At 55.3% G+C, this 68852-nt stretch overlaps 4 protein-coding genes across 6 annotated transcripts; 3 read left to right on the top strand and 1 right to left on the bottom strand.

Annotated features, from left to right (window-relative positions):
• Positions 1–1571: 1571 nt before the first annotated feature.
• Positions 1572–6625, top strand: GPR152 (G protein-coupled receptor 152). The gene is made up of 2 exons (XM_077819268.1): positions 1572–1644; positions 5604–6625. Exon 2 carries the CDS (start codon positions 5651–5653, stop codon positions 6623–6625), a length of 975 nt encoding a protein of 324 aa, XP_077675394.1. The 5' UTR covers positions 1572–1644; positions 5604–5650.
• A 3025-nt stretch (positions 6626–9650) lies between these two features.
• Positions 9651–20555, top strand: CORO1B (coronin 1B). The gene is made up of 11 exons (XM_077820839.1): positions 9651–9814; positions 11855–12057; positions 12606–12728; positions 12981–13110; positions 15560–15741; positions 16235–16354; positions 16856–16960; positions 17191–17336; positions 17555–17612; positions 17960–18238; positions 19574–20555. The coding sequence occupies exons 2-11, from the start codon at positions 11857–11859 to the stop codon at positions 19697–19699; spliced, it is 1470 nt and encodes a 489-aa protein (XP_077676965.1). The 5' UTR covers positions 9651–9814; positions 11855–11856; the 3' UTR covers positions 19700–20555.
• A 1857-nt stretch (positions 20556–22412) lies between these two features.
• PTPRCAP (protein tyrosine phosphatase receptor type C associated protein) lies at positions 22413–42024 on the top strand. The gene is made up of 2 exons (XM_077820838.1): positions 22413–22504; positions 40982–42024. The coding sequence occupies exons 1-2, from the start codon at positions 22502–22504 to the stop codon at positions 41552–41554; spliced, it is 576 nt and encodes a 191-aa protein (XP_077676964.1). The 5' UTR covers positions 22413–22501; the 3' UTR covers positions 41555–42024.
• Positions 42025–42694: 670 nt separating this feature from the next.
• On the bottom strand, positions 42695–50060 carry RPS6KB2 (ribosomal protein S6 kinase B2). 3 transcript variants are annotated; one of them, XM_077820835.1, is made up of 15 exons: positions 49941–50059; positions 48995–49029; positions 48611–48731; positions 47844–47912; positions 47605–47752; positions 47293–47350; positions 46264–46364; positions 46084–46174; positions 45840–45930; positions 45425–45532; positions 44983–45045; positions 44571–44648; positions 43978–44085; positions 43709–43821; positions 42695–43270 (listed from the first exon to the last, which is right to left on the bottom strand). In XM_077820835.1, exons 1-15 carry the CDS (start codon positions 50010–50012, stop codon positions 43099–43101), a joined length of 1428 nt encoding a protein of 475 aa, XP_077676961.1. In that variant the 5' UTR covers positions 50013–50059; the 3' UTR covers positions 42695–43098. The 3 variants fall into 3 exon arrangements, with proteins under 3 accessions (XP_077676961.1, XP_077676962.1, XP_077676963.1); XM_077820836.1 differs by lacking the exon at positions 49941–50059 and adding an exon at positions 49459–49583; XM_077820837.1 differs by lacking the exon at positions 43709–43821 and having other exon boundaries at positions 49941–50060.
• Positions 50061–68852: the final 18792 nt, after the last annotated feature.

Genomic DNA, 68852 nt, shown 5'->3' with positions numbered 1-68852 from the left:
AGCCCCTTCCTACACACTGCACTCCCTCCCGCACCCCAACCTCCTGCCCCAGCCCTACATTCATGGCCCTGCAAGGAGTTGTGAGAGGAGCCATGACGGGCTGAGCTCCTTGGGGCACAGGACCAGCTGGAGAGGCAGGCTTCAGGATTTCTGAGCAAGGAAACGATCAGCGGCTGATTGTTCCTGTTGGTGCAGGGGCACAGGACTGTGTGGGAGTATTCAGTAGATAAACAGGACTGCACCACGGAAATGCAGTTGGAAATAACCCTGCAAGGCCCCAAATACTGGGGGGTGGAGCAAACTCTAGGACAAACCTGGTCTCATTGCACTGCTGTCCCCCCGCCTGCAGCTGCGGTGTCTAACAGGCACTAATCGAGGATCCTGTGGGCTGAGCTGCCCTTTGATTGCTCAATTCACAAACCCACCTGTTCCCCACTGGGATCTGATTCTCAGAAATGCTCCCTCTTCCTTTAACCCAAACCCACATTTTCCTCCCCCAAAAACCCCAACTCGGCCGGCCTCTCTCCATCACTGGTTGCTGAGCAACATGTTTTTTCTCCTCCTTTTCTCCCTTTGTTCTTGGCCCACAGTTCAGATCACTGTGCTCCCCAGGCCAGGGCCAGCTCCTTTGTTTAACCCCACACTGATCACCTGGAGTCGACCCCTGGCAGCTGATGAAAACCTTCTGCCCTGATTTTGCCCTAGGCTTTGTAGCCGGACAGCATTTGCAGCTGCGGTTTCCCACTCTCGCTGGTCCGCAGTTTTGTCTAACCACATGCCTGCTGCGTGACGCAGACAGAGCTGGGCAGCAAATCTTAACTCACCTCCCTCAGGACCCCCAAAGGAGAGGAGAGGAGGGGGCAGCAGACCGGGGGCAGCACCTCCAGGATCCATCTGAGATCAGTCCCCACCCCCGTGCTGGGTCCAGCCATCCTGTGAGACACAGCCACTGCCCCAAAGAGCTTATAGTCTAAACAGACCAGCCAGAAACAGGGCGGGAGAGGAAACTGAGGTGCAGGGCAGGGAAGTGACTTGATCATATTTACCCAGTAGGCCTTGGGCAGAGCAGGTCTCCTGGCTCCCAGTCCAGTGCTCTATCCACTAGGCCACACTGCCTCTTAACTCATGTTATTCCCCAACTCTCCCAGCCAAGGCACTTGGTCCCAACAGCCTGTCCCTGCTGACACGCACTCCTAACCCCGTGAATTCCCCACCCCGGGCTGGCAGGTGCCCTGTCCTGGTCCACAGGGGCCATCCTTGGGCTTTCACTTGACGGAGTCTGCAGCCATGGATGAAGCTAGCTGGGCAGGTGAGGACAGGCTCTAAGGCCGGATGTCATCTCTTCCCAATCCAATTGGTCCCAAGGGGTCTGTGGCTTGGGGCTGGGGCCTGGAGGCGGGCTGCAGCAAGCGCTAGCTGGACTGCCCCCGGTTGAATGATATCTGCCTCCCCACCCCACTGGCTTGCATCATGTGCCTCTACCCCCCACCCCTCCCCTGCTGCTTCCTCCCTTGCCACCAGTATAAATCAGCTTCCTGCTCCTACTGGCTCTCATCCGTCTCCAGAGACGGGGCAGCGATTGGACACCAGGCGGGGGCTCGCTTCATCCTAACCCCTGCCTGAATCTCACTGCAGACACTTCGGGTAGGTCCTACTTTATCCCCCCTTCCCGTGGGTGACCTCCCAGCCTTTGGTGGCAGCTTGCAGGGGGGCATTGAGACTAACGCTTCATGAATGGCACTAATTAGCTGGCACCAGACCCTGCCTGGCTGGCTCTGCAGCCTGGTCCTGCTCTGACGGGCTGGCCATGACCAGAGACTGTGTGACTGATGCCCAGGTGGCCCTGCCCATGGTCTCCATCTCTAGGCCGGATGGTGCATCTTGGCATCGGTGGGCACTTGGCTCCGTGCCAGCATCAGGGGGGAAAATATCTTCTCCCAGCCTCAGAGTCAGGACTTGGGGAGAGCCCTGGCCCAGGAGACAAGTTCTTCTGGGTCTCAGCCCTTTGGTGCCAGTCTGGGCAGAGGGGCACTGGGGGCAGAGCCCAAGCCCCAGTGCCATGAGCTGCGTGTCATGGCAATGTCCATGCCCACCAGGCTGTGGCTGTGTGCCGTGGTGGTCAGAGGGAGCCATCCCTTCCCTCCCTGGCTCTAGGCAGAGTCTCTCTTTCTCCCTGCCACTCCATCCCTACCCCCTCCAGTCCTGTCCGTTTCCCCAGGGGCAGTTATGGGGCCTGATTCCCCATGGGGTGACCCTGGAACAGGGCAGGCAGGCAGCACAGGGGGACAATGACCGGTGTGGGTGCAGGGATGGATAGCAGCCACCCTCCTGGGCAGACTGTCTGCTGAGCTGGCCCCCTTTCCCAGAGGAGGGGAGCAGTAGGGTCTGGGTTCCTGATTGCCCCCCTGCAGGGGTATCGGGGAGGTGCTAAGGGGTCATTAACCCCAGTAACTTCCATGGGGCGGCTCTGATGGGGCATAGGGTGAGGCCTCCGGGGCATGTTCTGTGAGCTGGGGGTGGGGGGGCAGATGGCAAGAAGCGGTCCCCAGGCCTGGCACAGATGGGCCCTCCACCCAGATGCAGTGAGGAATGAGCGGGCACTGGGTAGCCGGGGCTGCTGCCCTCAGCAGCAGCTGCAATGTCAATCAGACCTGCCCCACCCCCTCTCTGGGAGAAGCAGGATGGGCTGAAAGTGGGTGGGGGAGAGCGGACCCAGCCGCAGACCGAGGGAAAGGGATAGCGAGATGTGGGAGAGGAATCCCCATCCCGACCCCTCCTGCTCTGGCTCAGGAAGGTGGCCCCGCCCCGAGATGGGGAACCCCTGCAAGCCACCCTTTGGCACCCTCCCCATCCAGAAGCTTGTGCCTCCTGCTGCTGCAGACCTCCCACTGCGGGCACAGGAGACCTCACTCAGCACAGGGGCAGGGCAGCCCCTGCTGTCCAGAGGGGGAAACTGATGCACAGTGCTCATCCCGCACATAAGCAGCAGAGCTGGGGATAGGACCCAGGAGTCCTGACCACACCCTCCCCCCACTCCTAACACCACTGTTTGCTCACTGTTAGTGGCGAGGTCTCTCTGTTCCCCATACCCTGGGCACCCCCTCACTGGGCCTATCCCTGATTGGTAGGTCTATGCTGCCCCCAGTGGGAGGGGGGGAGGGGTCAGAACCATTCTGTACTGTCCAGCTTTGAGGTAATTAGAGCAGCCCTGAGGCTGCACAGCCTGGCACACCTAGGGCAGGTCTCAGATCAGGGCCCCGCTGTGCCAGGGGCTGCACAGGGTGAGAGACACTCCCTGCCCCAAAGAGCTCATGGCTTAACTAGACAAAGGACGGCTCATCATTCCCTATGGTTGCCTGTGAGAGAGGCAGGCATTGAAGCCAGATCTGCTGGGTCCCAGTGTCTCAGCCACAAGCCCAGCTTCCCCATCACGCTGTCTGGAATGGCTTATGAGACGGAGAGTGCCAACCTCAGGGCAGGCTGTCAAACACAGAGCAGACACCCCAAACTGGTGGAGTGTCTATCATTAGATTTCACCAGCCCAGTTCCAGATGTAATCTCCTGGATCACTACACCAGTCTTACCTCGGAGTCACAGACAGTCCCTCAGACTCTCCACTCTATCTTGCCACTCAGACAAACTGGGCTTAGTGATAAATGGTCACTAACACCAAAAATCACAGGTTGCTCCCAGTCCCAAGAGACTGGTCACTTACCCCAGATCAATTGGTACCGTAGGTCTTACACCAAAGACAACGCCCTGTAGTAAACTATCTAAAGGTTTATCAACTAGGAAAGAAATAAGGGAGTTATTTACAGGTTCAAGCAAAGCAGATGTAAGCAGAGTCTGAATGAGCTCTCCCCTGACATCTAGTGGTGAACTGTGGAAAAAGAGTTCAGAAGCAGATCTCGTTTGCATGGACACACCCACCCTGCCTTGGTGCTCAGCATGATGGGATTGCTTGTGCAAATGATCATTTGTGGCTAGTGTTGGATCCGCAGTCTCCTTGTTATTGGGGCATGAGTAATAAAGGGTTGTTATCCTTGTTGTGTGAACCTAGGACAGCAGAACTATACCTGGCATGCCCCGATGGAGGTTGGCCATCCCTGGTCTAATACTTAAACCTAGGTATCAGTGATTTCAGCTCTGCAGCCTGTAGTAAGACTCTCTAAATCAGCTCTTTTATCATACCATGGAGAGAAAGAAGGACAAATGATTTCTACACCCCTTAACCAGAATCCAGCATGTACAATCTCGCCGCCGCCGAGAGCTAGAGAGATCCAGAGGGGTCTCCCCCCACTGCTGGGATACAGGGCCTCCGAGGGGTTCAGATTAGAAAGATCAGTCACTGCCTTGGGGAGAAATACCTCGATCAGCTGCCAGGCAGGCAGACATGAGTCTGTCTAAACATGGAAGGAGGCACTGAGGAGAAACTGAGTCTCCAAACTAGGCTCTGCACACAGTGAGGCCCAGGGTTCCATATGTGCAGTGGCAGGGAGTTCGACAGGACCCATTCACAGTGCCGTCATCCTATGGGAGCATGGCCGCTTTGAGTGAGCATCTCCCTGGGATCCCCGGGGGGACATATCCCGTGGGTAATGCATTTACAGCTATCTGTGTGGCTGTACAGCCAGGCAGCTATGCTCCAGTTGGAACTTTTTCACATCAGCCCCCAGCCAAAATAAGACAGGCTGCAACGTCCCTAGGCTAGGACAACCTCTGCAGGCCAGGGAGCAATTTGGGCCAACATGGCTATTTGAGTACCACAAAGAGAGGGCTGTGGGTTGGCAAAGCAGCCCAGTGGATCAGGACTCAAGAGGGCAGGGCTCCATTCCCATCTCTGCCACCAAATCAGTGGGTGATCTCGGGTAAGTCATTTCCCACCTCTCTGTGCCTCAGTTTCCCCTCTCCAACTGTGTCTGTCTGCGTTGTTTAGATTGAGAGTTTTTAAGGGCAGGGACTGGCCATCTACACAGTGCCTGGTTCAGTGGGGTGCAGGTCTCAGCTGGAGTGCTAGCACGATGCTATTGACAAGCATTCCTAATCCCGACTGCTACTCTGTAGGGACCCCAAAGGGACTGGCAAACCGGCTAATCCCACAGGCATCAGAGCAACAAGGGTAGCACTGTTGGACAGAAACCCCTGTGGTGCCAAAGCTATACAGGATCCATGACAGGAGCAGCTGGCTTTAATGAAGCAGCCAGGAATAGGACCCAGGAGTCCTGACCTCCCCCACCCCCAACACTCCCTTCTCAGAACATGTGCCAGCCTCTCCCTGACAGTGAGTTGGGGAAAATTCCCCCTGGAGACAAGGGTGTGATTACTATTCCTAGCACTTGGAGAGCCTGTGAGAGACAGGCCCTCCTGCAAAGAGCTGTCAAGGTATATAGACTCAGAGTGATGAAGGGAAACTGAGGCACCAGGGGGAAGTTATTTGCTTAAGGTCACCCAGGCCAGTGGCAGAACTAGGTCTCCACCTGGTGCTCTAGCCACTGGACCATGCTTCCCCTGCAGGAGAGGAAGCTGGCAGTGCCCATGTCCTAGGGGCAATGGCTGGGTGAGAGGCCCTGCCCTGATTCCTTCCATGTCCCTTCCATTGGCAGGCTGGCCCGCCTGGTGCTGCCCATGCTGAGACTGCTTGGAGGGGTGGATGGAGCCATTTAACACCTCGCACTCCAATGGGACGGAACCCTTTATACCGGCATCATGGCGGGCAGCCTTCCTGATCGGCACGCTGGGCATCGGGCTGCCAGCCAACACCTTCATCATCTGGCTGACAGGGTGGCGGCTGCAGCGCCGGGGCCTGTCCGTCTTCATCCTAAGCCTTGCCACCTCTGACTTCCTCTTCCTCTCCGTCACGGTCACGCAGGTCATGGAGACCCTGCTGGGCGACAGCTGGGTGCTGGGCGCCCCCATGTGCCGCCTGCGCCACTTCCTCTCTGACTTGAGCTACCACTGCAGCCTCTTCCTGCTGGCCGCCCTCAGCGTGGACCGCTGCCTGCTGGTGCTGCTGCCCCTCTGGTACCACTGCCACCGCCCCCTGCGTCTCTCCAGCTACATCTGCCTTGGTGCCTGGCTGGTGGCCGCCCTGCTCAGCATCAAGGGCTTTATCTTCGCCGACGTCGTCCTGTGGCCGGACGGCGTGCTCGCCTGCAGCAACATCCGAGGCAAATACGAGTGGCCCCTGCGCCTGCTGGAGGTGCTGCTAGAGGGACTCTTCCCCTTCACCATCATGGCGATCACCCATGCCGCCACCGTGGCCCGCACCTTCCGGCGCCACACGCGGCCCCCCAGCCAGTTCTACCGCATCGTGGCCGCCACCCTGTCGGCCTATGTGCTGCTCAACCTCCCTTTCCAGATCGTCCAGCTGCTCTTCCTGGCCTCCTGGGAGCACGAGGAGTTCAACAGTCGCATCTTCCCCTTCATGGTCTACTTCGGCTACCTGATCAACCTCAGCAGCAGCATCAATCCTCTCATCTACATCTTCTTCGGCTCCAGCGTCTGCATGGGCTGCAGCCGCCACACAACCTCCTCCCTTGCCATGGCCCTCACCAAGGAGCAAGGGAAGAGTCCTGGGGACACACCCAGCAAGTCCTTCTCAGCCCAGCCCTGCCAGCAAGGCTAAGCTCCATGGCCCAGCCCCTGCTCTGGCACAGCTCCAGTCACCAGTTGAGTGGTCACTGGCTCCCCTGACAGGGCCTGGCCACAAGGAGGGGGGTCTGTGCACAATTGTAGGTTTACTATGTAAATGGATACAAGGTGGGGCTTGGTCAGGGACAACCAGCTCCAGGTAGCCACCAGGGGAAGTCACACCAGTGCTAAGGCCCAGTTTGCCCCCATATTTTCCCAACCTAGACAAGCTCCAGCGCGGACAGATCCTCAGCAGATGCAAACCAGGCCCAGCTCCACGTGCAGGTCAATGACCTGGGAACACCAGGCCCTAGGCAAGGCAATGTAAACACTGACGTGGCTGCAGCTGCCAACCCATAGGTGCCAGGAAACACTGCGGGGAAGGGGACTCTGCCCCTTTGGGACTATTTGTGCCTGGCAATCTTGCCTTTAGGTGTGCCTCCCAGATCACTGTGTTTTAATACAGTGGCTGTTCTGCACACTACAGCTAGCTACCCAGCACTGAGGGTACAGGTGCCCCCCTAACTCTGTCCCCTAGGGCCCCTGCAGCCTGACCATTCTGACCTGCAGAAAGCAGGCCCAGTCTCCTCTTCGCACACATGACTATGACACAGAAGCTGCAGTCCAGGTGTATGCGGGGGATGGAATTAGAACCACACACCTGAATGGTCAGAATTAAGGCCATGGGGCTGCCCTGGGGATCCCCACCTTCCCACACCCACCAGGGGGCAGGTACTGCTCCCCCCTACCGCTTCATGGGGGCAGGACACCCCATAGAGGGCCACACCCCACGGCTTTAATTCTGACCCCTTGGGCCTGTGGTTCTTTAATTCTGACCTTCTGAGCTGGGGGGGGCCACACACACACAGCTCCTCCTGAGTTGCCTCCAGCAGGGTGTCCGGTGTGTGGGCCTGGCTGCCCACCAACACCTCCTGCTAGGGACTCAGAGCCACCTTTTGCCCTCATCAGGAGGGAGTGGGGTAGAAGAGGTGCCCTGGAGATGCGCTGAGCTCATGTCAGCCTAGGGGCTCTCAGGTGAGTGACTGCAGGTAGGGACATGGGGGATCAAGGGGAGAAGGGTTCCCCCTGCTGAGTAATCTCAGCCACACTGACACAGGGGTAGGGGGCTGAAAGCTGCATCACAAGGTGTTGGAGGGGGAAGTGATTTTCTCCTACCCCCAGCAGGGGCACGCCCACATTTCCAGGGAGCTAAGTGCATGGCAAAAGGGGGATCCATCCGGGGCCTTGGGATCCAGACCCCAGTTAGTGTGTATCTGCCCAGTGACCCCAGTAGGAAGAGAGAGGAGCTGCAAATTCATTCCTGGAGTGAAGAATGAGGAAGCAGGACAAGAACTCCCCTTTCCCACGCAGGCCACTGGCAGAAGTGATTGAACCCGTGACCTTGGGAGCTAAAAACATAAGCCTCTACTGCTTGAACTAATCCCCCTGCTCTGGGAGTGGATGGGTCACTACAAAAAGTAATTTTCCCTCCCTTGGTATTCACCCCTTCTTGTCAACTGTTGAGAATAGGCCACTTCCACCTTCATTGAATTGGCTCGTTAGCACTGACCCCCCCCCCCCCACTTGGTAAGGCAACTCCCATCTTTTCATCTGCTATAATATATATTCTGCTTATTGTATTTTTCACTCCCTGCATCTGGGAGCATTCTGCTTATGCCCCAATCAGTTTGTCTCTAAGGTGCCCCAAGGACTCCTCCTTGTTTCTGCCGATTCAGACTAACGCAGCTACCGCCCAGGAACCTGCCCCTGCTCTGTTAGCTACAGGTGGAGCAGGCCCAGCAAGCTGTAGCGAAGGCCCAGGCACCCAGCAAGAGCAGAGCACCAGGCAGAACGAGCCTGAGTGACAATAGCTCCCCTCAGTCCGATTCCACTCCCCTCCTTGGGGCCGCATTCTGCCCCCACAGGCCACTGCTCACCTCCTACGGTCGCAGTTGCTGGTTCTTTACGGGCCCCTCTCAGGGCTCCTTTTACCCAGCGGTGCCAGATTAGGGTGGGGACCTCATCTGTGTGTGCCTTCTGGGCTGCAAGGAGAGTGTGATCACCCATTGTATTTGCTGTGCTGCCATGTCCAGCACCAGTGGATTTGGTGGCCATGTGGCTTGGGGTGGCCTGTACAGATGCTGCTTGGCTACCTGCTGCACCCCATATGCTAGCAAGCTTTTTCTCTGCTCTAAGGCCGCTGCGCCAGTCCAGCTAGGGACAGGGAAGTGTTAAAGCTGCTGTCACCCCATGAGAGGAACATCCTGGCCCGGGGAGCATGTCTGACAGCCCACTGCAGGTCTGCCCTCTGTTGGCCCAGGCTCCGCGAGGGGTGCTGAGACAGACCTGTGGCCGTACGTCCCGCACACTCAGCGCCCTCCCCAGCCCCACACATGTGTGTTTGTGTGATGTCGCTTGTCCTCTGGTTTTATTAAATGTGTTCCTGGAGAGGGCGTTCTGTGCTTCTTTGGGGACCTCTGCAAAGGGGCATGGAGAGCCGTGTATCTGGATGGGAGCTGGTGTCCCCTGGAGGGGAAAAGCCCCGTGTCCCATTCCTTGCCCCGCTGAGCCAGCCAGTCTCCCGCCCTGGGGCCAGATCAGGGCCTCCCCCGCCAGAGGGAAAGGCCCCATGTCCCATTCCCTGGTCCCGGGAGCCAGCCAGACCCCGCCACCCGCTGGCCTCTCTCTCCCGCTGGTTTGACCGGGGGAGCCCAGAAGGGGGTGCTCCATCTCCTCAGTCCCCGGGAGGGGGGTCACAGCAGTCAGGCCCAGCCCCGCATGGGTGTCTGAGATGACAGGATCCATCCTCACCTCCCTCTGGCTCCCCTGAACTGGCCCATCCATGTGATCACTCCCGGTCCTGACCCATTCCCCCCCCGGCACCGTCCTGGCCCATCCCCCCCGTTGGCCCATCCCCATTCCCCGCCCCCCCAACCCCCTTTGGCCCATCCCCCCATGTTGGCCCATCCCCATTTCCCCCCCTCCCCCCGCTGGCCCATCCCCACCCCGGAGCTGACCCCCCCGCGGCCCGGGGCGGGCCGATCTCGGCGCAGCCAGTCCCAGGCCTGGCCCGGCCCGGCCCACGCAGGTGAAGGGAGCGGCCTCCCCCGCTACTTCCTGCCGGCCCGGCGCGGCGCCTCCATCCGCCCGGCAGCGGCCCCGACCGCCAGCGCCAGCACGGCCGGTGAGTGCGGCCCCCTGGTGGGGGGGGCGCCGGGGTTGGGGGGGGCCCAGCCCCGGGCTGGGGGGGCCTCGCTCACGCTCCGGGCCGGGCCGGGCCGGGCCGGGCCGGGCCGCCGGCGTTGGTGTCCGTGCGGCGGGGTGTACGGGGAAGTGGGAAATGAAAATCCTGCGGGGAAATGGTGAAATCGGGGGGCAGGTTACAGTGTGCTCCCCCCCCCCCGCCCCCCATTCAGTTTCGGCCCTCTGCCCTGAGCAGAGTTCATGGCATTTTGCCCTCCCGTCTCTAAGATGTGCCCCCGCCCCCGCCCGGCTGGCTCTGGGGCGTGTCTGATTCCCAGGGCATCGGTTTCTGCTCCGGGTGGGAATCGGGAGTGATCCCCCCTGCTCGAGAAGTGCGGGGCCGGGCTTCCCCCAGGCTGAATCCGGAGTGATCCTGCCTGGGGCCTCACCCCTGGGTGGTTCTGGGGCCAAGCTGACCCCTCTTTTTAGGGGGGCTGTTGAACGTGTGTGGGGGGGGTCTGAGCTGCATTTGCCCATCCCCATGGCATCTGACCCCCAATCATAGAATATCAGGCTTGGAAGGGACCTCAGGAGGTCATCTAGTCCAACCCCCTGCTCAAAGCAGGACCAACCCCAACTAAATCATCCCAGCCAGGGCTTTGTCAAGCCTGACCTTAAAAACCTCTAAGGATGGAGATTCCACCAGCTCCCTGGGGAACCCATTCCAGTGCTTCACCACCCTCCTAGTGAAATAGTGTTTCCTAATATCCAACCTAGACGTCCCCCACTGCAACTTGAGACCATTGCTCCTTGTTCTGTCATCTGCCACCACTGAGAACAGCCGAGCTCCATCCTCTTTAAAACCCCCCTTCAGGTAGTTGAAGGCTGCTATCAAATCCCCCCTTGCTCATGTAGCCTCTGTGCAATGGGAAATACCACCCCGCCATCCCTGTTGATTTCCTCACCCAGATCCTGTGTCCTACCTTTTGTTCTGCCCCTAGGCACTGGAGGCCTTCAGGCCAGACCCTCTCTTGCCTCAGTTTCCTGATCCATTGGGGCTAATGATCCTGCCCTCACCCACCCACTCTAGAGTGCTGTGAGCCCAATACTCTGAGCAGGGACACCCACCCCCATGGCCCATTGGGCACCCTGGGCATTTAGATGGGAATGCTGTCCAAGAGGGGTGTTTGGTTTGTGTGATCTGAAATGGGGGGGGGGGGGGACATAGCCTGTGACCCTGGAAACCCCTGGACTATCTTCCTCTGCATCAGCATCTTGCTGTGAAGACCCCAGCAGAGGGTGATCTAGCCAGGGGGAATGACCCTCTCCCCCCCAAAAACACCTCCTTCACCAAGATTGGAATTTAACCAGGGGGCTGTGAAGGGACCCATGTCTGTTTGTGCTGGGGACAGCGTGTCTGAGCCCTTTGCCCGCAAACCTAAAGATGATGCTTGGCTCATTGAATGGGGGAGCTGGTTGAGGGCTTCACCTTGTAAACAGAGCCCCTGGAAGGCTGGGTGTCAGCCCGAACCCAACAGGCCCCTTTGTCCTGCGAAGCTCGGGCTGATAAGGGAGGAATTCTGGGTTATTTTGTGGGGAGGTCTTGCCCTTTCCCATGAGCCTCATGCTCCTGGCTGTGCCCCAAGTGGTAGGATTGATGCTTCCCCAACATCCTGCAGATCAGAGTCGGGGGGGAGCCAGCCCCTACAGCCTGCACAAGGCTCCAGCAGCAGTTTCTAGGAGACCTTGTCTCCACTTCCCAATCCCGCCATGCTGTGGCACTGAATACTTCGTTCACTTCCTGCCCCAAACTCTTGTATAACATGGCTATGCAGTTACAGCTGCCATGCTCCACCCCCGAGGAAGTTGCATCCTGGCATTGAGCAAGGGATCCTGTATATAAAGCAGTTGCGCTCCACCGCAGAGACAGCTGCCACTCAGCGTTGGATGAGGGGTCCTGTGCGTATTAAATCAGCTACCGTGTCCCACCCAAGAAGTCGCTGCATTTCAGGCCTGGCCTCTCTGACTCTTGCCCCCGCAGCCATGTCGTTCCGGAAGGTTGTGCGTCAGAGCAAGTTCCGCCATGTCTTCGGGCAGCCCGTCAAGAACGACCAGTGCTACGATGACATCCGCGTCTCCCGCGTCACCTGGGACAGCAGCTTCTGTGCTGTCAACCCCAAGTTCGTGGCTGTGATTGTGGAGGCCAGTGGGGGAGGAGCCTTTATGGTGCTACCAGTGCTCAAGGTGACTGGGGTAGCGGGGGGCAGGAGCTGAGTCCTACCAGCTCATTGCACTGGTGATACTAATGTGCTTTGAGCCTCAGGTGAGATGGGAATGGGGAGAGCTGTGGTTAGCCTTGGGGTAGAGAATGGGTCTGTGTGAGGGTCTATTTCCCCCGCCCCCCCCCCCCCCCCCCCTGGTCCTCCTGGCTGCTTCCACCTGGCAATAAGGGGGACAGTGTAGTTGGGAAGGTGATGTCCTGGAATTTTGTAGTTCACAGATGTAATGAGTTTGTTCTCAACTGCATCACATGTGCATCCCTGAAAATATGCCCCTACACTCTCCTCCTCTACCCCCCCCCCCCAAAAAAAAAAAATCAACAGGATTGCAAGTGTATATAGGAGGAGCCCAGGGCTGGGATAGAAGGGAGCTGCGGGTTGGGACGGAGGGGCATTGGCAGAGCTGCGGGGGGAGCCCACAGCTGGAATAGCAGGGGAATGCGGGTCAGGATGGAGGGGCTCCGGCTGTAGATTGGGGAGGAATCTCCTGTGACTCTGCCCCTTCTCCCCCAGACAGGGCGCATTGATAAGTCATACCCCACGGTGTGTGGGCACACAGGCCCTGTCCTGGACATCGACTGGTGCCCGCACAGTGACCATGTCATCGCCAGCGGCTCTGAGGACTGCACCGTCATGGTGAGAGGGCTGAGTGCAGGGGTGGCCGTATGTGGGGGAAGGGGTTGGGGCAGGGGCAGCCAGCTCTGTCTGGATTCGGTGTAATTCGCAATCTCTCTCCTCCCCATGTGTGCCACGGCATGCCCATGGTGGCAGGTGGAGCAGATGCCCTGTGTCAGCCAAGAAGGTTCTCTGATGGGGTGAGGGGGCACAGTGGGGTGGGCTCTCTGGGGGGGGGGCACAGGCCCCCCTCTAACCTATGTGCCCTGACAGGTCTGGCAGATCCCAGAGAATGGACTAACACAGCCCTTGACAGAGCCTGTGGTAGCCCTGGAGGGGCACTCGAAGCGCGTGGGCATCGTCACCTGGCACCCGACCGCCCGCAATGTCCTCCTCAGCGCAGGTACAGCCTCCCCCTACCCATGATTCTGTGGGGGGGGGGCAGGGGCAGGGCAGGGTCCTGGCAGGGGGGCAGACGGGGCTATATGTGGAGGGCTCTGTACCAGATGACTGGTGAATAGTTAATGTAAAGCCTTTTTTGTTTGTTTGCTTTGGTTTTAAATGGCTCTGAAGCAATAAACCTAACTTCAATCCCAAACAAATTAGTAAAGGGCAGGATTATCAGATGCATAGATGAGCACGATATGTTGGGGAGAGTCAACACGTTTTTTGTAAATGGAAATGATGCCTCACCAATCTACTAGAATTCTTAGGGGCTGGGGTGTCAACAATCGTGGATAAGGGTGGTCTAGTGGACTTGAACTTTCAGAAAGCCTTTGTCAGAAGTCTCTCACCAAAGGCTCCTAAGCAAACTGAGCAGTCATGGGATAAGAGGGAAGGTCCTCTCATGGATCTGGAACTGGTTGAAAGAGAGGAAGTAAAGCGTAGGAATAAATGGTCAGTTTTCACGGTGAAGAACACTGAGCAGCAGGGCCCTCCATGCATCTGTACTGTGTCCAGTGCTGTTCAACATGTTCATAAGTGATCTGGAAAAAAAGAAAAGGAGGACTTGTGACACCTTAGAGACTAACCAATTTATTTGAGCATAAGCTTTTGTGAGCTACAGCATCGGATGCATCTGATGAAGTGAGCTGTAGCTCACGAAAGCTTATGCTCAAATAAATTGGTTAGTCTTTTTATGTGCCACAAGTCCTCCTTTTCTTTTTGCGAATACAGACTAACACGGCTGCTACTCTGAAACCTAGAAAAAGAGAGAAACTGAGGTGGCAAAGTGTGCAGACAATACAACATTACTCAAGATAGTTAAGTCTCAGGCAGACTGGGAAGAGTTACAAAGGGATCTCTCAAAACTGGCTGACTGGGCAACAAAATGGCAGATGAAATTCAATGTTGATAAATGCAAAGCAATGCATATTGGAAAACATATTAACTATACATACAAAATGACAGGGTCTAAATTAGCTGTTACCACTCGAGAGAGATCTTGGGGTCATTGTGGATAGTTCTCTGAAAACATCCACTCAATGTGCAGCAGCAGTCAAAAAAAGCAAACAGATTATCAGGAACCATTAGGAAAGGGATAGATAATAAGACAGAAAATATCATAACGCCTCTATTTAAATCCGTGGTATGTCCACACTACAAATACTGCGTGCAGCTCTGGTCTCCCCATTCCAAAAAAAAATATTAGAAATGGGAAAGATACAGAGAAAGGCAACAAAAATAATGAGGAATCTGGACCAGCTTCCATATAAGGAGAGATCAAAAAAAGATAGGTAAGGGGGGATATGATAGTGGTCTATTAAATCATTAATGGTGTGGAGAATCGGGAAGTGTTACCAACTCCTTCACATAACACAAGAGCCAGTGGTCACCCAGTGAAATTAAGAGGTAGCAGGTTTAAAACAAACATAAGGAAGTGTTTCACGCAACGCAGTCAAACCTGTGGAACTCATTGCCAGGAGATGGTGTGAAGGCCAAAAGTATAGGTCCATCAATGGCTATTAGCCAAGATAGTCAGGGACACAACCCCATGCTCAGGGTGTCCCTAAACCTCTGAGTGCCAGAAGCTGGCACTGGATGACGGGATGGACCCCTCAATAATTTCCCTGTTCTGTTCAGTCCCTCTGAAGCATCTGACCATGGCTAGGATACTGGGCTAGATGGACCATTGGTCTGACCCAGTGGCCATTCTTATACTATCTGGAGTGGGGAGGGGCAAGGGGGATTACCCCCTTCTCCTCCACCACCACCACCACCCCCCGCTGTGATAATGTGGTGATCGTGTGGAACGTGGGCATAGCCGAGGGGTTGGGGGAGTTGTCTCTCGGGGTCGGGGTGTGATGGGCTGACTTACGAGGAGAGGCTGAGGGAACTGGGATTGTTTAGTCTGTAGAAGAGAAGAATGAGGGGGGATTGGATAGCTGCTTTCAACTACCTGAAAGGGGGTTCCAAAGAGCATGGATCTAGACTGTTCTCAGTGGTAGCTGATGACAGAACAAGGAGTAATGGTCTCCAGTTGCAGTGGGGGAAGTTTAGATTGGATATTAGGAAAAACTTTTTCACTAGGAGAGTGGGGAAGCATGGGAATGCGTTACCTAGGGAGGTGTTGGAATCTCCTTCCTCTGAGATTTTTAAGATTAGGCTTGACCAAGCCCTGGCTGGGATGATTTAGTTGATGCTAGTCCTGCTTTGAGCAGGGGGTTGGACTAATGACCTCCTGAGGTCCCTTCCAACCCTGATATTCTATGATTCTATGACTGGTCCCCCCCAGGCTGTGATAACGTGGTGATCATGTGAAACGTGGGCATGGCCAAGGAGCTGGGGGTAGGGAGTGGAGGGTTGAGGGAGCTGTCCCTTGGGGTCAGGGTGTGATGGACCAGTCCCCCCAGGCTGTGATAACGTGGTGATCGTGTGGAACGTGGGCACGGCCGAGGAGCTGTACCACCTGGACAGCATGCACCCCGACCTCATCTACAACGTCAGCTGGAGCCACAACGGGAGCCTCTTCTGCTCCGCCTGCAAGGACAAGAGTGTGCGCATCGTGGATCCCCGCCGAGGGGTGGTCATGGCGGTACGGACCCCTCTGGGGCCCCCCAGCATGGGCTGCAGATGGTGGGACAGACCCACCCTGGACCCCAGACCCCCAGCTCCAAATGATGGCCCCTGGGTTCTTCCCTATCCTGGCAGCATTGCATGGGTTCCCCTCCCCTCCTGTGCTCTGCAGACCCATTCTGCCCCCTGGCTGAGTGTGGGGCCCAGAGGTGCCCTGGCGTGGGGGCAGGGTGTTAGAAGTCTGATCTGGGGAGTGGGGGGTATTTAAAGGCACCAGCTGCTCCCATCAGTGCTGATGTGGGGGTAAGTTTGTCCCTTCCGCCTGGTGGGTGGGGTGTGTGTGAACCTGACTCCTTTACCCCAGTGGAGTTGAAGTTCCAGGGGGGTGGAGGTGGCCCCAGGACCCTTCTTGCCATGCAGCACTTGGCGTGGGGGTGGGGAAGCTAGTGGTTGGGAGGGGGGCAGTGTGTCAGTCCGTCCCTCACCCTGCTGTCCTTCCCCTACTCCTCCAGGAGAAGGAGCGTGCACACGAGGGAGCGCGGCCCATGCGTGCCATCTTCCTGGCTGATGGCAAGATCTTCACCACAGGCTTCAGCCGCATGAGCGAGCGGCAGCTGGCGCTCTGGGACCCGGTGAGCTGGGGGCTTTGGGGATACAGGGGGCAGGCGTGCCCAGGAGGGTCCCCTGGGATGGGAGGTATGCCAGTTTGCCCCCAACAGGGCTGCATGGCACCGCCCCAGTGCGGAGTAGTGATGTCCTGGCCTCCCTGCAAGGCCCTGGATTGCTGACCCAGGATCTCCCACTACCAGCAAGGCCAGGAGCCAGTCTTGCCCGCCCACATCCACTTGGGGCCAGGGATCCATCGTTGGCAGCTGTACTGGAGGAGAATAACGCTGGAGAGGGGCAGCTGGGCTCCCTGGTGGCTGATGCCTCTGCTGGCTTCCCCCAGTCTGTCCTCCATGAGGGTGAGATCCCAGAGGTGGATTCTTCTTGACCCCTGACCTACAGACATGCTTCAGGGCTAATATCCTGGCTTTGGCAGGGCGGAGGGTTCTCCGGATGGGCGGGATCTGGGTGCGGGGCCTATCCTCTCCATCACCAACTCCTCTCCTCCCTTCCCCATCCCACTGCAGGAGAACCTGGAAGAGCCCATGGCGCTGCAGGAGCTGGACTCCAGCAATGGAGCCCTGCTGCCCTTCTATGACCCCGATACCAATGTCATCTATGTCTGCGGCAAGGTAGGGGTCCAACCATCGGGGGGAGGTCCTTCCCCTGCTGACCCCAGGCTAATGCTGTTAGGAGCAGCCTGTGGCCACACATGGAAGGGGCTGGTACCAGCTTGTGCTGATCCACACAGGGCGAGGATGGGTGGGGGCAGGTGGCACTGCCAGTGTCCATGGGGATTCCGTGGTGTGATGATGCCCATATGCCACCCCCCATTTCTCTCTGCCTCCCTCTTCCCCCATAGGGGGACTCAAGCATTCGGTACTTTGAGATCACAGAGGAGCCACCCTACATCCACTTCCTGAACACCTTCACCAGCAAGGAGCCCCAGCGCGGCATGGGCTGGATGCCGAAGCGGGGTCTGGACGTCAGCAAGTGTGAGATTGCCAGGTGCGGGCTCCTGAAACGGGGCATGTGGGGTGGGGCTGGCACTGATAGAGGGATTGGGGGTGACTGGCGGGCAGGGGATGGGGGGCAGTGATCCTGGATGTTGGGTGGTGGGGGGGAGGTTTTTTAGGGGGGGCAGTGATCCTGGAGATGGGGGTAATCTAGAGGGGATGGGGGGGTGACTTCTGTTCTGCTAACTCCTATGCTCCCCAACTGTGCAGGTTTTACAAGCTTCATGAGCGCAAGTGTGAGCCCATCATCATGACAGTGCCAAGGAAGGTGAGTGCCTGGCACAGCAGAGGGAGGGAGGTTCTGTGTGGGGGGGGTCAAACTTTGGGTGGGGGGCATCCCTGTTCTGTGCCCCTCCTTGGTAGCAGGGCTTGGTGCAGAGCAGTGGCTGCAGCATGTCCGGTTGGAACGCTGCTGCTGCCCCTCAGAGGAAGGAGCTAACTCCCCCCCCAACAAAGCTCCTTTCCAAGCCAGCGTCTTGGAATTGGGAATCCCCAGCCTCAGCTCTTGCTGGCCATGGGGCTGCCCATAGTAGGGGGGCTGCCTCCTCCCCAGTGGCTGGGAGTTCCACAGGCTGGTGCTGCATGGCTGACCCCATGTGCGTGTCTCCCTTGCAGTCGGACCTGTTCCAGGACGACCTGTACCCAGACACGGCTGGGCCAGATGCAGCCATGGAGGCTGAGGAATGGGTGGCCGGGAAGACAGCAGGCCCTGTGCTGATCTCGCTACGCGAAGCCTACGTGCCCAGCAAGCAGCGGGACCTGAAAGTCAGCAAGAAGAACGTGCTGCATGAGAGCCGCCCAGCTCCCATCTCCAGCACCGGCAGTGCCACGCGCCTCAGTGCCACGGCTGCGCCTGCCGCGGTGCCCAGCATCAGCATCAGCACCGCCCCCGGGGTATGTACAGCATCCCACTGCTCTCCTCACCTGGGTTCGAGCCTGCTCAGCCCCACCCTGTGACACAGGTGGGAGGAGGAGCCTGTGCTGCCTGGCCCCGCTCTGTGGTGCTGCGGCTGCACCGCCGACCCGGGGCTGGGGCCGCTCCAGCCGCGCTGCTGGGCCTGCGCCTTCAGAGGCGGGTCGGGCCCGGCGGGGCGGCTGGCCGGTGCTTTGGGGGTTGGGGCGCTAGCTTGGGGCAGGGGCCAGCGGCCACGGTGGGGGCTGGGCTCTGGTGGGTGCGGAAGGGGTGGAGCCTCAGGTGGGTAGGGCTGGGGGGCTAGCCTCCCCAAGTCAGTGGTTCACCCACCGTCCATGGGGTGGGGGGCCTGGGCTTTGACTCCATGGTTGATGATCTGTCTGCAGGGTGGCGGGCGGGTGGGGGCCTGGGCTCTGGTCGGTCGGTCGGTCTGCAGGGTGGCGGGCGGATGGGGGCCTGGGCTCTGGCCCTGTGGCTGATGGTCGGTCTGTCTGTCTGCAGGGTGGCGGGCGGGTGGGGGCCTGGGCTCTGGCCCTGTGGCTGATGGTCGGTCTGTCTGTCTGCAGGGTGGCGGGCGGGTGGGGGCCTGGGCTCTGGCCCTGTGGCTGATGGTCGGTCCGTCGGTCTGCAGGGTGGCGGGCGGGTGGGGGCCTGGGCTCTGGCCCTGTGGCTGATGGTCGGTCCGTCGGTCTGCAGGGTGGCGGGCGGGTGGGGGCCTGGGCTCTGGCCCTGTGGCTGATGGTCGGTCCGTCGGTCTGCAGGGTGGCGGGCGGGTGGGGGCCTGGGCTCTGGCCCTGTGGCTGATGGTCGGTCCGTCGGTCTGCAGGGTGGCGGGCGGGTGGGGGCCTGGGCTCTGGCCCTGTGGCTGATGGTCGGTCCGTCGGTCTGCAGGGTGGCGGGCGGGTGGGGGCCTGGGCTCTGGTCGGTCGGTCGGTCTGCAGGGTGGCGGGCGGGTGGGGGCCTGGGCTCTGGCCCTGTGGCTGATGGTCGGTCCGTCTGTCTGCAGGGTGGCGGGCGGGTGGGGGCCTGGGCTCTGGTCGGTCGGTCGGTCTGCAGGGTGGCGGGCGGGTGGGGGCCTGGGCTCTGGCCCTGTGGCTGATGGTCGGTCCGTCGGTCTGCAGGGTGGCGGGCGGGTGGGGGCCTGGGCTCTGGCCCTGTGGCTGATGGTCGGTCCGTCGGTCTGCAGGGTGGCGGGCGTGTGGGGGCCTGGGCTCTGGCCCTGTGGCTGATGGTCGGTCCGTCGGTCTGCAGGGTGGCGGGCGGGTGGGGGCCTGGGCTCTGGCCCTGTGGCTGATGGTCGGTCTGTCTGTCTGCAGGGTGGCGGGCGGCTGGAGGAGGTGCTGCAGGAGCTGCAGGTGCTGCGGCTGCAGGTGAAGGAGCAGGGCGAGCGCATCAGCAGGCTGGAGGAACAGCTGAGCCGCATCGAGAACGGGGATGTCTAGGGTGGCTGGCGAGGGGGAGGGGCGCGGCACCACCTTCAAAGGGATTGCGTAAACCAGGGTTTTGACTCTTCACCTCGGATCTGCCAGTAACCCCCCTCCCGAGGTGAGGGGGGCCCTGGGCCCCACTCCCACCTCTCCCCTTCCTGCTCTGCCGTGGAGAAACTTTTCCCTTTTTTATATGGCTGACCAAAACACCCCACCTCTTAAAGGAGTGGGTGGTTCGTGTGCCCCTCCTCCCCCCTTGCCTTAGGCAGCGTTGCCCTCTCCTGGAAGCTCCTCTCACTCTGGGCAGGGTCACTCACCCCAAGAAGCTGATGTGCTGAGGGGTGGCTTCCTGCCTCTGTCTGCCCCTGGTGGGGAACGGTGCTGGGTTCAGCTCTGTCCTTTTCTTCCCAGCCCTATGCAGGGGCCCCTCTCTGCCTCACAACCCCCTCCTCTCCCAGCACAGGTCCTGGCTTTAGAGGAACCAAACACTAAGCGCCACCTCCATCCACACCCCTGCTGCTGGCCGAAGTTGGGTGCAGCCTGGCCCCGCCCCCCTCTTCCTGTGCCCATGGGAACACAGGGGGCAAGATCGGTGGGTCGCTGTGCTCAGCTTTCCCCTTTAAATCAGACTTGGGTCTGCAGCTGCCACCACCATGCCAGTGTAGTGGGGTTGGAGTAGGGCACACCCCTAGTTTTATGTGACTGTGCCCTCTTTAATAGCCACGGGGGGGCAGTCATAGGAGGGACCATTCAGACCCAGCAAAGTGGCTTCTGCCTAGATGCAAATAAGGAAAAGAGAAAAACCACATGCAGAGCCCTGTGCAGGGCCAGATCTATATTTTCATTCCAAATAAAAGGTCTTTATAATAAACCCTTGGGCTGGGCGTGTATTACTGTGCGCCTGTGGGCCCCATGCTCCAGCCACTGCACCGGGGGCCTGGGCACCAAGAGCTGCAGCAGCTAACCAGGGCCCTGCAGGGAAACTGGGGCAGAGCGGGAGATAAGCAGGAGAGCTGGCTCAGGGGCAGACAGTGGGTATATACAAGACAGGAGGGGAGACCTTTGTACCAGCAGTGGGCACCTGATGCCCTGGGAAGGCAGCACCCAAATAGCTGTGCTGAAAAGAAATGGTTTGCTTTGCCCATTTGGGCGTCTGTAACTCACTGCCAGTGGACAGCACTAAAGTGCTTAGCCTGCTGCAAGGGCCTGCTCCACTGGAGAATGAAAACAGGCAGTGCGTTGCCAGGGGCAGCCCCCCTCCTGCCACAGGCGCCTGTGGTAGCGGGGAGTGCGGGGGAACTAGAGCCTTCCTGCGGGGCTGATTATCCCAGCAGTGCCCATCTGGGGGCGTGGGGCTCCTGGGGGGGCAGCCAAGCAGGGAGGCTGCAGCAGGTGCCTCCTGATTTCATTTGTTGCTCTGGCTGAGCTGTTCCCCAGTCCCTGGGAGCTCTGGCACCATTTCCCCCTTTGGCTGACTCATGTCTGTTGCAGGGAGAGCTCAGCTCCAGCCCTGGGGCAGATCTAGCCCCCAGGGCAGTGTGCCCCCACCAATGCAGCTGGCAGAGATGCAGTGGCTGGCAACCATGTCATCCCCCTTTCTTCCCCCCCAGCCCCTCAGGGACATGAGAACAAGGGGAAGAGATGGTTTCCCACCCGCATGTTGAGCTCAGGGTCCTTCCTGTCACAGGCGCAGGCAGGGCCTTGCGGGGGAGACAGGAAACCAGTGGTTGGGGCTAATGAGCTGATACGGCAGCAGGGCTGGGGCAGGCAGGAAAGGAGGCTGCAGTGAGCACAGTGTGGTGCTGGGAGGTAAATTCAGGGCCCAGCTGCTCAGCCCTGAGCAGGGTCTCTAAGCAGTAGCCCATGCCTCCCTTGCAGCCATCTTACTTCCCCAGTGCAGCTACAGTTGTTTAACCCCCTGGGCAAGTCTGTCCTGTCCCTCTCCTGGACCTGTTAGAGGATAACAGCTTTCTACTGCTATCTGCGCCTGTTCTGTGCCCAGGGGAAGAGATGTGTGGTGGTGGTTTGACCGGCCTGAGAGGGGAAAAAGAGGAAATGAGCATCAGCCCCCAGCTGCTGTCTGTGGGCACCATCTGCCTTGCGCTCCCTACCTGTGGGAGCCGTTGAGCCGGAGGGGAGCCTGTGTGTGTGAGCTGATGGGATGGATATGGGATGATTGTGGGTAGTTGAGCCCCACTTCCCCCAATTCCTGGAGAAGTTTCCTGTGCTCCACCCCAGCAATTTCCCATAGGCAGCACCTGGACGATCCTGGGCTTCCTCTGTGTCCTGCCTGTCTGCAGCTCCACCTTCTCCACATGGGCCAGGTTGGGCTGACAGAGGGCACAGCAAGTGGATTGTACCCCATCCCCTACCAGTCACTGGTTCGAATCCAGCCCTGCTCGGGTGGTAGTGGAGTGCCCCTCTACTGGCTTTTGGACTACCTCCTTATGATGAGTTGCGTAGGCCTCAGTTCCCACGCCCTCAGCCACTGCCCAAATGGGCAAAAATGCCAAGGACCAAGCCCCCTTGCCCGAATCTTGGGCGGGGAGAGTTGGCTGCCTGCTCTGGAGGTGAATGAAACCTGTGGCCTATAAACAGTTGAGGGCTCAATGCAAATCAGCTGATTAATTTGCATAAAGTGCCCCCCCGCCCCATGGGGGCTGCACAGTCCTCGGCTGCTGTTGCAGCTGCTCCCCAGTGCAGCGGGCTGGATGGGCTGGCAGGAAACGCCCGCCCACGGCTGCGCGTCTCTGTTGCTCCCCGCCAGTCGCACAGTCCCCCACCCTGCCGGGAGCTGCCAGCTGCCATCATCTCGCAATGGTAAGGGCCCTCTCTGGGGGCTGAACCCCCACCACCACCCCCAGGGCAGGAGGGGGGGGAACTCCCCCCTCTATCCCGGGGAGATGGGAAGCTAGAAGTTAGATAAGGTTAATGGGCTTCTTCCCCTGGCTCTGCCCTGGGCACCAGGCTGGGCCAGGTATGTTTGGAGGGAAACTAGGCAGGGGACTGGTTTCAAGCCAGGATGTGAATGGCCTGGGGGGGCGTGGGGGGAGGGTAGAGATGCATGACACACACCACCACCACCACCATCACCCCATCCCCCCGAACTGGGAACTCAACAGGGGCAGGGACTGGCCTGGGTCTGTATTGGCAACAGGGGGGGTGGGGCCCTCCCCATACAGAAGCATTGGCAAAGGGGCACGGTGGCTGCCACCTGATGGCCTCATGCCCCAAAGGGGAGGCCTGGCTGGAGCTGGAACTCTAGGGCAGTGGGATGGAGTATGGGGTATCCTAACCCCTCCCCCACCCCTGCCCAGGCCCTGCTCCCAAGGTCTGACACTCAGCCCAAAATTTGCCCCCCCCCCTTTCCCACCTAGGTGAAGGGACCATGTACCGGGGGGGGGTTGCCTGTGCCTTTACTGTGCCTCAGTTTCCCCTCTGTAAAATGGGAAGGAGATCTGTTCTTGGGTCTGTGGAGGAAACAGCTGAGTAATGGCCACTGCTGACCCTGCCATTCCCTGTGCCTCACCACAGGCAAAACCATGGGCAGATGGGCAAAGGCTGCTAGGAAAACCCCATCCAGAACAGCACGGGCCGCTCTGCTAACACCAACAGGCTCCCACAAAACCCACTGCTCCCTCCCCTCCCCTCCCCTCCCCTGATCACTGGTCTGCTCCTCTTCCTCCTTCCCTGGGTCTCTATTCACTGCCCCTCCCCTTGAGAGCTGCTGCCAGCCCTCAGGAGCTGCTCTGGAAGTGGGGGGGGGCGGGGGGGAGACGCTGTAATCCATAGCCCTGAAACATGAGGGGAAGGTGCCGGTACTTGTGTGGTGCCCCCCAGCTTTGACTAGAGGCGTGCAGTCTCTGTGCGGAGGGGGGGTTGTATTGGATGGGGGGGGATTAGTTGGAGCAGCTTGGCAGGTTGTGATCTGAGGTACCCTGAGCCCTGCTCCCCCCCTCCAATGTATGTGATCACAGGACAGAGGCGCCTGTGGTGCATGAAGGCACCAGTCTGCTGCTTTCAGGGCTGAGTTCTGCAGTAGCCGGGCAGCGGGGTGTCTTGCCCTGGGACGTGGCCACGCTGTGGTGCCATAGCTGCTTCAGGGGAATGGGCCAGGCGGGGAGATAACAGCCCTAGCATAGCTCAGCAGTGGCCAGGGTGGGCAGCTCCTAGTCGCTGTCGCAAAGAGAAGCTGTTGGCCTGAAGCCCAACGAGCGCCGACCTGAGATGGGTGAGCGCCAGGCGGGGGTGCTGGGGCGTTGCTCAGAAGGCAGCTAGGTGGTTGCATGGCAGAGAGGCAGGTAACTTGGCGCTTCTGGTCCTGGTTGGCAGCGGGTGAAGTTTCGTCTCCCCCTGCCCAGGCAGACCACGAGCCAGCACAGGGCACCCAGCTCTCGGCTTGACAGCCTTCGGGCCATTTCCAGTCCATGGTCTGTAAAGACTCCATTTCTCAGCAGCCCAGCGCAGTTCTCCTCCTCCCCTCGGCCCCCGCCCCCCCCCCCGGTGCTGCAATGAGTTAGTGCTGGTGCCGCCCCTGCCTCTCGGGCTGGCCGCATGCCTACTCCACCTGGCCCAGCAAAGGCCCGAGCCACCTAAGACAGGAGAGAGCCCCAGCCAGACTTGTCTGCCCCAGTGAAGACAGGGCTGCTGTTCAGTGAAAGCAGAAGTGGAGCTGGGCAAAGATCAATTGCCCCCTCTGCCAAAGTTCCTGCTAGCCCAGCCTTAGGCTTCCCCCATGCGCAAGGCAGCTGCCCACGAGAGAGCTGGAGGCAGAGAGGCTTAGACAGCCTGGGGCATAGGGGCAGTGGAAGCTAAAGTGATAAAGCCCCATTAGAGGTAGGCCTTCTAGGCCCGCAAGCATTACAACAGACCCCCTGCAGCCCATTCTGCTCCAAGGGGCAGCCCCACCTCCTCTCCTGGCCTCCCCCACAGCCCTCAGTGTTAGGGGCTCCTGGGGCAGCTGCCCCTGCCCCCATCCCAAGCAGCTCAGCTTTTGGCCCTGCTCCCTTCTAGCCAGCTGGGATCTCCTGCCCCTCTGGGCACTGGCCAGGGCCCCGTGGGGCTGGCTGAGCCCCCGTGGCTGGCAGTGCGGTGGGCTTACGGGCCATGGGAGCTCAGCAGAGCAGCTGCTGGGTGAGGTACACCATCCAGTCCCACCGGGCCTCTCAGCCCCTGCACTGTTGGGAGCCCCACAGGCCCAGCATGGGTCAGGAGGGGGAGCGGACCCCACAAACATACACACACCACACCCCACACACACACCCCCTTCCCTACTGCTCCATTTCATTACAAGGAGTTCTCCCAAGGATAAATGACTACAAGTAGCAGGGGTCTACATCAAACCCCCACGCAAGAGGCTCAGACTAAATGTACATCACAAAGCCAGTCAAGGACCAGACGAACAGCCCATGGCAAAACAGCAGAGTCAAGGAGGTGTTAGCAGCAAAGAGGCATCCTTTATGTCAAACCCTAGTGAGGCTAACAGGAACGAGAAAAGCGTTAAGTGTGAAAGTGTAGCTAGGCAGGCCAAAAATTGAGCCACAGCTTGCTAAAGAAGCAAAAAATAACAGCATGCTTTTTTTTGAAGTACGTCAGAAGCAGGAAGCCTGCAAAACAGTCAGGAGATGATAAAGGTGCTAAAGGAGAACTCAAGGAAGACAAGGCCATTGCAGAGAAGCTAAATGAATTCTTTGCATCAGCCTTCGCTTCAGAGGATGTGGGGGATATCGTCCCATCCTACCCTGAAAGCTAGCCTTTTGGGGGGGAAATCTGAAGTACTGTCCCAAATTGATGTGTCAGTAGAAAAGGTTTTGGAACAAATTGATAAATTAAACAGTAATATGTCCCCAGGACTGGATCTTATTCACCCAAGAGTTCTGACGGAACTCAAATATGAAATTGCACAACTACTAACTGTGGTATTGCTTCAATCAGCCTCTGTACCAGATGACTGGAGGATAATTAATGTAATACCAATTTTTAAAAGGGTTACAGAGGCAATCCTGGCAATTACTGGCCAGTAAGCCTAACTTCAGTATCGGGTAAATTGGTTGAATCTATAGTAAAGAACAGAATTATTGGTAGAGTCAACACAGCTTCTGTAAAGGGAAATCATGCCTTACCAATCTATTAGAATTCTTTGAGGCTGTCAACAAATATGTGGATGAGGGTGATTCTTGGACTTGGACTTTCAGAAAGTTTTTGACAAGGTCCCTAACCAAAGGCTCCTAAGCAAACCAAGCAGTCATGGGATAAGAGGGAAGGTCTTCTCATGGATCAGTAACTGGCTAAAAGACAGGAAACAAAGGGTAGGAATAAATGGTCAGTTTTCAGAATGAAGAGAGGTAAATAGCAGGGCCCCTGGGGATCTGTATTGGAACCAGTGCTGTTCAACATATTCATAAATGATCTGAAAAAGAAAGTGAACAGTGAGGTGGCAAAATCTGCAGATGATACAAAGTTATTTGAGATAGTTAAGTCCAAAGCAGACTGTGCACAGTTACAAAGGGATCTCACAAAACTGGGTAGCGACTGGGCAACAAAATGGCAGATGAACTTCAGTGTTGACAAGTGCAAAGTAATGCACACTGGAAAAAAAAAATCCTGACTAGACATACAAAATGATGGGAGTCTAAATTAGCTGTTACCATTCAAAAATGATCTTGGAGTCATTGTGGACAATTATCTGAAAACACCTGCTCAATGCACAGCAGTGGTCAAAAAGGCTAACAATGCTAGGAACCAGTAGGAAAAGGATAGATATTAAAACTGAAAATATCATAATTACTATATAAATCCATGGTACACCCACAAATCTCAGAAATGATCTGGTTGCACTGGAAAACGTTCAGAGAAGGGCAACAAAAGATGATGGAGGGTCTGGAACAGGTTCCGTATGAGGAAAGACTAAAAAGTCGGGGGCTGTTCTGCTTAGGAAAGAGACGACTAAGAGGGGATATGATAGAGGTCTAGAAAATGAACGATGTGGAGAAAGTGAATAGAAAAATGTTATTTATCCTTTCCTACAATACAAGAACCAGGCGTCACCCAATGAAATTAATAGGCAGTAAGCTTAACAAACAAAAGGAAGCACTTCTTCAAACAATGCACAGTCAACCTGTGGAACTCATTGCCAGGGGATGTTGTGAAGGCCAAATGTATAACTAGGTTAAAAAAATAATTAGATAAGTTCATGGAGAATAGGTCCATCAATGGCTATTAGCCAAGAGGGTCACAGATGCATTCCCATTCTCTGGGTGTCCCTAAACCTCTGACTGCCAGAAGCTGGGACTGGACGACAGGGGATGGTTCACTCAACAATTGCCCTGTTCTGTTCAGTTCCTCTGATGCATCTGGCCCTGGCCACTGTTGACAGACAGGATACTGGGCTAGATGGACCATAGCCTGACCCACTATGATAGCTCTTTACGTTCCTATTCCTTGCTCCTCAGAGCCCCCTGGCAACATGGGTGACCCTGTGCCGGCTGGCAGGGCCCTGCCTGGCTGGCTATAGTTCTGGGAAGGGCTGCTCTCTGGAGCAGGGACAAGTGGGGCCCCAGCCCTGCAGTGGTCAGCACTCTGGCCTGCTGCTCTAGGGAGTCAGGCTTGGCTCACACTGAGAGGCTGAGTTTGCTGAGCTGGGCCCAGTGCCAGCCCAGGGGGCTAGAGCTCGGAACAAGTGGGGGCTGGGCCCTGCAGCTGCTGCCAGCTGCAAAGCCACCTCTCGCACCACTGCTGTCACCGGCCTGACCGCAGCTTCCTGTTACCCTTGTCAGCCGGGTGAGGCCTGCACCCCCAGGAGCCACCCACACAGGCCATGTAGCATGTGATACACACCACCCGCTGTCCACCCACCCCCGACACACGGCAGGGTGGGGAAGCCACACCAGAGCGAGACTCTCAGCCCCTGCAGGGCACTGAGAATGAGCTGAGCAGAAACCGCTCCCCTCCCCCGACACACACGGCCTGGCAACCGACTGCGAGGGGCGCGAGACCCGACAATGCACCATCCAGGCCTGCGCCCATCACCTGACGGCAGGGGGGGGTAAGGCACCCCCTACACACACACACGTAAACACACTCACACACACACACACACACCCCGCCTAACTCCCCACCTAGTGCCAACCCGCAGCCACCTGCACCCAACTCTCCTCAGCCCTGCTAATGCCCCCCCAGTGCCAACCAAAGGCCCCTGTAAGCCGCGTGCCCCCCCAGTGCCAACCAAAGGCCCCTGTGAGCCGCGTGCCCCCCCAGTGCCAACCAAAGGCCCCTGTGAGCCGTGTGCCCCCCCAGTGCCAACCAAAGGCCCCTGTGAGCCGCGTGCCCCCCCCAGTGCCAACCAAAGGTCCCTGTGAGCCGCGTGCCCCCCCAGTGCCAACCAAAGGCCCCTGTAAGTCGTGTGGCCCCCTCCAGTGCCAACCAAAGGCCCCTGTAAGCCACATGGCCGCACAGCAGCCTAATTAGCGCTCAGGAAACCCCCAGCCCCGGACCTGCCATGGCTAGGGGAGGGTTGATCCAAACCTGCAACAGCTGGGGCGCCCCTCCCCAGCCCCAACTCAGCCCCAGCCCAGACCTGCCTTGGCTGGGGCGCCCCTTCCCCGGCTCCACCTCAGCCCCAGACCTGCCGCAGCCGGGGGAGGGGCTCTCCTCGCTCGGCCCAAACCCAACCCCCAGCCTGAACCTGCCACGGCCCAGGGAGGGGGGCGCCTCTCCCCCACAGCCCAGGTGCTGCTGTGGGAGAGAGAGAGCAGGGGGGAGTCCTCTCTCCCTGCCATATCCCCGGAGCACCTTCCTGCACCCAAAACCCCTCACCCCGGCCCTGCTCCAGAGCCCGCACCCTCCCCTGCAACCTTCTGCCCCAACCCTGAGCCCCCTCCCACACTCAGAACCCCTTGGCCCCCCCCACCCCCACCACATGAATTTGTTATGTGCACCACATCACCTCCATATTGGTGCACATAACGTAAGATGGGTGGGAAAAATTAGAGGGAACACTGCTGCCAACCCACAGCCCCCTGCACCCACCTTGGGCTCCCCACCTATACACCCTAATGACCCCCCACAGTGCCAACACACAGCCCCCTGCACCCAATCCTGGTCTGCCTGCACACACCCAGCCTAATGGGTTCGCTGGGAGCCTCCCAGAATCAGGCTCTATCTTCTGGAGGCTACTGAAGCCAAATCAGGAGATTTTTGGCCCCTAAAAGTCCAGCTGCACAACGGGGCTAAGGCAGGATCCCTGCCTACCCTGGGTCTGCACCTTCCCAGAAGTGGCCAGCACATCTCTGTGGCCCCTTGGGAAGGAGATCGGGGGGCTCTCCCTGTGCTGCCCGCTCCCCGAGCGCTGACACCGCATCTCCCATTGGCTGGGAACTGCGGCCAATGGGAGCTGCGGGGGCAGTGCCTGCAGGCAGAGGAAGCATGCGGAGCCCCCTGCCCACCCCACAGGGGCCACAGAGACATGCCAGCTGCTTCTGGGAGCAGCTCGGGGCCAGAGCAGGCAGGGAGCCTGCCTTAGTCCTGCTGCGCCACTGACAGGGAGCCTTCTGACAAGGTAAGCGCTGCCTGGCCGGAGCCTGCATCTCTCACCCCCTCTCACACCCCAACCTCCTGCCTCAGCCCTGAGCCCCCTCCCGCACCCAAACTCCCTCCCAGAGCCCACACACCCTCCTGCACACCAACCCCCTGCCCCAGCCTAGAACCCCCTCCTGCATCCAAACTCCCTCCCAGAGCCCGCACCCCTCACTCCCTCCTGCCCCCCAACCTCCTGCCCCAGCCCAGTGAACGTGAGTGAGGGCTGGGGAGAGCGAGGGACAAAGGGAGGGTGGATGGCGTGCCTGGGGCAGGGCGGGTAAGGGGTGGGGAAAGGGTTGTTTGGGTTTGTGTGATTAGACAGTTGGCAACCCTACCCTCCAGTGTCAACCCACAGCCCCCCACACCCAAACCTGACCTCCCCCTCAGCTCTGCCTAACATCCCCCCATGCTATCCACAGCCCCCTGCACCCAACCCTGGGCTTCCCACCTCAGCCCTGCCTAATGCCCCCCAGTGCCAACCTGCAGCCCCCTGCACCCAACCCTGAGCTCCCCACATATACACCCTGTCTAACGCCCCCCCCAGTGCCGACCCACAGCCCTGTGCACCCAACTCTGAACTCACCACACCCTAACACCCCACTCCATCCCCAGCACCCACCTTGGGCTCCCCCACCTCAGCCCTGCCTAATGCCCCCCCAGTGCCAATCTGCAGGCCCTGCACCCAACCCTAGGCTCCCCACAAACACCCTGCCCAACACCCCCAGCCCTTGTTAATCTAAGCTGAGATTCCCTCAGTACTTCAATCAAAAACACTGTTTTAAGTAAAATATAAACCAGATTTATTTACTACAGAAAGATAGATTTAAATGATTATAAGTAACAGGCATAGAGATCAAAGTTGAATACATAAGAAATAAAAAAATCTCACAGTCTAAATTCTACAGAGTAAACAAGATTTGAATCAAGCAGTTTCTCACCCCACTGGATGTTTCAGGCAGTTTACAGTTTTTATTACACAGGGGGAATTTGCTTCCCAGCCTGGGACCAATCACCCCCGTTCAAAGACTTTGCTTTCCAAACGAGCTTCCAGGTGTTGCGATGTGGGAGGAGAGAGGCCAAGTGGTGATGTCATTGACCCTCACTTAGACTTTCTCTCCAGGTGCTAGAAAGATCCTTGCTGCGACATTGCGGTTAGGCAGCCCCCATTGCGTACGTGCCCTCTCTGAGGAGGCTCTGGGAGAGTGGATTCTTCTTGGTGTGCCATCAACTCGTATCTGGCTGGTCCTGATGTAAATTTGTCGTCAGTTGCTCCTTTGTTGCCACTGAAAGGCTGGCTGTGTGCGTGTCCCGCTTACCACATATTTCAGTACCAAACATACAGTAATACTTCATAACTTCACATGCCATGATAGTACAGACAATCCAACCGAATAGCAATGTTCAATGGATCAAGACTTTATAAATGATACCGCACAAGGCATACCTTTTTTAAAATATCACAATCACCACACAGTGGTGAATATGGGGGTCCAGGGTGCTACTTTGAGGTAGTTTCCCCTTCCATACAGTAGAACAGGTTTATTATGGTTTCTCTGCTCTAACAAGCTCCAAGTCTGTTTATAGGTATGAGCTGAAAAGCAGCATTACCACAGAGCTTCTTAACACATGGTTTGATCTTATTTACCACTCTGAGCATGTTCAAAAGCTTTTCCCAAAAATCATGCATATTGCACCTTTTCATCAGGCTTACCATCAGCCCCAAATTCTTTATCACAAGGTTTACCATTAGCATCAACATTTTTATCAGGAGGTTTAAGAGCAGCACCAAACCCTTTATCACAGATGGGCGTTTACAAGTAGCTTTGTCATATCCTGCCCTCTATTTAGACAGTCTGGTTTGTTCAACACCCATTGTGTCTTTCAACTCCTTCCTGAACCTTAGCATGTGTTCAGTTACTGGCTTTTCTTTCTCTTCAGTATGGGTTCTCAATCCATTCATATCTTCGGGGCTTTAGAATCATAGAATATCAGGGTTGGAAGGGACCTCAGGAGGTCATCTAGTCCAACCCCCTGCTCAAAGCAGGACCAATCCCCAACTAAATCATCCAGCCAGGGCTTTGTCAAGCCTGACCTTAAAAACTTTTAAGGAAGCAAATTCCACCACCTCCCTAGGTAACGCATTCAGTGTTTCACCACTCTCCGAGTGAAAAAGTTTTTCCTAATATCCAACCTAAACCTCCCCCACTGCAACTTGAGACCATTACTCCTCATTCTGTCATCTGCTATCACCGAGAACAGTCTAGATCCATCCTCTTTGGAACCCCCTTTCAGGTATTGAAAGCAGCTATCAAATCCCCCCTCATTCTTCTCTTCCGCAGACTAAACAATCCCAGTTCCCTCAGCCTCTCCTCATAAGTCATGTGTTCCAGTCCCCTAATCATTTTTGTTGCCCTCCGCTGGACTCTTTCCAATTTTTCCACATCCTTCTTGTAGTGTGGGGCCCAAAACTGGACACAGTACTCCAGATGAGGCCTCACCAATGTCGAATAGAGGGGAACGACCACGTTCCTCAATCTGCTGGAAATGCCCCTACTTATATATCCCAAAATGCCATTGGCCTTCTTGGCAACAACGTCACACTGTTGATTCATATCCAACTACTTGTCCACTGTAACCCCTACGTCCTTTTCTGCAGAACTGCTGCCTAGCCATTCGGTCCCTAGTCTGTAGCGGTGCATGGGATTCTTCCGTCCTAAGTGCAGGGCTCTGCACTTGTCCTTGTTGAACCTCATCAGATTTCTTTTGGCCCAATCCTCTAATTTGTCTAGGACCCTCTGTAGCCTATCCCTACCCTCCAGCGTATCTACCTCTCCTCCCAGTTTAGTGTCACCTGCAAACTTGCTGAGGGTGCAATCCAAGCCATCCTCCAGATCATTAATGAAGATACTGTACAAAACCAGCCCCAGGACCGACCCTTGGGGCACTCCACTTGATACCAGCTGCCAACTAGATATGGAACCATTGATCACTACCCGTTGAGCCCGACAATCTAGCCAGCTTTCTATCCACCTTATCATCCATTCATCCAGCCCATACTTCTTTAATTTGCTAGCAAGAATACTGTGGGAGACCATGTCAAAAGCTTTATTAAAGTCAAGGAACAACACGTCCACCGCTTTCCCCTCATCCACAGAGCCAGTTATCTCGTCATAGAAGGCAATTAGATTAGTCAGGCATGACTTGCCCTTGGTGAATCCATGCTGACTGTTACTGATCACTTTCCTCTCCTCTAAGTGCTTCAGAACTGATTCCTTGAGGACCTGCTCCATGATTTTTCCAGGGACTGAGGTTAGGCTGACTGGCCTGTAGTTCCCAGGATCCTCCTTCTTCCCTTTTTTAAAGATGGGCACTACATTAGCCTTTTTCCAGTCGTCCAGGACCTCCCCCAATCGCCAGGAGTTTTCAAAGATAATGGCCAATGGCTCTGCAATCACATCTGCCAACTCCTTTAGCACTCTCGGATGCAACGCATCCGGCCCCATGGACTTGTGCTCGTCCAGCTTTTCTAAATAGTCCCGAACCACTTCTTTCTCCGCAGAGGGCTGGTCACCTCCTCCCCATGCTGTGCTGCCCAGTGCAGTAGTCTGGGAGCTGACCTTGTTCGTGAAGACAGAGGCAAAAAAAAAGCATTGAGTACTTTAGCTTTTTCCACATCCTCTGTCACTAGGTTGCCTCCCTCATTCAATAAGGGGCCCACACTTGCCTTGACTTTCTTCTTGTTGCTAACATACCTGAAGAAACCCTTCTTGTTACTCTTAACATCTCTTGCTAGCTGCAAGTCCAGGTGTGATTTGGCCTTCCTGATTTCACTCCTGCATGCCCGAACAATATTTTTATACCTTCCCTGCTCATTTGTCCAATCTTCCACTTCTTGAAAGCTTCTTTTTTGTGTTCAAGATCAGCAAGGATTTCACTGTTAAGCCAAGCCATATTTACTGTTCTTTCTACACTTCGGGATGGTTTGTCCCTGTAACCTCAATAAGGATTCTTTAAAATACAGCCAGCTCTCCTGGACTCCTTTCCCCCTCATGTGATTCTCCCAGGGAATCCTGCCCATCAGTTCCCTGAGGTTGTCAAAGTCTGCTTTTCTGCAGTCCAGGGTCCATATTCTGCTGCTCTCCTTTCTTTCCTGTGTCAGGATCCTGAACTCGACCATCTCATGGTCACTGCCTCCCAGGTTCCCATCCACTTTGGTACTCCACAGTCTGGTGAGGTAAGGATGTAAGGGGATTCTGCATTTTGGCTGGTCCTGTGTCAGCTGTCTCCCAACCTCAATATGTCCATATGCAAGAAATCCATCTCCTCTTCTGGTTTTTACCCTGTGTTCCCCACTCCTAGCACTGGGAACTTCCCCACCTCCTTTTCTTAGGCATTCATGATTTGTGTCTCTAGGTTACAATTGCTTGCTCATTAGTCAGACACACCTTTTTCCAGCAGCTCTCCGTCAGCTGCTTTTTGTGTCTTACCAGCCTCTCTCCTCTGCCAGCTGAGTGATTTGCATGCTCACAAACATTGCCTGGAAGGTTCCTGGACTCAGCTTCTTGGCTGTTACAGGCATGGGAGCTGCATCTCGACTTGATTTTTCACAAGCATATAAAGATGGGTGTCCTAAAAAACTGGGACCTGGACTGGAGTACCTCCATCACCCCTTTCCCTGAGAAATTAGCTATGTGACTGCTATGCTCTGAAAGGCCAGTTACACAGTCCCCTCTTTGAACCTAAGTTACAGGCAGCATGCCTGGGTGCACAGATGCTGAATCAGCCACTCAGTCCTGGGCATCCTCTCTCAAGTGACTAGTGAGGCAATATCCATGTGCTCCCACTAGTCTTTCCCCATTTTCCTTCTCTGGCGTCCCCTCTTGGACACATCTCTCTAAGCTCTCTAGAGCAGAATCTATCCCTTGTATAGCTGCAAAGGGCTCACAGCTAATGGCTGGAACAGTTTTCTCAGTGCCAGGCATTCCACCCCTCTCCCTTCCTGAAGAGGTGCTGCCTTCAGCTGTGGTGCAGGAGCTGGTCTCAATCCCCCCCTCCCAAACCCCCCCCCCCCATGAATCATATTACTTCCCTTTGCTACAGAGGATTCAAAGAGATTTTCTCCCTTTCCTTCAGCAGGTTCTGGGACTATACCCTTTCCCCCTGGGGTCCCAGCAAAATATTCCTTCTTGTTCCAGGCTACAACAATCTGAGCTATATGGAAAAAATCATTGCCAGTAACCATGTCAATGGGGATATCATCCACTGCTCCCACCTTAAATGCACTTTCTAACCCATCAGTTTCAATGTGCCTTATAGCCAAAGGCACAAGAGTCTAGAAACCTCCTACTAATAAAAGCTCTGCCATCTGTCCTGGCAATGTCTTATCTCGAATTACATTCGAATTAACCACAGAAATCTCTGCACCTGTATCTTCCCATCCTACATTTTCCCTGCCATTAATTTTGACAACCTTTATGTGTTCCACGCCTGCGTCTGCAGAGGCCAGTCCCATAAAATCAGTGTGAAAAGAGCCAGGTGCCCCAGAGACTCCTGTGTGGAGGACAGCAGCATCAACAAGGGCTCCTTGCTGCCTGCTTCCTCCCCGCACAGGGCACTCATTTCTCAGGTGATCAGTGGAATTACTATGATAGCACCTTTTGGGCTCGTCTAGTTTCACTGAAGGTTTGGGATGGGGATTAGAAGAATTGTTTTGGGGTGGTGAGTGCCCAGCCTCCCACTTTCTTCCCAGGGGCAAAATGGGATTCTCCCATCCCACCAAGGTTTAAACCCTCCACCCCAACCCTTTCTGTGACTTACTCTGAATAGGTTTCAGAGTAGCAGCCATGTTAGTCTGTATCCGCAAAAAGAAAAGGAGGACTTGTGGCACCTTAGAGACTAACCAATTTAATTGAGCATAAGCTTTCTTGGGCTAAAACCCACTTCATCAGGTGCATGGAAAATACAGTAGGAAGATTATAAACAGAGAGAGAGAGAGAGAGAGAGAGAGAACACATGAAAAAATGGGGGTTGCCATACCAACTCTTAACAAGATCATTCAATTATCACTGCAAAAGTTCTTTTTCTCCTGCTGATAATATCCCACCTTAATTGATTGGTCTCTTTAAGAGTTGGTATGGCAACCCCCATTTTTTCATGTTCTCTGTATATATCTATCTTCCTACTGTATTTTCCAATGCATGCATCCGATGAAGCAGGCCCCATGAAAGCCTATGCCCAACAAACCTGCTAGTCTTGAAAGTGCCACAAGCACTCCTCACTCCTTCTGCTGATACAGACGAACACAGCTATTACTCTGAAACCTGTAGTTATATGGTGAGTTATACTACTCAGACTGGAAGCAAATTTAAAATGAGCACAGAGAAAATCTCTTAACCTTAGTCCATTCCTAGGCTAAAGGGAGCTACAAGAACTGGAAATTGTACAAACCCCAACCATCTTACACTCTTCACATCATTATCTATTTGTTTGCAATACAGTAGGAAGATAGAGAACATGACAAATGGGGGTTGCCATACCAACTCTTAACGGGACCAATCAATTAAGGTGGGCTATTATCAGCAGGAGAAAAAAAAACTTTTGTAGTGATAATCAGTGGATCTCGTTAAGAGTTGGTAGGGCAACCCACATTTTTTCATGTTCTCTGTGTGTACATCTTCCTACTGTATTTTCCACTGCATGCATCTGATGAAGTGGGCTTTAGCCCAAGAAAGCTTATGCTCAAATATATTTGTTAGTCTCTAAGGTGCTACAACTCCTCCTTTTCCTTTCACTCTGAATAGATGTCTGGGTCTGCTCAAAGCCATCAGATAGAGATGCCATCTCATCCAGGTTTCAGAGTAACAGCCGTGTTAGTCTGTATTCACAAAAAGAAAAGGAGTACTTGTGGCACCTTAGAGACTAACCAATTTATTTGAGCATGAGCTTTCGTGAGCTACAGCTCGCTTCATCGGATGCATACCGTGGAAACTGCAGCAGACTTTATATACACACAGAGAATATGAAACAATACCTCCTCCCACCCCACTGTCCTGCTGGTAATAGCTTATCTAAAGTGATCATCAAGTTGGGCCATTTCCAGCACAAATGCAGGTTTTCTCACCCTCCACCCCCCCACACAAATTCACTCTCCTGCTGGTGATAGCCCATCCAAAGTGACAACTCTCTACACAATGTGCATGATAATCAAGTTGGGCCATTTCCTGCACAAATCCAGGTTCTCTCACCCCCTCACCCCCCTCCCAAAAACCACACACACAAACTCACTATCCTGCTGGTAATAGCTCATCCAAAGTGACTACTCTCCCTACAATGTGCATGATAATCAAGGTGGGCCATTTCCTGCACAAATCCAGGTTTTCTCACCCCCCCACCCCCATACACACACAAACTCACTCTCCTGCTGGTAATAGCTCATCCAAACTGACCACTCTCCAAGTTTAAATCCAAGTTAAACCAGAACATCGGGGGGGGGGGTAGGAAAAAACAAGGGGAAATAGGCTACCTTGCATAATGACTTAGCCACTCCCAGTCTCTATTTAAGCCTAAATTAATAGTATCCAATTTGCAAATGAATTCCAATTCAGCAGTTTCTCGCTGGAGTCTGGATTTGAAGTTTTTTTGTTTTAAGATAGCGACCTTCATGTCTGTGATTGCGTGACCAGCGAGATTGAAGTGTTCTCCGACTGGTTTATGAATGTTATAATTCTTGACATCTGATTTGTGTCCATTTATTCTTTTACGTAGAGACTGTCCAGTTTGACCAATGTAAATGGCAGAGGGGCATTGCTGGCACATGATGGCATATATCACATTGGTGGATGTGCAGGTGAACAAGCCTCTGATAGTGTGGCTGATGTGATTAGGCCCTGTGATGGTGTCCCCTGAATAGATATGTGGGCACAGTTGGCAACGGGCTTTGTTGCAAGGATAAGTTCCTGGGTTAGTGGTTCTGTTGTGTGGTATGTGGTTGTTGGTGAGTATTTGCTTCAGGTTGCGGGGCTGTCTGTAGGCAAGGACTGGCCTGTCTCCCAAGATTTGTGAGAGTGTTGGGTCATCCTTTAGGATAGGTTGTAGATCCTTAATAATGCGTTGGAGGGGTTTTAGTTGGGGGCTGAAGATGACGGCTAGTGGCGTTCTGTTATTTTCTTTGTTAGGCCTGTCCCGTAGTAGGTAACTTCTGGGAACTCTTCTGGCTCTATCAATCTGTTTCTTTACTTCCGCAGGTGGGTATTGTAGTTGTAAGAAAGCTTGACAGAGATCTTGTAGGTGTTTGTCTCTGTCTGAGGGGTTGGAGCAAATGCGGTTGTATCGCAGAGCTTGGCTGTAGACGATGGATCATGTGGTGTGGTCAGGGTGAAAGCTGGAGGCATGCAGGTAGGAATAGCGGTCAGTAGGTTTCCGGTATAGGGTGGTGTTTATGTGACCATTGTTTATTAGCACTGTAGTGTCCAGGAAGTGGATCTCTTGTGTGGACTGGACCAGGCTGAGGTTGATGGTGGGATGGAAATTGTTGAAATCATGGTGGAATTCCTCAAGGGCTTCTTTTCCATGGGTCCAGATGATGAAGATGTCATCAATATAGCGCAAGTTATATTCTCACACTATCAGAGGCTCATTCACCTGCACATCCACCAATGTGATATATGCCATCATGTGCCAGCAATGCCCCTCTGCCATTTACATTGGTCAAACTGGACAGTCTCTATGTAAAAGAATAAATGGACACAAATCAGATGTCAAGAATTATAACATTCATAAACCAGTCGGAGAACACTTCAATCTCTCTGGTCACGCAATCACAGACATGAAGGTTGCTATCTTAAAACAAAAAAACTTCAAATCCAGACTCCAGCGAGAAACTGCTGAATTGGAATTCATTTGCAAATTGGATACTATTAATTTAGGCTTAAATAGAGACTGGGAGTGGCTAAGTCATTATGCAAGGTAGCCTATTTCCCCTTGTTTTTTCCTACCCCCCCCCCCCCAATGTTCTGGTTTAACTTGGATTTAAACTTGGAGAGTGGTCAGTTTGGATGAGCTATTACCAGCAGGAGAGTGAGTTTGTGTGTGTATGGGGGTGAGAAAACCTGGATTTGTGCTGGAAATGGCCCACCTTGATTATCATGCACATTGTAGGGAGAGTAGTCACTTTGGATGAGCTATTACCAGCAGGATAGTGAGTTTGTGTGTGTGGTTTTTGGGAGGGGGGTGAGGGGGTGAGAGAACCTGGATTTGTGCAGGAAATGGCCCAACTTGATTATCATGCACATTGTGTAGAGAGTTGTCACTTTGGATGGGCTATCACCAGCAGGAGAGTGAATTTGTGTGGGGGGGTGGAGGGTGAGAAAACCTGCATTTGTGCTGGAAATGGCCCAACTTGATGATCACTTTAGATAAGCTATTACCAGCAGGACAGTGGGGTGGGAGGAGGTATTGTTTCATATTCTCTGTGTGTATATAAAGTCTGCTGCAGTTTCCACGGTATGCATCCGATGAAGCGAGCTGTAGCTCACGAAAGCTCATGCTCAAATAAATTGGTTAGTCTCTAAGGTGCCACAAGTACTCCATCTCATCCAGTTTGCACGTTTTTATCCCACAGACACTGTTTTACATCATCTTTATATATGCCTAGGAAATGCTCCTGAGCAACAAGGTCAAACATTTGTTCAAAACTTTCAACAGCTTTCCCCCTCGCCCATTTTCCCATTAGATCTTTCAACCTGTTTATATATTCTCCATTACTCATACCAGCATTTCTCTTAAGATTTCTAAATGTCACTCTGTTTCAGGGGTAATCTGAAATCATTTTGAAAGGTTTTTTGAATTTACGGTAACCTTAAGCATCCTGAATTGGCATTTCATTGGAGTATTAAGAGCTTTACCAGTTAACTTTTCAATTGGGGACGGGGGACAGACTTTCTTGTGATCAGGAATCACATGAGCTGCACACAGGCTCTCAAAAGTAGTAAAATATTCTGTGATATCACCCATCTCCTTATGTGCAGTACATAACTGCTCCCATTTGTGGATTTTTGGAGAGATGGGAATCAGTGGGGTTAGATGATTCTGGTTCTGCTTTTCTAGCAAGTCCTGTTGGAGTTTTCAATCTCTAGCCTTCCTCAGCCTCCTTGTTTTTCAACTCTAGAGTTCCTTGATGTCCTGTGTCCTCTCTGGCAGCCTGTTTCCCTTTCTCCTTTATCTCCGGTTCTTTCATTTTCAACCGATGCTCAGTTTCTCTCTTTTTCTGCTACCTGTAGTCTGTACAGCTCTAACCTGGCAACTGTGTCACTCACTCATTTTTATGCCTTTCTGCTCCTATTTCCCTTTCCCAAAATATGCAAACACAAAATAATAAACTTGTAATTCTTTCTTGACCGCATTGAGGCAGCCTTAAAATCTCACTTAAAATCTCTACATCAGTGTCAGAAGTGCAAATCTTGGTCAGAACAAGCTGTGCATTTCATCCTGCTCATTGTGTCACAGAGACAGGATTCCTGGGGTATAACCTGGAACTTTAGGACCACTGTGCCCCCTTAACTCTATAACCTGGGCTGTTTCTCACAAGGCTATGCCAGTGACAAGCAGCAAACCCCTCCACTTACTGTGATCACTCAGCCAACAGCACGTTTTGCTCATCCAGCTAAACTGTATGAATGCTCTCTAAGTCACTCATGAATTGTACAAATCACCCTAGCCTCCAGCTTGCACCCCAGAAATATAGCATCTTACACTGCTCAAGACTTCCTTGGACAGTGCAAGCCCATTAATTAGCTTGCCACTCCAACAAAGGGTAGTGGATATGCACCAGCCCCTGTTAACCTGAGATTCCCCCAGCACTTCAACCAAAAACACACTGTTTTAGATAAAATCTAAAACAGATTTATTTACTACAGAAAGATTTAAGTGATTATAAGAAGCAGGCACAGAAATCAAAGTTGGTTATGTAAGAAATAAAAAAACCTCGCAGTCTAAATCCTACAGACTAAGCAAGATTCGAATCAAGCAGTTTCTCACCCCACTGGATGTTTCAGGCAGTTTACAGTTTTTATTACACAGGGGGAATTTGCTTGCTAGCCTGGGATCAATTTCCCCCATTCAAAGACTTTGCTTTCAAAATGATCTTCCAGGTGTTGAGGGGGGGAGGAAAGAGGCCAAGTGGTGATGTCATTGACTCTCACTTTGACTTTCTCTCCAGGTGCTAGAAAGATCCTTGCTGTGACATGGAGGTTAGACAGCACCCATTGCATATGTGCCCTCTCTGAGGCATGTCTGGGAGAGTGAATTCTTGACAGGACCAGCCAGACATGTCTTGGTGGCCTGATGTAAATCTGTCTTGTCAGTTTCTCCTTTGTTACCACTGAAAGGCTGGCTGTGCACATGTTCCACTTACCACATATTTCACTACCAAACATATAGCAACACTTCATAACTTCACATGCCATGATAGTACAGACAATCCAACTGAATAGCAATGTTCAATGGAACAATGATACTTCACAAGGTGTACTTTGCATAAAATATACCACAATCATATCCCAGTAGTGAATATGGAGTCCAGGGTGCCGTGTTACAGCAGCACAAAGCGATTGTGTTGAGCATGGGGAAGGGGAATCCATGCAGTACCAAGGTTCCAGGCATGCCCACAAGCCTGGCACACCTGCAGGTAGTCATTAATCTCCTCGCCTTCCCCTCCTCCCCCAGCACTCCGCCATCCATGCCCCACAGGGGCTGCTCTCTGCAGGGCCGGTACTCCTGCTGCTTCCGGGAGCCGTGCTGGGCTCAGGCTCCAACCCAGACAGCAACTCCGTGACTGTGGTCCTCCTGGTCTTCCTGCTCCTGCTGCTGCTCCTGGTGCTGGCCCTGGCCTGGCGCAAGTTGAGCTATGATTCAGATGGCAGATATCACCCACGCCACCTGTGCCAGCCACACCGCCTGCTGGCAGCCCTGGCCAGGCGCTGGCATGAGCTGCGAGGGCAGGTGCCCCCTGAGAGGCACTGGCAAGGCGAGGACGAGGACGAGGACGAGGACACCCTTCAGCGGGATGAGGAGGAAGGTGGAGGAGGGCAGGAGCAGCAGAGTGAGGAGGAGGGCACTGCTGTGCCAGAGGGGACCCTGCCCAGCGACGCCGCCGGGGGAGCCCTGGAAGAGGCAGGGGAAGCAGAGGGTGCCAGCGCTGGGGGCCTGCTCAGTGACCTGCACTCCTTCTCCGGGACGGCAGCCTGGGAGGACAGCACAGCGGAGGGAGGCAGCCGCCAGCATGTCACTGCCCTCTAGAGGAGCTGAGGGAAGGACACGGACTACAGGGGGGACTGCAGCCCCCCACTTGCTCACTGGGGAGCAGCTGGAGTTGAACAACTGCTCCCAGCCCACCCCCCCCCCCCAAAGAAGCTGGGATGAACTGCTCCGCACACCCCACCCCTCCCTGCAGAGCTCTCCACCCCTTGCCATAGGGCTGCAATGGGACCCCCTGCACCCCACCTCTCCCCCCCCCCACCATCACAGCTGGAGAGCCAGCCAAAGCAAGGCAGGGAGCGCCCCCCCCCTAGACTCTGCATTGACTCTAGCACCCCTCCCCTCCCCCCACTGCCTGCACCAGGATATGGGGTGTGACACTGTGGCATGAGTGTGTGGCTCCACTCCCGCTGGGGAGCTGCTGATTGGCCCACAGGCAGCGCTACAGGCACCAATAAAGGGGCGGCATTGCTCACAACCTGGCACACTCTGCAGCTTCATTTACCCCAGCGGGGAACGCAGGGGGTGGGGCTGCATGGCGGGGGCGGAACCCGCTGTGAACCACACCCCTGGAAGAAGGGGGAGGGAGAGTAACCCCAGCCTTCTGGCCTTAAGGAGGGCTCTCCAGGCCCCTCTGCCCCACAACATGATGGGAGAAGAGTATGAGGCTCTCCCACTGGACAATCCCCCGCACTGGCTACGCACCAGCTGGAGTGACCCCCACCCCCAAACACCATGGAGCAGCGGGCAAGGGGGTGGTGGCAAACTACCTCCCCTCCCCCAGCAACAAGAAGGGACGGCCACAGCACAGCCATACCCAGGCTTTAATTGGCACAGACCCAGCTGCAGAGAGGGGCTGCCTGCCCCGCAACCCACACACGGTGACATGGAGTACAGCAGACAAGCCAGCAACCCTCCTACCCAGAGGAGGCAGAGCGTGGTCGCTTCCCTAATACTCAGTACCCCACTGCCCCCCACACCCCATGCCTCTCCAGGCTCTGCTCCCCCACATACCCTGCCCCCCCCTTTCCCTGCTCCCCCAGGGTTCTGAGCCTCACCCCCCACACTGCCCCACCCCATCACCCTAACCCCCACCACACTCTGCACGATGCCCTTCTTCACACAGGCCCCCCCAGCCATGCTCTGCTCCCTCCCCAGCACACACTGACCCCCCCCCGACAACGCCCCTGCCATGCTCTACCCTGCATCCTCTGCTCTCCTCTAGCACTGACCCCCTCAAACCCAAAACATGATTTGTAGCAATAAAAACAGAGCACCAAGGAAAGGTTAAAAGCCCCGTGGGTGGGACCTGCAGCCCAGGGCCCATGGGGCCGCTCAGGACACGCCCAGCAGCCCCTGCCCTCCACAGCTGGGGCTGCCCCACCCTCTGGAATTGCAGCCCCGACAAAGCATCTCCTCCTGAGTCCATCCAGGCTGGGGGCTCCCGATACCTCCCAGCCCCACTCAGCTGTCGGGGGCTATGTCCACTCCATGGGTCACCGACAGGCTGGGCACCTCCATGGGGAGCCTCCCACTGGCCCAAGCTGAGTCTCCTGCCCAAGCAGGGGCACCATGCCTGCCTCAAGCTACCTTGCCACCCGGCCCCGGCCCCCCTTCTGCTTCTTGGTGCCTGTTGATGTCTTGATAGGAAGGGGGGCTGTGCCCTCTGGTGGGGGCGGCAGCAGCGGCAGCCCTAGCTCCATGGGCTCCACCGCCAGGCTGGGCTTGAAGGCCTCGAAGGGAGAGAACTTCAACGGGCTGAAAGCAACAAGGAAACTGGGAGTGAGACCCCCACAGAGAGGGAGTGAGCCGGCCCCATCCCAACCCCCACAGGTGGCCAGGCCTGGGAACCCTGCAATCAACAGCCCCACGCCCCAATCCACAGCCCCTGCCCCACCCCCTCCTCGGGAACATTGTGATCAACAACCCCAGGTCTTGGCACTACCTCCCTGCCCACCCAGATCCACAGCTCCAAATGGTAACACCATACAGAGAGAGGTGTATCTACTGCTGGGAAAGCCCAGGAAGGGGATGCTAGAGCCACTGCCCCCTAGAGGGGAAAGACCCCATATCCCACTCCCCATCCCTGAGTCAACCAGTTCCCCTAGGCTGGCGCCAGATCAGAGCCAGCGCCCCCTAGAGGGGAAAGGAGCCCTGCCTGTTGGTCACCTCGTTTGGAAGTGCCCCTAGCCGTACCTGACAGGCGTTCTGGGGCTGCTGTTGAGGCGGCGAGGGGAGCGCACCTTTGGCTGGAAGGAGAAGCCCTCTTTAATGCTCTCCAGCACCGACGGGGCCACATACGTGAAGCCCTGCAGAGAGCATGGAGGTCAGAGCAGCAGGGATGCCACAGTGCAAGCTCCACCCCCTCCGAGGTGTCAGAGGGCCCCCTGCTGGGGAGGGCAGGGTTGGACTGCCAGCTGCACCCCCTCCCAGCTGAGACAGCACCCCCTGCTGGGAGTCCTTACCAGGAAGGCCTGGTTGGCACTCTCACTAATGGAGGCATCGTCAGGGCTGTCCACGGGCGTCTGACGAGTGAAGCGGGTGTCGAACTGGCTGACGTCGTCATCCGATTGCTGCAGGGCAGGAGGGAGGGGGACAAAGAGGGGTCAACCCAGAATGGGAGGGGCAGCCTGGCATCAGTGCCATTTGCCAGCGGGGAGGATGGCAACCAGGCTTGCCACATAAAGGATCTGGCTTCCCCTTTGCCATCCAGGTTTTCCTCCCCGAGGGGCTGGGAGCTGCAGGGCCCCATGGGGGCTGAGCGCCCTGCACAGCTGTCCTGGACATCTGGGTCCCATTCTCCAACACTGTCTCGGTCTCCCTCCCGCAATCCTGGGAAGGCTGGGCTGCAAGGAGCCCTAGGTGTGAGTGCTCTGCACTGCCACCCAGGTGAGGGTGCTGGGAGCTGCGAGGTGAGACATCTATTGCCATATGGGAGAGAGCAAGGCAGGCCTGTGCTGGGCTCAGCCCAGGCTGGGCTGGGCAGGGCAAACAAGGAGCAATGGGCTGGCTCTCTCCTGCCATTGATGGGTGGCTCGGGGCGAGGGCAGGGCAGTACCAGGCAGGGCCTGAAGGGTGGGTCCAGCTTGCGCGCCAGCAGCTCGTCCCAGTTGACGTGGCGGAAAAATGGCTGCTTCTGTAGGGACAGACACACAGGCAGGAGGTCAGAAGCCCAGCAGCTGCTCCCCCTCCCCTGTTGCCCAGCATCTGCCCAGCTCAGGCCTGTGCCCTCCCCTGGGCTCCCCATGCAGACGCCCTCTGGTGCGGGGAGTCCTAGGCCCAGGAAGGCTATGGCAAGGCTTGGCACAGCCTCCACCCCCTGCCTAGAGCCATGGCACATGGAAGGGAGCCGCCTCCTGCCACTGACTCCGGTGTGCCCATGGGTGCAGGTAGGGGAGAGAATCCCCCTTTCAGAGCGCTGTGTACTGCCCCTCCTCCACCTCCAGAAGGCACCCTCCCACCCCACCTACCTGCACATCGGCTGCATCGCCCGTCCCGCCCCCAATCCTCTGGCTGGGGTTTCTCTTGAGGAACTGAAAAGAGAGAACAGAGTCAGGCCACCCCTCAGGGAGCACGGCCTGGCAGACATGGGGTGGGGGGCACTGTTTATATACACACACATACACACTAAAGGGTTCCCCCCTGCCCCCACCCTGATTCCACATCTAGTGGCAGCCATTTTGGTGAAACCCACATAAAAGCCCTGATCCAAGATCATGCCCTTCTGGTTCTGGGGCTGACAGGTCGGCAGCTGTGAGGAGCGGAAGGGAAGGAGATGGCAACAGCGTCAGACAGGGGCAGGTGCCAGTAACCATCTGGGGGCAGTGGCACCTCCTCACACAGGTCAGGAGCGTGAGGGGCAGCATCCTAATTGTGGGGGGGGGGGAAGGAGAGGGCACATGCAAGCAGTACCTTCTTGAGTAGATCGCGGGCGTCGGGGGTCAGGTAAGGCGGCAGCACCAGCTTCCCCTTGAGGATCTTGTCTATGGTTTTCTTCCGGTTCTCAGACGTAAAGGGCGGCTGCAAAGGAAGCACAGAGGGGGCTGAGCACCACGAAAAAGTGGGGGTCATGCTGGGAGAGGGGCATGACTCAGTATACCTCAGTGGGGCACAAGGGCCACTGAACCTAGTGCAGAACAAAGGTCTGGGCTGGGGTGGAGGGTGCAGAGTGAGGGACCGCGCTGGGGTGAGGGAAGGTGCCCTTTGGTGCAAAGGCTCATGGGACAGAGCAACAGCCAGGCCCAGCACTGTACCTGGAGAAAGGGAAAACCCTCAGCCTGCGGCTCCGGCCCCCCACCCCCATGTTAACAGCACAAGCAGAACTTGCCGATCCAGTGAGCATGTCGTACATCAAGGCCCCAAGGCTCCACCAGTCCACGGCCCGGTTGTGTCCACTCCGCATCAGGATCTCTGGAGCCCTAGGGGTGGCACAGACACCCTGAGCTGCTGGGCCAGCCACTGACCACCCCAAGGCCCCTAGGGGAGCAGTGCGAGGGGAAGGGCAGTGTCTCTGGGGCCGGGTCACACGGGGGAGCAGTGTGAGGGGAGGTGGGTGTCTCTGGGGCACCTACATGTACTCAATGGTCCCACAGAAGGTGTGGGTGACGGCTCCCTCATGGATCGACTCCTTGCACAGTCCGAAGTCCGTCAGCTTGATGTGCCCTGAGAGAGACGAGACCCCGTGGGTCAGACCTCCGGAGCCAGAGCTCTCTGGGCCCCACATCCAACCCTGCCGCCCCCGGGCTCCATACCTTGGCTATTCAACATGATGTTCTCTGGCTTCAGGTCCCGGTAGATGATGCCGTTGCAGTGCAGGTGGCCCAGGGCCAGCGTGATCTCGCTCAGGTAGAAGCTGCGGCACAAGCAGGAATGAAGCAGTCAGTACCACCTGAACACCCGCAGCTCGCGGGGGCGCTGCTCCCTGATGTGCCAGCCATGCAGCTCCCCCAGCAGGAGCAGCAGGTGACATGCCCAGTCAAACCAGGGGGATGGCTCCCACCATGCAGAAGAACTGGGCACTGCCCAGGGGAGCCAGTCAGGTCCTGGGAAATACTGTGGGCACCCCCATGGCACAAGAACCTCTTCACCACTCACAGACCAGTACAGCCCCCCTCTCCCAGGCTGGCTGGGCCCCAGCTGGCATTCCCTCTCTGCCTTCCTGTGCCCTCTCTCCTGCTTAGCTCTGCACCTGTGCATCCCATACCTGCCTCTCCTTGCTGGGACCCCCATGCTCCCCCCAGCCCATCTCTACCTCCTCCCAGCCCTTGCTTGTCTCCCGCTGGAGGAGGTTGGCTGCCATTTGAACCAGTAGCGACTGCCACTTTGTAACCAAGGATTGTGGCATTGACCATGGTGTCAGCAGGTCACAGTGAGCCTCAGGCTGCCCCTGGCAGTGTGCACAACGTGGGACGCTGAGCTGTGCCAGTTACTACGTATTGCAACCTGCTCCCATTCTCTGCTGCACACAAGCCCCTGCCTCCCTCAGGTTCTGGCGCCAGCAGGTTGGCTCTGCCTTGGTGCTCTGGCATGGGAGCACCATCTGGCTTTAAACACAGCTCTGCACTCGGCACCAACTCAGTGATCCCTCTGAAGAGCCGCACTCTGTGGTGTGTTTACACAATGGGAGCAGGTCGTTTCTACACAGACTTTGGTCAACACAGCAAGGGCGGGACGGGCACTGGGCTGGAGTTTAGGAGTCTACAAAAACAATCACAACACAGCCAGAGCACTGGCGGGGTGAGGGGGTGGGTTCTGTGCTCCCAGCTACTCCAGTCACTGACCATGCTGTGTCCTCCAGGAAAATGCCCTCACGCTCCAGCTGCATGAAGAGCTCTCCACCTGTAGACCCAAAACAAAGAGGTACCTGAGCTCCCCACACAGGTCCTGGCTCCTACCCCACATCCCCCCACACCCAGAGAGGTCATGAGAGTAGAGAGGGGCCAGCTCTGGCCAGATTGCAGGCCGACAGCACTGTACAGTCTCCAACAATACTGTGCTCACATAGGTCACTCACATGAAGCCTGCTCTCTCCCCTAGCCCTTGCTAGGGCCAAACCCTCCCAAGCCACCCCTGACCTCAGCCCTGCCCCATACCACTCAAGCACTCAAGGATGAGGTAGAGCTTGCCACCCGTCTGGAAGGCGTAGATCAGGTCCACGATGAAGGGGTGTTTGATGGCCTCCAGGATGTTCCTCTCAGCCTTGGTGTGAGCTGTGTCCTTGGCGTTGCAGGCGATCTTGGCCTGGGGGGAGACAGACAGAGAGAGGGGCATTAGGGTGCCAACAGGGGGCATCTCCAAGCTCAGAAGCAGGAAGGGCTGGCCAGCTAGTTACCTTCTTCAGGACTTTCATGGCAAAGATCTTCCCAGCGTTGGTCCCCTGCACCTTCCGCACCTGGAACACCTGTGAGGGAAGAGAGGGGACTTTAGGGCGGGCGGTTGTACAGCTAGATCCCCACTGCCGTGCCAACGACAGGCAGGCAGCTTCCTCCAGCAACTCAGGGGACCATCTGGGAAGAGATGCCCCGATGGAAACAACATGACAGTATTCAGAAATGCAGCCACAGGGCCTTATGGGAGTTGTAGCTCAGCTGTCTCATGCAGCCCCTCTGTAAGCCAAGCTCCCCAATCACACTTACTTTCCCATGATGCACTGGGGCCATGCGAGAGCCACTTGGTGCCACGCGAGAGCCACTTGGTGCCACCTGTCCTTCGCAATAATTGAGTTCATGATGCATCCTGGGAGAGGTAGTCCAGCTAAGGAGCCAGGGCCAGGAGGCATTTGAAGTACATTACCCATGTGGCACCACAATGGTGTGTCAGAATTGACATTTCTGACCAGTTCTCTCCACCAGACAAGTTACCCCAAAAACAGAGCCCTAGAGCAGGCCCTGGCAAGGGTCCCAGCACCCAATCCTTCCCTCCCACCCTTCTCGTTCTCCTCCATAGGGGTTTCTGCTAGCAGGGGTCCAGGAGAGAAACAGGGGTGAGTCAGTCCCACAGTGGCATCCCCCAGTAGAGAGGGGTGTGTGCATAGGGAGGCACACACCCTTGCCCCCCACAGCTGGCCCCATCAGTCCGATTCCCCTGGCCCTTCCCTACCTTGCCGTAGCCACCCTTGCCCAGGACACGCAGCAGCTCGAAGCAGTGTGGCCCAATGCGCTCAGGGCCATTGTTGACGCTGCTCTCTGAGATCTCGATCTCCTCATAGTGCCCCACCGGCCTGAGGGAGATGGGCAGAGATGTGAGCAGGGAGCACATGCTGGAGACGCCGTAGGGAACAGGGAGGAAGAGCCACCCAGGGAGAGGACATACTGGACCAGTGATCAGCTGGGGGAAAGCCCCTGGGAATAGGGCAAGTTCTGGCTCCTGAGTGCCCGCTCCCTCAGCTCAGGAAGGCTGGTTAGATTCATCAGCTCCCCAAAGAAAGAATGACATTTGTCGAAAGCCCCTGCCCCCACCCAGCCCTTTCCCTGGGCTACTTACTCCAGGCCATTCCCCCGCAGCTCCAAATCCATCTCCTAGGACAGAGGAGGGGAAATCAGACAAGCACACACTGACAATCCCCACAAGAACAAGGGGTCACAGGGATTAGGGGCAGTCTGCCAAGGGGCACAGGGGCTAGGGGCACCAGAACTAGGATCAGGCACTTGGAGTGTAAGGGGGCACCAGGGCTAGGAGCAGGCAGCCAGGGGTTTGTCATGGGGCAGAGGGGTGAGGTGTGTACCAGGGCTAGGAGCAGACTGCCTAAGAGTGCCAATGGGGTGTGGGGTGGGCGGCACCAGTTTTCATGTCTGGCTGCTGGGAGGAGCCAGGCTTAAGGTCAGGCTGTGGAACAGCAAGGGGACAGGGAGACGACAGCCTCCCCAGGGGCAGGGTAAGGCGCTAGTTTCGCTGGGGTGTTATTAGTCACGGGTAACAAGGACGCTCCGTGATTGGAGTGCAGTCACCTTCTAAGGACATTGCTCATCATGCTGCCCAGAGTCACAGACTGTGGGGAGGTGGGACAAGACGCAGGGGGCCGAATCACTCACGCCCCTTCCTTGTGGAGGGTGGAAGCAAATCACATGCTACCTGGACACTGGAAGCAAGAGCAGAGGGAAGTGCTAAGGGGGGAGCGGGGGATAGGGGAGCACAAAAGCCCAGCGGGTGGGGAGGGACGGGGCGGGGGGCGGGGGACTTCATATGGGGAACAGGTAGCAGGGTTGAGAAGCAGATTAGGGTGTCCTAGGGGGATATGGGGGTGTCCTGGGGGGAGCTGAGGAGCAGGTTGGGGGGCCAGAGGTTCAGGCAGGGGATACATGGGTGCCCTGGAGGGCAAATGGGGGGCCCTGGGAGACCAAGTTGGGGGGCCCAGCAGGGAAAAGATGGGGGCTCTAGGGGGCAGGTGGGGGGGTCCCGGGCCGAGGCTCTGTCCACCCCCCGCTCTCACCGCCCCCAGCTCGGGCTCCTCCCCGTCGCTCCCCTCCTCGGTCTCCAGGTCGATGTCGAACACCCCGGCCATGGCGCCGGCGGCAGCAGCGACAGCCCCGGGTTCCCCCGGCCGGGCCCCGCCCCCTCCTGCCCGGTGGCGCGTCACAGGCCTGCGCCCGCCACCGTCCCGGACCCCGAGCGCCGCGTGATGACGTCACCCAGGCTTCTGGGCCCCGGAGTCCCGGTCCGCGGAGGGGCTCGGGAAGGGAAGGACGAGCCTTGGGCAGCGCGGCGGCGAACGGGCTGCAGCGCGGGTCATCGGGCGCGCGGCATGGAGCCTGCCGGAGGGAGAGCGAGACACGTCCAGAGGCCGCGAACCGGCGGAGCAAGAGGCGGGTTGACTCCGATGCGCTATTGTCAGCGGCAGGAAAAAACCTTTGGTCGGGAAGGGACCCAGCCGCGGGGGCCTCTGGGAAACGTGGCCCCGGGGTCGGAGCAGATGTATCCGTGCCCCTCCCGCCCCCGCCCGGGCTCCCCCCGCTCCCCTCCCCTGTGAGTCCCTTCCCGCGGGGGCCCCTCTTGCCTCCCCCCGGGGCCTCCCCCCCGGCCCCGCCACGCCCCCTCCCTGGGCGGGGCTCGCCTTGTTTTCCAGGCACGCCCCGGCCGGGACCCCGGCCGCCGGGGGCGGGGGAGTCACACGCCTGTCTGGCCCCACGGCACCCTGCTCCCCACATGCCGGGGGTCCTGTAACACGGGCCGGATTAACTCTCCTGGGGGGCCCCTGGGGGTTTGGGGTGGGGGCGGGGGCTCGGCTGGGGTAGGAGGTTGGGGGGCAGGTGAGGTCTGGGAGGGGGTTTGGGGTGCGGGAGGGGTCTCGGCTGGGGTAGGAGGTTGGGGGGCAGGTGGGGTCCGGGAGGGAGTTTGGGTGCGGGAGGGGGCTCGGCTGGGACAGGAGGTTGGGGGGCAGGTGGGGTCCGGGAGGGAGTTTGGGTGCGGGAGGGGGCTCGGCTGGGTCAGGTGGTTGGGGGGCAGGTGGGGTCCGGGTGAGAGTTTGGGTGTGGGAGGGGGCTCGGGTAGAGAGTTGAGGTCTCGGGTGCAGGCTCTGGCTAGGAGGCGCTTACCTCGGGCTGCTCCTGGTCGGTGGTGCAGCATGGCTAAGGCAAGATCCCTGTCTCCCATGGCTCCACGCTGCTCTGCTCCCCAAGGCGGCCGGCATGTGCGCTCTGCATGGTGCCAATGGGAGCTGCAGAGCCGGCACTGGGGGCAGGGGCAGCGTGCAGAGATTCCCTCATTGCCGCTCCCCTCGGGGTGTTCTAAGACTCGGGTACCGGTGTCAGGCCCATGGCACGGAGACTTGCCACGGGCGGGATGAAAAGAAGCCATGGACTGCATCCAGCCCTGCAGGGCCCCCGCCTTAGCCCGAGGCCGTGGGCTGCAGCATCTAAAGCCCCTGCATTAATCTGGCCCTGCCTGTAACAACAACAGACAGCCTGGGTGCCAATGCCGTGAGGCCTGCCGATCTAGCCCGGCAAAATCCAGGGCCAGGGCCATCCTTAGGCATACGCAGAATACACAGCTGCGTAGGGCACCATGTAATTTGTGGGGCACCAAATTTCGTGGTGCCTTAAGCAGCTGTATGCGGCTCTGGCTCCAGTGGCCAGCCCCATCCCCCAGTCAGCCCCCCTACTCCGCCCCCACCCTGCCCCCATTCGACCCCTTCCCCCAAGCCCCTGCCCCACCCCGCTCCACCTCTTGCCGCCCCTGGTCTGCTCCCACCGCGCCCCCATTCCACCCTTCCCCCAAGCCCCCTCCCCCGAATGACGCAGCCCACGGGATTAGCGGGGGTACTGGAGCTGGCAGAAGGGGTCGGTCCTGCCCCTGCACACACCAGCGGCAGCAGCGGGAAGCAGAGCGACCTGGCGCCAGCCTGCTCCGCTCTGCCAGCTCCCAGCCACATTGCTCCGCTTCCCGCCACTGGTGAGTGCGGGGGTGGGCCTGACCCCTTCCTCCAAGCCCCCTCCCTCAAGCGACAGGGCTGGGAGCTGGGGGAGCAGAGCGGGCTGGGGCTGAGTCGCTTTGCTTTCTGCTGCCACCAGTGAGTGGGGGGGGCCCCGACTCCTGCTGCCGGTGCCAGGCCCCCTGCTCATCCCCCACGCTGCTCTGGGCCCCCCACAGCTCCTGCCCCCATGGCCCTGCAGCCTTTGAGCACAGTCACCCCCCCCCCCCATGGAGGGGCTGGACCCCCAGTGGAGCAGCCACTTCCCCCGCGGGGGGGGGGGGGTAGTTGCTCGGGCTACGTAGGGCACTGCCATAGGTAGGGATGGCCCTGGCCAGGGCCCAGAGGTGTCTAAGCGAGGGGTAACTGTGATGTTCCCCATGGTACAGTCTGGGTGTGAACAGCTCTGCTCTCTCAACTCTCCAACCTGGGATGCTTTGCTGTGAGAACAACCACTCCCGGTCTGCTCACGCACAGCCTCAAGCATGTAAAATCACTCCCTGATGAATTATATGAGAGCTTCTAGCCAGCCGCTCCTGAATTATATTACAGAGAGACACCAGTAAATTCCCAGTCTCAGATTTGTCCCCAGAAATGTGCATCTTGTATTGCCCAGCTCTTTCCTTCTGGGCAGTACAAGCTCACAGAAAGTCTGTTATTTCATTCATAGAAAATGATATGCACAAACCCTCTTATCTCAAATGGAGTTTCCCAAACTGTTCAAACACACGCTGGTTTAGATAAAACAATGAAGCAAGTTTATTAACTACAGGAAGATAGATTAGTGATGACAAGTGATGAGGCATAAAAGTAAGAACTGGTTACAAAGCAATAAAAGGTAAAACACAAACTAATATGTAACTTAACAAGCAAAGTGAATTTAAAGCAAAAGATTTCTCTCACCGTATGCTTACAGCAGTCTGGATGGATTCCTTCAGCGAGGACCCTCCCCCAGTTCAATGATGCTTCTTTTGTCTTTTAAGCATTATTGATAGAGATGAGGGGAGAGAGTTGATTTGAAGCCTCTGTTCCTTTTTTTTATATCTTTTCCTCCTCTTTGAGAATCATCTCCAGCTGGGGTTCAGGCGACAGCCAGTCTGTTTGTCAAGATGTAAATTTTTCACTCACACCTTTCTTCCTACCGAAGAATGGCTGATTTAACTAGGTGATAGTCCATTTGATTGTGTGTACTATCATTATATGTGAAGTTATGAAGTTTTGCTATGTGTGTGGTACTGAAATGTGTTATGAGGTTGGGAGAAGCCCACAGCCAGCCTTTCAATGGCAACAAAGGAGCTGCTAGTAAGACAGATTTACATTAGAACCAGCCCGTCAGTTGTTGATGACTCCTCAGAGAAGGCATGTATGCAATGGGGGCTGCTTAGCACCCAAGTCACAGCCAGGATCTTTCTAGCCCCTGGAGAGGAAGTATAAGTGAGGATTGCTGACATCACTGCTTGGCCACTCTGCTCCCCCATAGAATCATAGGACTGGAAGGGATCTTGAGAGGTCATCTAGTCCAGTCCCCTGCACTTATTGCAGAACTAAGTATTATCTAGACCAGTGGTTCTCAAACTAGGGCCGCTGCTTGTTCGGGGAAAGCCCCTGGTGGGCCAGGCTGGTTTGTTTACCTGCTGCATCCGCCGGTTTAGCCGAACGGAGCTCCCACTGGCCGCGGTTCGCCATTCCAGGCCAATGGGGGCTGCAGGAAGCAGCACGGGCCGAGGGATGTGCTGGCCACCCTTCCTGCAGCCCCCATTGGCCTGGAGCAGCGAACCGCGGCCAGTGGGAGCCACGATCAGCTGAACCTGCGGACATGGCAGGTAAACAAACCGTCCCGTCCCGTCAGGGGCTTTCCCTGAACGAGTGGCGGCCCTAGTTTGAGAACCACTGATCTAGACCATCCCTGACAGATGTTTGTCCAACGTGCTCTTAAAAAGCCAACGGGAGGGCTAGAACTTTTTAAAATTGGGAAAAAACTTTTCCTTTGTCTGTCTGTCTGTTCTCTCGGGAGAGGAGACACAGAGCAGCAGTGCTGTAAGAAGCTTGCCCCAGGTATGAAAAAAATCATCAGATCATACCTAGAACTACTCATTTGAAACCCCAGATATGTAAGTAAATCAGGAAATATCTAGGAAGACATGATTAGGTTTATCTCTTATTTCTGTAAGGCTTGTGGATTCCTCCGTGCTAACCTCCAAATGCTTTTGTTTTGCTGGTAACCATTAAGCTGGACCTCAAGAAAACCATTCTTGATGCTTAATTATTATATTTGCTCTTTTTAAATCTAGCAATATCCTAAGTTCCAGATGTATTTTCCTTCTTTTTGTTTTTAATAAAATATACCTTTTTTAAGAACAGAATTGGGTTTTTGTGTCCTAAGAGGTTTGTGCAGATGTTGTGTAATTAGCTTGTGGCAACTGCTGATTTCCTTTGTCTTCTTTCTCAGCTCATCCTTGGAGGGGGCGGGTAAAAGAGCTTGAAGGTACCCCCCAGGGAGGAATTCCCAAGTGTGCCTTCCTGGTTCAAAGGGGTTTTTTTGCATTTGGGTGGTGGCAGCATATACCCAGGTCAGATAGAAGCTGTAACCCTGCGGGTTTAATACAAGTCTGGAGTGGCCAGTATTAATTTTTAGAATCCTTGCGGGCCCCCACCCCCTGCACTCGAAGTGCCAGAGTGCGGAATCTGGATATCCCACAACCTCCCTAGGCAATTTAGTCCAGTACTTAAGAACCCTGAGAAGTTAGGAAGTTTTTCCTAATGTCCAATCTAAACCACCCTTGATGCAATATAAGCCCATTGATTCTTGTCCTATCCTCAGAGGTTAAGGCGAGGTTAAAACAACCTTTTATTTACTTGAAAACTGTTATCATGTCCCCTCTCAGTCTTCTCTTCTCCAGACTAAACAAACCCAATTTTTTTCAATCTTTCCTCATAAATCCTGTTTTCTAGACCTTTAATCATTTTTGTTGCTCGTCTGGACTTTCTCCAATTTGCCCACATCCCTCCTGAAATGCGGTGCTCAAATGTTTGCTTTTTTTGCTTCAGTGTTATACTGTTGACTCATATTTACGTTGTGATCCACTATGACTCCAGATCCCTTTCTACAGTACTCTTTCCTAGGGAGTCATTTCCCATTTGGTGTGTGTGCAAATGATTGTTCCTTCCTAAGTGGAGTTCTTTGCATTTGTCCTTATTGAATTTCATCCTATTTACTTCAGACCATTCCTCCAGTTTCTCCAGATCATTCTGAATTTTAATCCTATCCTCCAAAGCACTTGCAACCCCTCCCAGCTTGGTATCATCCACAAACATTATAAATGTATTCTCTATGCCATTATCTAAACCAGGGGTGGGCAAACTTTTTGGCCGAGGGCCACATCGGGGTGTGAAACTGTATGGAGGGCCAGGTAGGGAAGGCTGGGCCCCCCAAACAGCCTGGCCCCTGCCCCCTATTCACCACCTTCCCCTTCCCTCCCCCTGACTGCCCCCCTTAGAACCTCCAACCCATCCATCCCCCTCTGCTCGTTGTCCCCTCACTGCCCCCTCCCAGGACCCCCTGCCCCAAACCGTCCCCCCGGGACCCCACCACCATCCAACCCCCCTGCTACCTGTCCCCTGACTGTCCCCCCCGACCCCTATCCACACCCCTGCCCTCTGACAGGCCCCCCCAGAACTCCCACCCCCTATCCAACCCTCCCTGCTCACTGTCCCTGGACTGCCCTGACCCCCATCCACACCCCCGCCCCGACAGGCCCTCCGGGACTCCCACGCCCTATCCAACCCCCCCTGTTTCCCATCCCCTGACCGCCCACCCCGCCAAACCTCTGCCCCATCCAACCGTCCCCTGCCCCCCAGGACCTCCTACCCCTTATCCAACCTCACCCCCTGCCGCTGCTCCCTTACCATGCCGCTCAGAGCAGTCGGAGCTTGCAGCCCTGCTGCCCGGACGGAGCCAGCCGCGCTGCCCACATGGTCAGCTGAGGCTGCGGGGGAACATCAGGGGAGGGGCCGGGGGCTAACCTCCCTGGCCAGGAGCTCAAGGGCCAGGTAGGACAGTCCCGCAGGCTGTAGTTGACCCACCTCTGATCTAAACCATCTCAACACCTGGAAGACTGTCTGGAAGACACAGACTTTGAGAGGAAATGCAGCCCGTATACAAAGAACTGTAAGCTGCCTATAACCTCTCTTAGGGTGAGAAACTGCTTGATTCAAATCTTGCTTAGTCTGTAGGATTCAGAGTGAGTTTATTTTTATTTCCTATGTAACTAACTTTAATGTCTATGCCTACTACATATAATCACTTAAAATCTCTTTCTATAGTTGTTAAATCTGTTTCCTATTTTACTTAAAACTGTGTTTTTGGTCGAAGTTCTCAGAGAATCTCAGCTCAGGTTAATAAGGGCTGTTGCATGTCCACTACCCTTTGTTGGAGTGGCGAACTAATTAATGAGCTTGCACTGTCCAAGGGAGTTTTGAGCATTGTAAGACGGTATATTTCTGGGGTGCAAGACTCGGGGCTGGGGTGATTTGCTGGTGCCTCTCTCTGTTTAATTGATGAGTAGCTTGGAGAGCCTTCATGCAATTTAACTGGGTGTGGGGGGCCACATGCTGATGGCTGAGTGATCACAGTGCCTAGAGGGTTTTTCTGTTTGTCACAGGCATAGCATTGTGAGAGACAGCCCAGGCTGGAGAGTGAGACGGGCACAGCAGTTCCAGGTTGTACTCCAGGGGTCCCATCACAGTGGCACAGTAAGGAGGGTGAAAAGCACAGCTTCTTGTTCTGATCGAGATTTGCACTTCATACATTGGTGTCGATATTTTAAGTGAGGCTTTAAGTGGGTTGCCTAACACAGTCAAGAAAGAGTTACAAGTTTGTTATTTTTTGTTTGCTTATTTTGGGAAAGAGAAATAGCAGCAGAAAGGCATAAAAATGAGTGAGAGTGATGAAGTTGCAAAGTTAGAGCTGTACAGGCTGCAGGTAGCAGAAAAACAAAAAAGAGCACCAATGAATCTTGGACCTAAAGCAGGTGGATACAGAGAGAGAGGCGGGCAGAAAGGAAGCAGTGCACGAACGAGTACTAGAACTGCAAGCCAAAGAAGCTGAGGAAATGGAAAAAGAGCAGAGGCACCAATTGGACTTGCTAGAAAAGGAGAATCAGAGCCATCCCACCCTAATGATTCCCATTTCTCCAAAAATCCACAAATGGGACCAGTTATGTCCTATATATAAAGAGACAGGTGATGTCACAGAATAGTTTACTACTTTTGAGAGTCTGTGTGAAGCTCATGTGATTCCTGATGACAAGAAAATCCCCACCCTGATTGCAAAATTAACTCGTGAAGCTCTGAATATACCCAATGAAATGCCAATTCAGGATACTTTAGATTACTGTAAATTCAAAGAAACAGGTTTGAAATGATTTCAGATAGGGTGACATTTAGAAACTTAAGAGAAATGCTGGTATGAGTCATGGGGAATCTAATGGGAAAATGGGTGAGGGGGAAAGGTGTTGAAAGTTTTGAACAAATGTTTGACCTTGTTGCTCAGGAGCATTTCCTAGGCATATATAAAGATGATGTCAAACAGCGTCTATGGGATAAACACGTGCAAACTGTGGATGAGATGGCGTCTCTATCTTATGGCCCTGAGCAGACCCAGGCATCTACTCAGAGTAAGTCACAGAAAGGGGGGTTTAAACCTGGTGGGAAGGGAGGGTCCTGTTTTACCTCTGGGAAGCACAAGGATGGCTGGGCACTCACTTCCTCAGAACCATTCCTCTATTCCACATCCCAAACCTCCTGTGAAAATAGAAGAGACCAAAAGATGCTGTCACTGTAATTCCATCGATCACCTGCTGGGAGGAAGAAGGCAACAAGTAGCCCATGTTAATGCTGCTGTCCTCAGCACAGGAGCCTCTGAGGCGCCTGACACTTGTAATATTGGTTCTGTGGGATTAGCCTCTGCAGAAGCAGGCATGGAACACATAAAGGCTGTCCAAATTAATGGCAGGGAATATCTGGGATGGGAAGATACAGGTGCAGAGGTTTCTGTGATTAAGCAGAGTGTAATTCAAGAAGGTGACGCATTGCCAGGACTAATGGCAGAGCTTTTATTAGTAGGAGGTTTCAGGATTCTTGTGCCTTTGGCCAGAATGTGCATAGAAACTGATGGGTTAGAAAGTGAATTAAAGGTGGGGGTAGCAGACGATATCCCCACAGACATGCTTATGGGAAATGATTTTTTCCCTGTAGCTCAGGCTGTTAAGGTGTATGCCTGCAGCAGGTAGGAATATTATGCTGGGGCCCCAGAGGGAAAGGGTAAAGTCCCAAAAACTGCTGAAGGAAAGGGAGAAAGTCTCTTTGATTTTTCTGCAGCAAAGGGAAGAGCTGCTGGGAAAAGGTGCATCTGACCAAAGAGTAGACACTCTGAACCCAGAAAGGACAGATCACAACCATCTAGGAAAAGGAGGCTGGGAAGGTCCTAATGCTGGGAGTGGAGAACACAGGGTAACCTCAAGATTGGAGATGGATTTCTTGTATATAGACAGTCCTGGCGTTGGGAGACAGCTCCACACAGGGCCAGCCAATGTGCAGACTCTCCCGACAGCCATACCTCACCAGACGCTGGGGTACTAAAGCCCAAAAGATACGATTGGATTGAAAACCTATACTGAAGGGAAAGAAAATCCAGTAACTGAACATATGCTAAGGTTCAGGAAGGAGTTGAAAAACACAATTGGTATTGAACAAACCAGACTGTCTAAACAGAAGGCATAGTATGACAAAGATACTTGTAAATGCCCATCTGTGATACAGGGTGGATGCTACAGTTAAATCTCATGATAAAAATGTGGATGCTAATAGTAAACCTGATGACAAAGAATTTGGGGCTGATGGTAAACCTAATGAAAAGGTGCAATATGCATGATTTTGGGGGAAAGTTTTTGAACATGCTTGGAGTGGTAAATAAAAACACACGCTGTGTTAAGAAGCCCTATGATAATGCTGCTTTTCAGCTAATACCTGTAAACAGAGTTGGAGCTTCTCACACCAGAGAAACCATAGTAAACCTTGGTTGCTGTATGGAAGGGGAAACCTAGGCATACCACCAGGGGTGGCAGGTTTGTATAATTTTTAGTGGTGCCCAGAACAGGTGCAGGAGGGGGTTTGGGGTGCAGGCTCTGGGAGGAAGTTTGCATATGGGAGGAGTGCGGGCTCTGGGATGGAGTTTGGATAATGGGTGCAGGCTCTGGGCTGGGACAGGGGGTTGGGGTGCAGGATGGGGTGCAGGCTCAGAGGGAGTTTGGGGTGCATGCTCTGGGAGAGAGTTTGGGTGCAGGAGGGATACAGGCTCTGGGAGGAGGGCTGGGTGCGGGCTCTGGGCTGACACAGAGGGTTGGGGTGCGGGAAGGGGTGCAGGGCGTGGTGCTGGGCCAAGGATGAGGAATTTGGGGTGCAGCAGGCAGGCTACCCTGGGGCTGGGGTGGGGAGCCAGAGAGGACTCCCCCCCCAGCCCTCTCCCTGTTGGCACCAGCAATCTCCGAGGGGGGGCCCTCCTGGCATGACACTCAATCCCCCTCAGGCTGCTGCTCAGGAGATCCAGCCAGGATAAGCCACCCCCCCACCCCCCGAGCTGAATCGGAGTCACCTACTGGGGGGGGTTGCCATGCACCTCCCCCCTCTGCAGGTGCAGCAGCCGCCTCAGCCTGCTCCTGGTGCCACTCCCCTGTGGCCAGCGAGGAAGAGCAGCGCAGAGCTGCCCGGGACAGCTGCCCGCTGCTGAGGGCAGGCAGGGACACTCGGGGGAGGCATGTGGGGGCGGCAGGTGGGGCCGGGGGACACTCCAGGGCAGGCACATGGGGGTGATAGGCAGTGATAGGACCCAAATTTGCTGGAGCGCGGGCACCACAGGCCTATACAACTTGCTCTACCTGCATACCACTTCATTGCTTTGATGGCTAAATATCTACACTTTAGAAAACATTAATATCTACATTGAATTAACACCAATTGAAGAAGCAGAAGGGTTAAAAATGCTGCGAACATACAACTAGATGCTTTTTAGCAACTCCGAGAAAGCACACTTGCTAACTTTTGACATCACTAAACAGATCCACAAAGCGTTAAAAGGTACACAGACCTTTGCAAGACCATATGGGTAACACTACAATGTTTAGCAACACTTGGGAGTTACATTGTCAAAACCTAAAGAAGAACCTTGACACACTGCTTTGCATTAGTCAGTGACTAGTACTCTGGCAGTAAACTAAGGGGGGAGGTGTGGCACACTGTACCTCAAAATAGCACCTTGAACCCCCATATTCATGACTGTGATGTTTTGTACAAAGTATGCCTTATGAGGTATCAGTTAAGAAGAATTGATCTGTTGAACATTAATATCTTGTTGAATTGTGTGTACTATCACTGTATGTGAAGTTATGAAGTTTTGCTATGGGCGTAGTACTGAAATATGTTGTGAGGTTAGGAGACTCCCACAGCCAGCCTTTCAGTGGTATCAAAGAAGCAGCTAGTGAGATGGATTTACATCAGGACCAGCCAGACAGGAGCTGATGGCCCATCAAGAAGAAGCCACTCTCCCAGAGCCTCTTCAGAGAGGGCACATACACAATGGGGGCTGCCTAACCTTAATGTCGCAGCAAGGATCTTTCTAGCACCTGGAGAGAAAGTCTAAGTGAGGGTTGATGACATCACCACTTGGCCTCTGTCCTCCCCATCTCATCACCTGAAAGATCGTCTGGAAGACAAAGACTTTGAACTGGGGAGATTGGTCCCAGGCTGAGAGGGAATGCAGCCTGTGTATTAAGAACTGTAAGCTGTCTGGTACATCTATTACAGTGAGAAACTGCTTGAATCAGATCTTGCTTAGTCTGTAGAATTTAGAGTGAGTTTATTTTCATATGTGATCTCTATGTCTACTACTTATAATCACTTAAAATCTATCTTTCTGTAGTTAATAATCTGTTTCCTCTTTTACCTAAAAGCATGTGGTTTTGGTCGAAGTGCTCAGAGAATCTCAACTCAGGTTAACAAGGGCTGTTGCATGTCCACTACCCTTTGTTGGAGTGGCAAACTAATTAATGAGCTTGCACTATCCAAGGGATTCTTGAGCATTGTAAGACATGTATTTCTGGGGTGCAAGGCTTAGGGCTGGGGTGATTGGTGATGCCTCTCTGTATAATTGATGAGTAGCTTGGAGAGCCTTCGTGCAATTTAACTGGGTGTGGGTGTCCACATGCTGATGGCTGAGTGATCACAGTGCCTGAAGGGGTGTGCTGTTTGTCACCAGCATTGCATTGTAAGAGACAGCCCAGGCTGGAGAGTTAAAGGGGCAGAGAGGTCCCACAGTTCCAGGCTGTACCCCAGGGGTCCAGTCACAATACCTCACAAGGCCTACTTCATATAAGATTTATCATAGTCCTATAGAAGTGGTGAACATAAGGGTGCAGACTCTCACAGTAAAACACCCAGATTGGGGCTGCATGAGGCTTGGAGACTAATCCCCTGTATGAGCATCATGGCTCTCCCAGCTCCTACTGACTCCAACTGGTAGGTTAGGGGCTCAGTCCCTCTAACTCTCAGGGCTGGGAAGAGTGGGTCTGTCAGTCCAGCCAACTCTATCTCCCCCTCACTGCCCCTAGCTTGGTCTTGTCCCCTTTCCTTCGACCCCAACCACACTCCCCTTGCTTTGGGACCGGGGCAGCCTTTTGAGGGACGTTGCTCATTGCACTGCCTGGGATCACAGACTGGCTGCATGGGGGACTGTGCTGTCATGGGGATGGACCCACAGGAACAATGGGTCACTCATCCCCATTCCGGGGGGGGGGGGGGGGGGGGGAGGCCTGCATACACTGCCCCTGCACCACTCCCTTGCCTTCACTTCCCTGGGGTCCAGTTGCACCATCATCTAAATGTAGTCATGAGGCTGCAGTCCCCTGTACCAACTGTGATTTCCCAGTAGGGCCAGCTGTATTCAGGCCTTTGGGACCTAAACCAGCCTTTCGCGAAACACAGCATCACTTCATCTCAACAGCAGGAACCCTGCACGATAAGAGAGGATTAAAGCAACACAGGTCCTCCCCGTATCCAGATGAAGGACTTGTCTAGGGAATGAGCAAATCAGGAACAGTTAGACAGCCTTTGATGAACTCCATGCATGAACACTCGTGCTGGAATTACGGAACGTGTTCCTGCTTAGTTTATCCCACACAGGGAATTGATCAGGAATAGATATTGCACTTTAAATTCACACTTTACCTTAATCTAAGTCAACTTTCAAGTGGAGACAAGCTCTGAGAGGCTTAACTTAACCAGACACCCCAACTTTAGATCTGGAGGTGGGCAGTCTGTTTCCCTATAATCCTGTCTCTCTCTCGTCTCCTGCCAGCTGAGGCAGATCTTACCCCTCCCCAAGTTCCTTTGTCTGTCCCAGCCATCCCGGACCCAGTCAATCCAGGAAGGGTAGGGATAGACTTCCCAGCAGTTGTTCTTTGCATTGTCTTTTCACCATTAGTAAATGGGGGGAGGAGAGGGGGACTCTCTCCAGCTCAGTATTTACCTGTCGGGATGGGACATCAAGCACAGCCAGTGCTGGAGAATCCTCGAAAGACGTGGCCGCTCATATAACAGCAGCCACTGCCATGTTACTGCAGGCCCTTCGGCTGCCTCTTTAGAGATGCCAGGACATCAAGCTTGCTGCGTAGCTGCAGATCTATAAAATCCCAATTCCGCTAACTCGGTCTACAGCAGTGAAATGTGGGTGCTGAGGAAGGCTGAAGAGCAGCAGAATGATTTTCATTGTTTCCATCGGCTGCTCCAGAGCAGCAAGACAAGATCAACAATAAGGAAATTCATAGTCGAACCCAAGCAACTGCCTCTATCAGCACAGGTTTCACTTTCCTGGTGCAGACATGCTCTTAGGATGGAGGATGAGTAAATTACAAAACGTGTTTACTCAGGAGAGCTGCTACATTGACAGTGATCACATGGGTGCCAAAAGCTTTGTTGGCATGACAAGATTGCCAGTGATGGACATAAATGAAAGATCTTAAGGAGCAGATTGATCTGCGTAGCACGTGATCTGCGAGGAGGCCACATCCCTGGGGATTTGCCAAGGTGATGATGTGAGGACTCTATGAGGTGTTTGCTTCTCTTGGAATGAACCACCTTTGTAATCCCAGTAAGTAACATACAATTGAATGAGCAGAAGTACGTATAATATTCATAAAATAATACAGACATCTTCCCGGGGAGGCCACAGCACCAGAGAAATCTCCCCTCCTATTCCTATCCCACAATTACTAGCCATGCTACACCCTAGCAATTTGGTGGCAGAGAATTTCATGGGGGATGATCAGAGCTCAGTTCACTCTGTGCCACTCTCCTCACCCCCCTCTGGCACCCTTCCTCCCTGTCTCTCTCCTTTTCATGATCTTTAATCTGACCCACCCCCCTCCTGCCTCTCCCTGTAACTGGATCTCAGCCTGGCAAGGGCACCGGAGAGCCAGCCACATGATACTGTGGGGCTGATGGCAAGAACAGCTGGTGTCCTTAGGAATCCACTGAGTAAGACAGTTCTGGGCAAAGCAGATCCTGCTGCTTGTGGGGGAGGGGGGTGTCTGCTCCTCCCTCTTCTCTTTAATCCTTCCCCCAGCGCATATGGGGCAAGTTTCCCGGGGAAGCTGGGGGATCTGCCCCCCTTTTAGGAGATTAGCAATCTGTCTAGAAGATATGCTGTAAATCAGCTTGTAAGAGAAGATCTGGGACCTGTGTTAGGAGGAAGGGGGGGAGGTCAAGCGAGATGGCCTATTCTGGCCTAAGAGTCTGTGATTCCCCCTACTCATTACCTTGCTTCATGGGCCACAGGGAGACCAGAATTACCAGCATGCTTATACCACTCACGGCTCTGTGTTATGGCACTGACTGGCCCAGCCTCATTCTTCAGGGCTATACTTAGAGGCGTTTTCAGCAGATGCCACCATTACACACTCTTCAGTAAGCAAGCAAGTTTTGACTCTTAGGAAGACGTACTGGGTGGTTGGTTGTTTTGGGTTCTGCAATGTTCTGGTAGGCAGTGATCCTGGGGGTGAGGGAGCTGCCTGAGAGGTGGGAAAGTTTGCTGTCTGCCTTGGGCTTTCACTAGAGTCAGTTTCTGGAGGCAGAGTTGATCCTTGTTAACCAGGCACTGGGGTAGGGCTGAGCCACATGGAAGCACGGATTGTCCTGTGTGCTGTTTGACCACCTCTGTTTCAGGACTCGTGTATGTAAATAAAGTGAGTTACCTTAGACTCTATCCATACTTCACATCACTGATTTCTCTTCTGCTGGGAAGATGATCTGCAAAGTCTCAGAGGTCAGCTGCCCCTAGCAAAAGAGCTATGCTGGTGCCAGGACTAGGTCACTGATGTCAGAAGGGGCAGAGATACCGTACAAAACAGTGTAGTCCTTTAGAGGAGGATTTGTGGCTGGGACAGAGCAGGATATGTTAGGGTTGGAGCTAGCATGAGCACTGACTGGTAAGAGAGAGCATCCAGTGCTGAGCCTCCACCCTGCTCCCCACAGCACAGCGTGTATGTCCCCCACACACACATACACTGGGGCATTGGGGTCAGCACAGACTTCTGGGGACAGCGCCCCCTAGCGCCATGCTGGTTCAGCAGAAGGGGAAAAAATGAGATGGGATCCACCACCCCTAGCCAGATCTCAGTCTCCCCTGCCTCTCATCACACGGGGGTTAGGGAGGCTCTGTGTCCCACAGCTCCAAAGCCTTGGTCCTGTCATTAGGAGTGTCACCAAAAACCTGCTCATGAAACCTGCTCTGCACTGGGCTGGACGCTGCAGGATGCTGTTGAAACAGGGATGCAAGACCATGCTGGGCTCTGGATGTGCAGCCTCCTCTCCCTATGGGCCACCTCTGCCCAGTGCTAGAGCCAATGCCCTTCTTGCCCCTTTGGGCCACTGCTCTGCAGGGGAAGGAGGTACGTTCAAGGTGTTGGGCATTCCCCAAAGCTGGGCATGGGGTGGCTCCCTGCTTCTGTCGCCATCCTGCTAGCATGTGAGGGGGTGGTCTTAAAGCAGCAGGCTCCCCCACATCCTTCCCCAGCTGTGGGGCAGGACTCCAAATGACATGGTCTAGGTAGCCTGCCCTTAACACCCACCATACCTAGTGGCAGGTGCAGGGGGATCCAGGCTCGGGGGGGAGGGGAGGGAGGAAGAGCCCCAGGGCAGCAGTGATGCAGGGAAGGATTAGGTGAGTTTGGCTTTCCTGCCCCCCCCCCCCCACACACACACTTCCATCCTGCTTGCGGGGGCTTCCCAGAGTTGAACCAATGGTGTTGCAGGCCCCATGCCCAGGGGGATGCCTCTGGGAAGTGAAGAGCATCCTGGGGAACCTAGCAATGCCTGGGTATGGAGGTGAAGCTGGCATGACCTGGGGTTCTGCCAACGACTGGTGAAGGCCAATGGGATGTGGATGGTGCTGCTTGCTGGCCTCCTGGCTGGGGAGCAAACGGAAGTGTGAGGATTGGGTGCCACGCAGGCACTGGGGAGACGGGCATCAGAGCTGACAGCAGCCCCCCATGCAGAGATCTGTGCCAGGGCCCCTGCTTGGCAAGGTCTTGAGAGATGAGCCCAGTTCTCCACTGCAGAGCTTTGCACTGTCCTCTGACCCAGCCTGCATCAGAGCCAGATTACTGGGCTGGATGGGTCCACGGGTCTGATCTCGGGTTGTGGGGGGCAGATATACAGGGCTGGCTGGGCCCATGGGTCTGATCTGGGGCAGTAATTTCTTCACTCCAAACTGGTCAGAACCCCAGCATTTTAGGCAGCTGAGTCTGAATCCCAGGGCCCTGGCTCAGGCCCCTCTAGGCAATAGCTGGGGAGGGGGCTGGATGGGCTGATGCTCTCTTAGTCCCACATGCTGTTTGTCCCTGAAGTGCCAGAATCTTGGCCTCAGAAAAGGGCAAGTCTGGGGGCAGGGAAGGGGCCTGCGAGGGATCCCAAAGCACAAAGTGACTTGCTCATTGTTCAGAATGGAGCTGGGGCACCCCAGGCTGCCCTCCATTTTAGAGTGGGCTCCAAGAGGTTTGCTGAGCTGGGAGAGGAGGCCCAGGAGGTGGATGGGCACTATGGGCTCTGTCTATCTGCAGCAGCTGCTGGAAAAGGTAGGGCCACAGAGGCCAGGAAGGTGACCCCTTAGCAGAGCTGGCCTGGAGAAGCCATCATCATCTTCTCTGCTGCGGCTCCTCCAGTTGAGACCCAGGAGGGGGAGACTCTGGGGTGGAGGGAGCTGGGGCCCAGGTAGCCCCAGGGCAATGGTGCTGTGGCTCCCATGGTGCAGGAGTTGCTGGGATGGACCCTGCAGACAGGAGGGGCACAGGGAGACAGCTGACGATGCCTCATTTCTCTGCCACTGGCTCCCTCCATGTCCTGCTCTTCCTTTGCTGCTGGATCTTCTTCCAACCCTGCTGCAGCTCAGGGTGCCAATAATGCCTCAGGGACCTGCATATTTGCACATGGCATTTTATTGGGGAGGGACTACTTTGTCCGTCTGCTGCCGGTTACAGAGGCGGCAGAAGGACACAGAAGTGGGGAGTGTCACGAGGAACTCCAGCCAATGCTGACAGGGGGATGGGCTTGCTAATGCCCCTGTCCTTGGGTACCCTGGCATGGGATGCCATGGCTACAAGCACCATGGTAATGTCACTTCCCATCTCCCATCCACCTCCCTCTGCCCTGGTTCAGGGCCTCTGCCCCTTTAAGACATCACAATTTCCAGATGCTCCTCCCCTCATTGATGATGTCATCATCCCCAATGACCTCACAATCTCTTGCTGTGACATCAATAACACCAGTCATGAGGAAGCAGCAGGAATCCATGGGCTCTTAAAGAGGATGAGAACCTGACCAAGCTTCCTTTAGACCTGAATCTTGCTTCCTTCTACTTCTGCTAATTTGTTACTGTAAGGTCACGGGGGCTGCACACACTGGTTTGTTATTACGGAAGTCTCTCTGGGTGCCATGCGCTGGTTTGTTATTGGAGAGTCACTCAAGAACACTAGGGCTATGCACGCTGGTATGTTAATATTGTAGGGTCTCTCAAGGTGCTGCACGCTGGTTTGCTTCTATAGGATAATTTAAGGATGCTAGGATCTGTGCTGTCTGGTTTGATATTATTGTAGGGTCACTTAGGGATGCCAGGGCTGTGCATGCTGGTTTGTTGTTATTGAAGGGTCACTCGGGCTGCTGTGCACTGGTTTGTTATTGTAGGATCACTTGGGGACACTAAGACTATGTGCAATGGTTTGTTATTATTGTAGGGTCTCTCAGGGCATTGGTTTGCTTATTATAGGGTCACTTATGGATGCTAAGAGCTATGCACACTGGTTCATTATTGTAGGGTCACTCCGAGGCACTGGGGCTCCACGCGCTAGTTTGTTATTGTAGGGGCACTGGGGCTCCACATGCTGGTTTGTTATTGTAGGGTCACCTAGAGGCACTGGGGCTCCACACGCTGGTTTGTTATTGTAGGGGCACTGGGGCTCCACACGCTGGTTTGTTATTGTAGGGGCACTGGGGCTCCACGTGCTGCTTTGTTATTGTAGGGGCACTGGGGCTCCACACGCTGGTTTGTTATTGTAGGGGCACTGGGGCTCCACGTGCTGCTTTGTTATTGTAGGGTCACTCAGAAGCACTGGGGCTCCACACGCTGGTTTGTTATTGTAGGGGCACTGGGGCTCCACATGCTGGTTTGTTATTGTAGGGGCACTCAGAAGCACTGGGGCTCCACATGCTGGTTTGTTATTGTAGGGGCACTGGGGCTCCACACGCTGGTTTGTTATTGTAGGGTCACTCAGAAGCACTGGGGCTCCACACGCTGGTTTGTTATTGTAGGGTCACTCAGAAGCACTGGGGCTGTGCATCCACAGCCCTCAAAACTGCTGGAGGGTTGTGCCTGCTTTGTTAGTGTAAGTTTTTTGTCCTTCCCTGGGGCTAGGCATGCTAGTTAGTTAGCACAGGGCTGCTCTGGAGCCCTGTTTTTGCTCGTTAGCGTGGCTAGGGTTCCCGCATCAGTGCAGGCTGTTCAAGCGCTGGGGCTGCAGGCTCAAGCGGGTCAGTTCAATGTCTCAGGTTCAGTGGGTTTGTAGGTTTCCTAGTGAGAAGTTTGTATAGGGCATGTGTTATCGCAGGGTCTGTGCTAGGACTTGGCCCACAATTGTTTGTTATTGTAGGGTTGCTGACAAGCATGGGAGGGACTGCATGCGGTGGTTTGTTGTTATCTGGTAGGTTGCTGACGAGCACGTGAGCGGGTTGCATAGGCTGGTTTGCTATCAGTAGGGTTGAGCACCGGAGGGGTTGTGTACTGTACAGTGGTTTGTTAGTGGAGGGCCACTTGTAGCCTTAAGTCTCCACTCCTGGAGGCTCCAGCCCCTCAATCCTTCCCCTCCTCCCCACCATGGGTGAACAGATGCCAGAGCTGAGCTCGTGCCCAGGAGATTAGGGTCCGCGACCTACAGCCCTTCCCAGGGCTGGTGGGCTTGGTAGCGGGAGCCAACTGGAGGATCTCAGTGGGGAAGAAGGGGTTAGGGAAGAGTCTGCAGAGAGGGAGGGGGATCCCTCCAGGGATAGGACAGTTCAGCTGAGGGAGGAGAACTAGAGGATCAGGACAGGGCAGCTGGGGGGAGGGTGGGGGAGCTGGAGGAGCCCCAGAGGGAGCAGAACAGACGCCATACTGATGCAATCCCATGTCACGCACACATTGGTAAGAGCCACGCCTGCCCGAGACGACACTAGGGACCCCCAGCTTCCTCCTGGGGGGAAAGGGGCAGCTGCTGGGAAAAAACAACAACACTGGGATACAGAGGAGCCACGTAATGCAAGCGCCAGTGCCCCAGCTGGTGGGAATACACCAGGGAG

Source organism: Eretmochelys imbricata, chromosome 6, assembly GCF_965152235.1.
Source record: "Eretmochelys imbricata isolate rEreImb1 chromosome 6, rEreImb1.hap1, whole genome shotgun sequence".
Classification (NCBI taxonomy): Eukaryota; Metazoa; Chordata; order Testudines; family Cheloniidae; genus Eretmochelys; species Eretmochelys imbricata.
Note: the sequence above shows the minus strand (reverse complement) of the source record. Positions and strands in the feature narration are given on the sequence as shown.

Excerpts from the sequence above, each read along its gene's own strand:
- GPR152 (XM_077819268.1), top strand. The coding sequence starts at position 5,651 with ATGGAGCCATTTAACACCTCGCACTCCAATGGGACGGAACCCTTTATA.
- CORO1B (XM_077820839.1), top strand. The coding sequence starts at position 11,857 with ATGTCGTTCCGGAAGGTTGTGCGTCAGAGCAAGTTCCGCCATGTCTTC. Across the intron at positions 15,742-16,234 it reads GCCGAGGGGTGGTCATGGCG|GAGAAGGAGCGTGCACACGA; the intron begins GTACGGACCCCT and ends CTACTCCTCCAG. Across the intron at positions 16,355-16,855 it reads AGCTGGCGCTCTGGGACCCG|GAGAACCTGGAAGAGCCCAT; the intron begins GTGAGCTGGGGG and ends ATCCCACTGCAG.
- RPS6KB2 (XM_077820835.1), bottom strand. The coding sequence starts at position 50,012 with ATGGCCGGGGTGTTCGACATCGACCTGGAGACCGAGGAGGGGAGCGAC. Across the intron at positions 47,913-48,610 it reads GCAAGGGTGGCTACGGCAAG|GTGTTCCAGGTGCGGAAGGT; the intron begins GTAGGGAAGGGC and ends CTTCCCTCACAG. Across the intron at positions 45,046-45,424 it reads CCCGCGATCTACTCAAGAAG|TTCCTCAAGAGAAACCCCAG; the intron begins GTACTGCTTGCA and ends CTCTCTTTTCAG.